Below are 72,089 nucleotides of genomic sequence, written 5' to 3'. Positions count from 1 at the left end.
TGATTTTTAAAAATGTTGTTTAAGGTCTTTCGAAATTTATACATATAATTTAGTTAGGTAATACGCATTAAAAATATTAATCACAATTTATATAGAAAAAGCATATTTATCTCACTGTGAATGATTGTCAAATACGTAATATCGTATGACTTGTACGGTTTAATAGCATAAGATTAACTAGGTAATGAATGGATTTCTATTGAATTTTAATTTCTATGGAATAATAATTATATTCATACACTTAAGTACAATTATACAGAATTCTATGATATCAAAGGCTGAGCGTGAAGCTATTATTCTTATTTTTTTATTATATACCGAATTACCGTTACAATAGTTTCGCGCTCAGCTCAGATAAAGTAAATATTATGCGAGACAAATTACGTCTGCAGGTATACAAAAAAAGTCATATTCAAAAGCTTTTAGCTTTGAAAATGTATTTTTTTTCCGATTTCTCAACCAACATTTTATTAATTGTTAACACTGTTTTATAATTTTGTTATAGAAATTTCCACCTAGACAGCGTATGATTGTAATATTTCACATGGTCAGGATTATTACAAAATAAGCAATCAGATAGTAGGATTATGAGATAAATTGCAAAACTGTACCTAAATTGTTATAAAACTACAAAGACAATTGGTGAATTTCAATGCACGTTAAATCAACTAATCATATAAATCAGTTTATAAATAATGTCTATAAGAAACAGGTTCGCTTTATTTTTATTACAAACTCAGGTTATAACGAAAACGCACTTGCTTGTTCCGATGAGTTCGCTAAAACCGGAGTTTACTGTACTTCAAACACAATATGAAGTAAGCAATGATAGTGTATGAAGCCATCTCCGTTGCATGACACTAGCCAATTAATTGTGTATAGTTGCCAGAATTTCACTACGCAGCTGCGTATTTGCGTAAAGGTAGCTAAGCGCTTGATTAAGATAGGTAAAGAAGACATGAAGTTTAGTAGGTTTGCAGGTTTGTCGAACAATTCAAGCATCGAGGAATTTGCTTATCATCAAAATGTTGAAAATCGTCTGTTGCTACTTCTGTATTGCAAATGGTGATTATGAATCTAAGGGGAGTAAGTTAAAGTATACACAAACCAATCTGCTCTTATATTGTGCCTTTGTATTGTGCCTTTGTAGATTACAAGAAAGCGTTTGATTCTGCCGATCTTATGTGTTTATGAAATGAATTGCTGCAGCATAACATTGATGACAAAGTCTTTGAGGCTAAATATACAATATATGATAAAGCCAAATCTTGTGTAAAGAGTAGCCAAGGTCTATCAAATTTCTTCATTATAGCTCAACTGGTGTACGACAAGGTGAAAATTTATCACCAATCTTATTTTCTGTTTTCTTGAATGATTTAGACTCACATATGCCTATTTTTTTTCAAGACTAGTGGAATTATCAAACAATGTAAAGGACCTGCTAAATGATGATATTTCAGAAATGTTTTCAAGTTATTTTTGTTACTTTATGCAGACGATACAGTGTTATTTGCAGAATCTGAAAATGATTTACAAACTGCATTAAATAGATGTTATAATTAGAAATAGAATATTGAACTACTAGTGTACAATTATAAATGGTAAACAAAAAAGTACTTTACAGGTTCATGTAGAGACTCCATCAGAAAATGTAAATTATTGTTCTTGGATTTCATATGTAAAAGAACTTTTAGAACAACTTGGATTTGCTAAATACTGGTTGAATCAATCAGTATTTTCACCAGTGTATTTTCGCAATATTGTACAACAGAGGTTGAAGGCCAGTTTATTCAATCTTGGAATGAAAAAAAAACTTTGCAAATTTCCAGAAAATGTTTGTGTTACAGAATATTTATAACAACCTTTGAGTTTGAAATTATTTTAAAGTTTTACCAACAAATCTCGCAATATCCACGTGTCATTTCCGTGTAACAATTTGTTACAAGTTGAAAAGGGGATATTTTTGAATATTGAGCTCAATAACGGGATTTATTATCTGTGTAATAATACATCTTTATGAGATGAATTTCATTACATTATAGAATGTCCATACTTAAATTTAGACAGAGTAAAATATATACCAAATGACTTTCAACAGTCAAATGTAATGTCATTTCAACGTTTATTTCATAGTAATGATAGTATTCTTCTTTTTAAGTAAGCACTGTTTGTACAGAAAATACTTCAATTTTTTTGGGAGGAATAGGTTTTTGTCACTGGCAGTTAATTGTTGGCCAGTTAAAACACTGTTTTCAAACCTGGTTAATTCTAAATATACACCGTCTTTTATCTTTTAGCTTACAAAATATTTGTATCAGATCTTTTATGACCGTAAAACTACTGTTTTTATGTAGCCCTTTAAGTGTTTGTTTTGTTAAATTTGTTGTTATTATAATACTGATGCCAGTATGGGTCCAGTTATAAATAAAATCTTGAAATCTTGAATCTCGCAGATTTCCTCCCTTGACGTACATTAACGTTTACAACCGCTGTGAGGAGTGTGTGAACAAACATTAAAAAGAGATTGGATCTGATAACCAGACTTTCATATCTGCTTCTTTTTCTTCAGTTACAAACCTGATTAATTCTAAATGTACACCGTCTTTTATCTTTTAGCTTACAAAATATTTGTATCAGATCTATTATGACCGTAAAACTACTGTTTTATTTTATGTAGGCCCTTTAAGTGTTTGTTTTGTTAAATTTGTTGTTGTTATAATACTGATGCCCGTATGGGTCCAGTTATAAATAAAATCTTGAAATCTTGAATCTCACAGATTTCCTCCCTTGACGTACATTTAACGTTTACAACCGCTGTGAGGAGTGTGTGAACAAACATTAAAAAGAGATTGGATCTGATAACCAGACTTCCATATCTACTTCTTTTTCTTCAGTTAGTCACCTGTAAGACACTTATACAGTAGTGTATATTGTATGCACTTGTAAATAAGTCGCATAATTAGCACGAACTTAATGGATGGTGCACCTAAAATTACAAGATACGATAAAAGGCAGATTTATGAAGCCGCAGCCTCTCCCTATACGCATACATGCCCAGAGAGACGGCCCGATTTCCCTTTCAGGAAGAAAAAGAAGGTCTTTACATAAGCACTTTTGCACGGTGCAACGACAAGTTTGGTCGCTTTCATAATGAGACTGAAGGAGAAAAAGAAAAACTCCAAGTAGGCAAGATGATAGAATGTGTAGAATAGAGGGTGTGTGTGAGGGAAGATTTGATATTGGTGAAATACTGCTAACTCACTTCTTTACATTTCTAAAGTTAACATTCTAATCAAATAGATCTACTAAAGGTCGGGTTTCACATTTCCAGTTCATTTAATCTGCTATCAATTGTTCATTTAGGACAGCGATATATCTTTAAATTGTTATTGATAACAGGGCGGACCAGTGAGTAGTACATTTTATTTCACATTAAGTAACAAAAATCTTATAATGAAATTTATCACAAAAATAACTTCCAGGTACACGATCCATTCGTTCTGTAGTTGAGTATGCATATTTTTCCAAGGAGAGTGGCAAATTCAGATATCTCAACTTCGAACAAAGAAAAATACGTCTCAAAACGTCAAATTACATGAATTTCGTTACATTTCTTCAAATTTTGTAGTCATATCAATATTACTGAGGACTGATTTTTTCACCAGTGCGAATTAATGCATTTCCTCGGACGATTCTGTCTTTAAAATGTTCAACATGCTTAAATATGTGTCATACGTTGGCATTGTTTTTATATACCCTATACAACCAACATGTATATAAATCGCACGAGGGCGGTATCGCTCACTCAAGTAGGTACCCGAATAACCAGTGTGTTTACAATATTTACAAATTTATTTACATAAAATGATCATTAACAATGAGTTAAAAAGATAAATGAAAAAAAATCTGATTATAAGAAAGAAAGAAAGAAAATCTGAGCTCAGTATCTCTAGATATAAAGTTCTAACACTGACAGTTCCGTTTTAACGTGACGTGACACAGTTGTTTCCGTTAATTTCGAACTTTAAGTAGCACAAAAATACAACATATCTTCAAGTAAAGTCCCTTTAAACCGTGAATACGTTCACTCCGTTTTGGCTCCCTATGATGGTAGGTGATTGCATCCCTGAGCTGACTTCAGAGGATAACAAAAATCATCGTCTTTGCGGTTTACGGCACAACCATGGGACGAAAGCTCTGCGCTGGGAAAATTACATCCGGGCGAGTGAAGACAAATGAACCTCGGGTATTGTACTTCCGGGTCGTGACAGCATCACCAGGTAAAGTCGTCTGGCGGAAGAAGCTAAAATATATAAGATATGGTAAGCACCATAGCAAAACAAATAAGTCAGGGCATAAAGCTGCTCCTTTGGGTACACCATACCTCCGTAGGCTCCCATAAATAATACGTGCTACTTATACAAAATATATGTGCTACTAAGTTCATACGTCACGTGATTAAAATACGTCACTTATTACTTCCATTATTACTAAAATTAATTACTTAAAAGTCTAAAGTTGAAGTATGAAAAAGATATGAAAAGTTTATGATGAAATATTATAGATACGGAAATGATAAACTGCAGCTATTATTTACAACTTCAGATTAGCACAATGCAAGGCGAAATAAACGTTATTCAAAGCTAGCATGAATATAATATCAAATGCCATACAACAAAACGGACACTGTTTAGATGTGCTATAGACTGACACACAATTTCAAATTACAATAACATATTACATACATGGTATTAGACTTGCCACATAGATTTAACATGGCAAGGGAATGCAGTATTGGCGTTCCATAATTATCAACGAAATGTTTGACATATGTTTTTGAAACAGAGTACTTTAAAATTATCATGTTACACAAATTCCAGTACAAATCTTACAGCTTATAAAAACGAAACATTTTAGACTCCTCGTTCGAAATAATTTACAAAAGTCTGAAAAATTTAATAAATTATCCTGACATACCGAAACTAGCCAAAATCACATGCCGAAAAGTAAATGTTACAGAATTCTGTAGAATGACCAAAAATTTACTAAATAAAAATCGTAATTCCAAAATTATACAAAAATCTAACAAATAAACTTCTTACCTCGATCGAGCATAAATTTCTAGCAAGAAAAATCAATTTGACGTAGATTCGTCTAATGTCAAAATGTGGTGTGCGCTAGGCATATCTAGCCCAGTATATCTGTAGGGTAATGTCCCTAAAAACATGAATTACTGAAGTTTATAAAATACCAACTTTCTTATTACTGAACCGAATTTAATAAAATTTACATGGAAATACAGAAAAACATGAGAGGTATTTTATGCGAAAAATAAGACATTTACCTCAATAACTCAAAAATTTACAAAAAGATGATGCAATACCTGCATTTAAACTACAGATACAATGATGCCCGTATGTCAATTTGTGACACACGTCACCGCTTAAAAAAGAAAATTTATAATTTTCTTAAATGAAAACAAAATGACATACTGAAAATAACAAAAACAAAAACACTGTCACTGTCTGTACACCATATAATATAGCCACATGTCTACACTCTACTCTAATAATCTGCACCTACATTTTCTCTACCAGTAATTGCTCTAATACTGACCCTATATGGTTGCAATGCCAATGCCCATCTCATTAATCTGGAATTGCTAAGTTTCGCTTTATTCAAATAAGTGAGCGGTTGATGATCTGTTTCTAAGACAAAGTCTTTACCGAACAAATACCGGTGAAACTTAGCTACCGCCCATACTATCGCTAAACACTCCTTCTCTATCACTGAGTAATTTTGCTCCCTAGGTAGCAATTTCCTACCAGCAAACGCTACAGGTAATTTCCCTCCATCACGTTCCTGAAGCAATACTGAGCCTAAACCTACATCTGAAGCATCTACTCTCAATATAAAAGTCTGATCTAAATCTGGCAACTTCAAAATAGGCGGACCCATTAAGCTATCCTTCAAAGTCTGGAAAGCCTTTTCTTGACTTTCACCCCACTCTACAAGATTTGGCTGACCCATTTTCGTCAAATCTGTGAGTGGAACTGCAATGGCGGCAAAATTTGGGATAAACTTTCTGTAAAACATCTAAGAATGAACGTATTGCCTTCTTGGTTTCCGGTCTCTCGGCATTCTGTATGGCCTGCACCTTATTTTGAACTGGTTCAAGAGTCTGGACATCTCCTATCATGTGCCCTAAACTTTCTAACTTCTGAAAACCTATAAAACACTTAGTCGGTTTTGCTGTTAACTTAGCCTCTCTTAGTCTGGTTAACAACTCGGTAAGAGCTATTACATGTTCAGGCAATGAGATTGTATACACCAGGATATCATCAATGAAGCTATCTGAGTGCCCAAGGTCCTTCAAAACCTTCCGCATCAGTCTGCAAAACGTTGCAGGTGCGTTAACTAATCCAAAGGGCATCTTACGGAATTGAAACAAACCTTTCGGGGTTTCAAACGCAGTCATGGGTTTTGCCTTTTCAGATAAAGGAACCTGCCAGTAACCTTTGCTCAAGTCTACTTTAGAAAAATATCTGTACTTAGATAGTTTTGAAAACATCTCCTCCATGTTTGGCATAGGTTCAGCATCGAAAACCGTCAGTTTCTTGACCTGGCGAAAATCTGTACAGAACCTGATACTGTTATCTTTTTCCCTTATGAGGACAATAGGGGAGGAAAATGGAGCATTCGATGGTTCGATTACTCCCAACTCCGACATTTTATCTACTTCCTCTTTCACTACTGGCTGCGAATGAAAAGGAATAGGATAACCCTTAACACTTATCGGATCAGTAGTTGACAACTGAATATCATGTTCAACTAAGTTAGTATTCCCAGGAATATCTGTCAGTACATCTGAGAAATTTTCTAACAAATCTACTACTTCCTGCTTACATTCTACTGGTAACTCTGGATTTACCTCTACATCTTTGTACGTTTCTGTACCCTGCTTTATAGGACATAAAACTATATCCTTTTCTACTCTACTCGAAAACTCATCACTACTTTCATTCGGATCTAATCTGTCATAATCTCTCTGATCCTCCTCTACAATAGCTGCTCCAACCTTACTTAATATACCCTTATCTGGTATAGACTTACTATCATCTTTCCTTTCACAGTACTGTTTCAGCATGTTTTCGTGAAAAGTTTTCAACTTTCCATCTACATCTATCCTGTAATCTAGTCTATTTACTACCTCTATATGTAAGGACCCTTCCAATGTAACAACACTTATTATTTTTCGTAGGTAACAATACAAGTACCTTACTACCTGCCTTAAACCTCCTATCTCTAGCCTTCCTATTGTAATACTTCTTGTATCTAGCACTACTTTTCGCTAACTGTTGCTGAGCTATCTTACACGTATCCTCCAACTTTTCTTGCAAATCCATTACATACTGGTAAGTGGTTTTAACCTCATCATTTTCCGTCTTACCAGCCCATAACTCTCTTAGCACAGTTATGGGTCCACGGATTTTCTGCCGTAAAGTAACTCAAAGGGAGAAAATCCCAAACTTTCTTGCGGAACTTCACGGTAAGCAAACAACATAGCATTCAAATACCTATTCCAATCTCTAGGTCTCTCACTACACATACGCTTCAACATTTGCTCTAAACTACCATTAAACTTCTCTTCTAAGCCGTTACACATAGGGTGATAAGGTGTTGTAGTTAACTGCCTTAATGACAATAACCTACTTACTTCTGCCATAAGGTCTGACGTAAACTGCGATCCACAATCGGTAAGCATTTCCTCTGGCACTCCAAATCTACTATACATATCTTCTAATGCCTCTGCTACTCTCTTAGTTTCAATACTAGGTAGTGCTATGGCTTCCGGATCAGGTTTGGGACTGATTACTTACGTCAGTAATTGATTACATTACAATTACTTTGACATTTTCTGATTACAATTACAATTAATTACTCTAAATTTGCATCAGTAATTGATTGAATTACATTACTTGCACCCAAGTAATCATGATTACATTTGATTACTTTCAATAAAGCCATTTGTTTGGACGACAGTTATATGAGCATACATTTGTATATAACTGAATTAATATATGGTTATTAAAATTAACTTTATTTACAAATATGATAATGGAATTAATTATTCATTCAATCTTGAAATCCAGAAACTTCATTTATGGCATTGTTACATATTTCTCATTATAGGGTATACTATCATTGTCCTTGGTAATCATTAACTTGTGAAAGTTTTCATCACTTAGACAAAATTGTTCAGATCTAATGATTTTTCTGCAATACTAAACAGTCGTTCTACTGGAGCTGACATTTTGAACAAATCATTATTTTAATAGTTAGAAAGCAATCTGCAATGATGCTTTCAACGACTGGGTCATTTTATTGTTGTATTTGGAGCAGATTTTGTCCATAGCATCCACATCTGCTTGTATCCGAATTGTTGCTTCTTCAAAGGGCTGTAAAATTGTGCACAGTTCGCTTAGAAGCTTACGTTCATATGAATTTAATTTCATTGTGTCAAGTTTTTTTCAGCTTTTCTTCAGGAATGTTCAAGACTGACATTATCATTGTCAGTTTGAGTTCCACCAAGTAACATTTGCTGTCTGTAGCCATTTTTCACCTTTGATATCGACAATGTACTCCCAGAAATTATGGATGGGCACATTTTACATTTGGCCTTTATGGGCCCAGAACAACCCTTGGGTATATCAAAATAATCCAGCACCCACTTTGACATCTTTCAGTAAAGTCGCGAAAGGACAGTTTGGTTGCAATTAAATGCTCACAAAAATCTGCATTTTGAAGGATAAATTATAATATTAATAACATTCTGATTTCAATTCAGGCAAGTTTGCATTACCAAGAGTCATTGTTTAAATTGTTTGTATATTAACTGCTAAATGTCATATTTTCTTACCTGTGCATAATACATTGAATCCACAGTAGATAATGCAGGTGTCAGTGGATTATTGATCCTTAATAGTGGCCAAAGGCATGTTATAATGCCAATTGCCTAATAAACTTGTAAATAAGTTAAAACTATAATAAGATGGTAATTTAGTACATTTATCATACATTTTGTACCTCTCAATTGATTAGGGAAATGTTTTTGACTACATTGAACTTATTTGGAATATTCTCCAGATGAAATGAATCAAACATATTAGATAGATAATCACTTACATTGTAAATTTATATATTTATACCCTGATGTCGTACTATTCCTTCAGTAATCAGAGAGTAATCAAAAGTAATGACAATTACAGGCAGAAAATTCACTGTTATTGATTGAATTACATTACATGTAATCAGATTGAGGTGAATAATCAAATACATGTCAGTTGAATACTTGCATTTGAGTAATCAATTACAGGTGATTACAATTACTGTATTCGATTACCCCAAGCCTGTTCCGGATATCTAGTAGCATAATCTACCATAGTCAAAATATATCTGTTTTTCCTATCAGTCATAGGTTCGATCGGACCAACAATGTCGACAGCAACTCTTTTAAACGGTTTTCCTAACGGAACTTTGCTTACTCTACCCTTAGCGAAAGTACGTTGACAAATACTACATGACTGACAGTACCTCCCAACCTCTGCCATTACCCCTGGCCAGTAAAATTCACCTAATACCCTATCACTAGTTTTCCTTACTCCTAAATGACCCGTCAGTAACGAATCATGTGCAACTTTCAGCACAGTTTCTCTAAGACATTTAGGTACAATCAACTGTCTACTTTTGTCTAAATTCTGGGCGGTATACTCTCTATATAACAACTTATTCCTAATCTCAAACCTTACTGAACCCTTACCTCTACACTGCTTAATCATACCATCCTCAGCCTTCATTCTACACAAATCTAAAGTGCTATCTTTCTGTTGCTTTTCTAAGAATTCCTCTCTAGATATATCTAAAATCTGAGACGGAACTTTAAGCTTTACTTGCTTCTTAACTTTGGCTTGCGCCCTATTTTCTACTGCTGACGCTAAGCTACTAAAGTTAGGTTCTACAGCTCCCTCTACATTACCAGTTATAACATCATGCCATACAACAAAACGGACACTGTTTAGATGTGCTATAGACTGACACACAATTTCAAATTACAATAACATATTACATACATGGTATTAGACTTGCCACATAGATTTAACATTGCAAGGCAATGACTGTATTGGCGTTACATAATTAACAACGAAATGTTTGACATATGTTTTTGAAACAGAGTACTTTACAATTTTCATGTTACACAAATTTCAGTACAAATCTTACAGCTTATAAAAGCGAAACATTTTAGACTCCTCTTTCGAAATAATTTACAAAAGTCGGAAAAATTTAATAAATTATCCTGACATACCGAAACTAGCCAAAATCACATGCCGAAAAGTAAATGTTACAGAATTCTGTAGAATGACCAAAATTTTACCAAATAAAAATCGTAATTCCAAAATTATACAAAAATCTAACAAATAAACTTCTTACCTCGATCGAGCATAAATTTCTAGCAAGAAAAATCAATTTGACGTAGATTCGTCTAATGTCAAAATGTGGTGTGCGCTAGGCATATCTAGCCCAGTCTATTTGTAGGGTAATGTCCCGCCAAATACTAAATTTCATGGGACTCACGACTACTGCGTGTACTCTGACTATTTGTATTTCCACGGGAATCACAATATAGCCGGGAAATCTGACTACTTTGGCGCGGATTGAAATTGACAATTTGAGGCCCGTTATAGTGGTTTTGGGGATAAAAACATGAATTACTGAAGTTTATAAAATACCAACTTTCTTATTACTGAACCGAATTTAATAAAATTTACATGGAAATTTAAGTTATGAAATACAGAAAAACATGAGAGGTATTTTATGCGAAAAATCAGACATTTACCTCAATAACTCAAAAATTTACAAAAGGATGATGCAATACCTGCATTTAAACTACAAATACAATGAGGCCCGTATGTCAATTTGTGACAGTACTTAGATAAGAAAAATGATTGGGTCTTATTAGTGCCCTACTGGTTGAAAACCAGTTTCGGGGACTATAGGAATGCGCTTTTCCGCCCGTCCGTCCGTCCGCAATTTCGTGTACGGTCCATAACTCTGTCATCCATGAAGGGATTTTAATATTACTTGGTACAAATGTTCCCCATGATGAGACGACGTGTCATGCGCAAAACTCGGACCCCTAGCTTAAAGGTTAAGGTCACAATTGGAGGTCAAAGGTCAACAAGGCCTTTTTTCCTGTCCGGTCCATAACTCTCCCATCCTTGAAGGGATTTTAGTATTACTTGGCACAAATGTTCCCCATGATGAGACGACGTATCATGCGCAAATCCCAGTACCCTAGCTTAAAGGTCAATGTCACACTTTGAGATGAAATGTCAAGAGGATTTTTTTTCCTGTCCGGTCTATAACTTTGTCATGCAAAACAGGATTTAGATATCAGTTTTTCCTGTCCGGTCCATAACTCTCCCATCCATGAAGGGATTTTAATATTACTTGGCACAAATGTACCTCATAATAAGACGATGTGTCATGCACAACTTTAAGACCCCTAGCTCAAAGGTCAAGGTCACACTTAGCAGTCAAATGTTAACATGGCATGAACAGGGTCTGTTTCGTGTCCAGTCCATAACTCTGACATTTATTGAGGGATTTTAATATCACCTGGCACAAATGTTCTCCATGATAAGACAACGTGTCATGCGAAAATCCCGGACCCCTAGCTCAAAGGTCAAGGTCACAATTGGGGGTCAAATGTCAACAGAGTTTTTTTCCTGTCCCGTCCATAACTCTGCCACCCATGAAGGGATTTTAATATTACTTGGCACAAATGTTCCCAATGATGAGACAACATGTCATGCGCAAAGCCCAGACCCTTAGCTTAAAGGTCAAGGTCACAATTGGAAGTCAAAGGTCAATAAGGTTTTTTTCCTGTCCGATCAAGAACTCTGTCATCCATCAAGGGGTTACAATATTACTTGGCATAAATGTTCCCCATGATGAGACGACGTGTCATGCGCAACACCCAGTACCCTAGCTTAAAGGTCAAGGTCACACTTTGAGATGAAATGTCAAGAGGATTTTTTTCCTGTCCGGTCTAGAACTTTGTCATGCAAAACAGGATTTAGATATCAGTTGGTATAAATATTCCCCTGGATGAGACAACGTGTCATGCGCAAAATCCAGGTCCAAGGTCTAATGTCAAGGTCACACTCAGAGACCAAATTTCAGACACAAGAATGACTTTGTCTGGAGAATTTCTTCTTCATGCATGGAGAGATTATGATGTAACTTGGCACAAATGTTCACCAACATAAGATGAATCGTCATGCGCAAGAACCAGGTCCCTAGGTCTAAGGTCAAGGTCATATTTAGAGGTCAAAGGTCAGATTCAAGAATGACTTTGTACGGAGCATTTCTTCTTCATGCGTGGAGGGATTTTGATGTAACTTAGAACAAATGCTCACCACCATGAGGCACCCTTGTTTTTAGAATTACGTGCCTTTGTTTTACTATAAATAGATTTAATCTTAACTTTTTTATTACTGGCGGCAGAGAAAAATCGAGACCACTTTTCTGTGGTACAACATGCATGTTACATCGAAATTTTAGGCATATTTTGACCTATCTTTACCTGGTAAAAAAGTTTCTTGTGGACTTATATTATATAGACTTTTTTCTTTTCTTTTTCTTTTTTTTTAGGGTTAATTTCACTTTGTTGTTACTATAAATGACTTTTATGATAACTTTTTGTATAATCGGCCAATTAAAAATCCAAATGAAAACAACTGTACGTTTTTTTCAAGCAAATTTTAATCCAAGTGCTTTGTTATATTATATTGTATATATAGTACAATATTGTTTATACATCATTGACAGATATCAGTTCATTATGTTATACTGCAGTAGAGAAAATTAGGTGCCTTCCAGTAGGGGACTTTGTATTGCATAGCAATTCTTCATTCACTTGTTTTACTATATAGTGAATAATGAATCAGAAATAGATATGTATGAATATTATCTCCTTAGAGTGTATACTGATAAAGAAGGGTTACTCGGTGTTGTTATATTTTCTGGTCCTGTGTGATCATTGGGTACATTCAGTAATTTTCAATAAAACCGTTTAAAACTTGGCTAGCAAGGGTGAGGGTGTTTCACTTTAACTCAGTCAAACAAAGTCTTCTATCATTTGTCTAGGTTTCGTATAATGCTTTCGAAGGATCTTCTTTTAGGCTACAGAAAAGGAACAGCAGTCGCGACTGAAATAGTTGCCCAGACTGATGACGGGAAGGCTAGGTTGATATGGCTAATATACCACTGTTACAGCCATACAGAAATCTGAACTGCTGATACTCTCTTCCACCAATGACCAGCTACTGGAAGAAACCACAGCTGTAGGTGACAAATAATGAATTCGTTGTGCATTGCGCTAAATATTGTGTATAAAATGCTCACAATATTATTGAAGGTACGTTAATATGTCTTCTGATAACATTTTAACAGTCAATAAAATCAAACTATGCCTTAACAAGACAATGTCTCATGTGCAATCCCCAGACCCATCTGAAAAGTCAATGCCACATGCACCAAAGTTAATTCCTTTCTGTTGGTACATGAAATTACTTTCATTTTGTATATTAAAGTACAATAGATGAGTTTTTCATGAATTCTCCTGTTGATTTAAAATTGTAGTTTCGTTTTAAGTAAGATGGTCGGTATTGATTTTTTTATATGTTTATTTGGGTTTTACAGCACACCAACACAGTATAGGTTATATGGCGCCAAACAGGAATACAAATTTCGAAATAAAAACATGAGGTATGGAATCAAAATTTGCATACCTGCTGGAATCACAGGGTTACAGCAAAACCAAGTGTTCAGACCTTATTAGTCGCCTCTTACGATCATGCAACGGTAAGGCAGCGGTTCCGATTCTTTTCATACACAGATCGTCCCAGAACCACATGGGGTGGTTGGTATTGATAGATACAAAAGCTATTAAGGATGGTAGATTTCCAGAACGCATGATTTTATTTCATATATAGGTAAATATTGTTTTCAAATGTACATTGACAGTGGCAAACCGATCACAAATACAATTACCGGTAATTAATAAACTACCACATTTGTAGAAATGAAGGCGGAACTAAAACGCATTCTTATTTTACTGAAAGCTGTAACAACCCCTGAGAGTACTTATATAAATTCCGGGAGGAAACTTGGTCTACATGGAAGGGGTTTCTCGATCGCAAAAAACAAACAGTGATATACGAGTATGTTGTCTCACTTAAATCATATGAGCCTAATGCAATCTATGTATAAATCTAAGAACAAACTAATTGGTTTTCTAATACACTTTACGTAAAACTGTTTTTCCATTACCTGAGAAGCTTGAATTTAACTTGAAGTGCAGCCGACACAATAATTTTGTTTCCGTAAGTGACAACAAATAACACAAGTGCTTTGGAATACCGTTATCCGTTCAAAGTACCAAAATATATCTCTTTATAGTAAAGGACACACAACTACAACAGTAAGGGCTATATTCATAGTCGTTACTCAAACTCACACTTGACTCAAACTTGGATAAGTATCACTCAAGTGGACCTCGAGTAGACCTTGCGGGAGTGTGAGTGGAGTTCGAAAGTCAAATTCATAAATTCCACTCAATCTTAACTTTCGGAAGGACAGCTCGAGTAATGGTTTCATTGTACACAATGGATTTAGAGGATTATAACGCTTTATATGACAATAACATCAAAGATGTGCAAAAGTGCTGACCATTATTTTTGTAGTTGGAAGTTGTCATCTTATTGCTCATCTGTATGATTATCCGTCCGTCCGTTCGTCTATTTGTCTTATAATACGTCCTTCCGTCCGTTCGCCCGTCCATCAGCCAGTCTACTCATCTGCATTAGTAGACTTTTTTAAATTTATACTTAGAAATATAGAGTTTAATTTTCGATGAAATTGAAATTTATTTAAACAACTGAATTTTTAACTCTGCCATTAATTGTTGATGTTTCCCGGATGCCAGTCCGCGTATTTTTTAAAATTTTAATTACTAAAAACATAATTGAGCCGCACCATAAGAAAATCAACATAGTGCGTTTGCGACCAGCATGGATCCAGACCAACCTGCGTATCGGCGCAGTCTGGTCATGATCCATACTGTTCGCTAATGGTTTCTCTAATTGCAATAGGCTTTGAAAGCGAACAGCATGGATCTTGACCAGACTGCAAACGCACTATGTTGGTTTTCTCATGGCGCGGCTCATATCTTTTTATAAAATAAATGTTTCCGTTGTCATTTAAACGAGTTCAATAATGATAGGTTCTTCATTACATTTAATTTGACGGATTGTTTATATTTTTCAGTAGGAATTAACCGATATCTAGGCTTTTGAAATGTAAATATTTATTACTAGTAGTCGACGCGTGTTTCTGGGAATGACTGATGAGCCCCGTTTGGCTAGGTTTCGTAGACGCATATTTGATTTCCTATATCTATTTTACCTGTTTTTATTAATTAATATTCAGTTTAACCGAATTAAGGTTAAACTCTTTACTCGGCAAAAATGACTCCCCTTGCACACCGTACCTTAACGTGACCAGGGAATTCTGGGTCAGGTATATAAACGCCCGTCTCGCCAGATTCCAGTCTTTTCGATTCTGAGTCCACTGAACGAGGTAGAGTCATTGATACTTTAAACAAAAATTTTAGTTTAAAAACTTCCCTCCCAACCCTGTCCGTTTTTCTTGTGTTTGTTTTATATTTGCAGGATATCACCCATCGTCGTGACTGGAGAGAGCTGAATCATTTGGGTTTACAACCAGATGCTTTGAATCCTAATGACGAACAAAGCACAAATACAAAAAGACTGTTTTAAACATTTGTCGCCGATGTCGGGACAAAGTTGTGTTTCAGCGTTTTTAATATCATAAAAACTCTTGCGATCGTGGACGGGGCAAGAAACAAAGTCGATTCATATTGAATAATTTCAATTCAAGTTTTTACTCAACTGCATTATTAAGCTATATATTTACTAGTAATCTTAATCCAGTCATGACAATTTTGTGCCAATCTTTAATTAAAATATATATTAAACATTTGTATTTAGTCATTTTTTGCTGGGTAAATAGTCTTTTAATTTGTTGGGTCTTTTTGCGCTTTCGTCGTCCTCAACAACATGTATTAAAAAAGAACATAATATATTTTTCCAAAATACCTTGCACAAATATGAACTTCCGCTTTAACATGACACTGCTATCTTACCTTCAAATTAATTAAATATTGTAAATTTATCTTCTAAACTTACATTATGAGACCTTGAGAAACACTCAAGGGTCCCCAGGACCTCCCTCAACAGTCACTCACTCTTGGGAGTTGACTCAACTGTCACTCACCTTTATGAATACCAACGGAATCTTTCCTTGGTAAAGACGTGACCGTTAGGCAATTTATTTGAGTGTACTCAATGAGTGGTGTTGGAGTATTGTCTATGAAAATAGCCCTAAATCTTTAAAGACCCACCACGACCTACTGACCTACTGTTTCCTCCAACGAGAACTTCGTGCAAATCATTCTGATAATACTGTTATAATACAGCTATTCTACATGATGACAGATGGACAATTTAGGCTCTCCCTGAATTAATGTGTTTTCACAACTTCAACTGCAAACTTATTTAGTCATTTTCTTTTCAGTATAGAGTACTCTAGTTTTATAAACATAGAATAATAACTATAGAAACAAATTGTGTTCTAAACTCACCTTAATACATATGCATACTGTGCACACTACTACATTAATTTTATAAAATATTTAGACATTAAACACATTGACTTGGCCTTATATATGTCACTGTCAATTTGTAAGTAGACACTTGTTATTACTCATTTTCTTCATGCAAAGCATGTATAATTACCATCATGGAAATACAAAAGAATACAGTTATTTTTGTGGCGCGTCTTTAAATCGGCTAACGGATCTAGCTCTACGTTTTGTACGGACTTCAAACTTACGGAAGATCTTCCTTGGTCGAGGAAATCCGTAAGTCGCCCTCATTGGAACTGTTTACAATTTACGAAAATTAATGCTGTAAAAATTATAAATGCAGCGTTTGTCTTCAGTTGGCGGCTTTCCATCCGTGAGAGCGGATAATTGTTAAATTTTACGTAAGTAACAGAATCCGTAAGTGGATAATATCCGTCAGTCAATAAAAGTACATACAGACCTGTACAAGAAACATAACTGTATACTAGTTCAGATTATTTACGATTTCTGTGAGTTACAGAATCCGTAAATGGATAAAAACCGTCAGTCAGTAGAGACTACATCCGATCATAGATACAAGTAACAATTCACAAGGTCAGCCCCGGAGAAGCATACCACCAATGAACGTTTACAACCCCTCCAAAGACACTATTAACAAGAAATATCTTTAAAAATGATAGTCGGCGAATTGTAATAAGGAAAGTACTTTATGAATTTTTCATCTAACATTCATCTTTCATCTAACATTTTTCAAATTGCAAAACTAAACACCGCACTTTAACAATTTAAATGGCTCTCTCTTAATTTTTCGCAAAGGTTTCGTAGGACGAATAATTTCAGCAGTAGTTCGATTAAGATTCATGAAGCGGTTCATGAGAAGAGGTCATTAAACGTGTTTATATTTTTAGCTAAATTGGTCCCTATCCCCATTTGTAACAAAATAGCAAGAGACCTTACGATATTGTTACACATCGATTCAAGGATTTTTTATTTATAATTTTTATTTATTTCTAAAATAGGCCAACTGATCCCTGCATATTCGCTATTCATGAATCTTTGGACAATGACGTCACACCTATAAAAACGTGAAGGTCAAGCAAAACATACAATTGTAATTATTTCAATATTTCTGTTTCATAAGCAAAGTTTGACCGTAGTCATATCACATAGAGAAACTGTATGCAGCGTACCTTTATTTCAGCGTAATGAGATTCAGTCATTATATAGCATATATATAATGAAACAGATTTCAACTGAGTTCAATATTTGCATACCATACTAAAGAAAAATATTCATATATAATAAATCAGTTAAATAATTTATAACAGATATATCAAAGCAAACAAGTACTCATTTTAATATGCAATCTGAATAAGTCACAAAAGCAAGAAACCTTTTCATATACAGACGACAATTGTAACAAGGAAAATCTTTTAAAAAGCACTTCTCTACATAAAAGACTCTTATCACACCCTTATTCATGTGATACGCAGACCGTATTCAGCTCTTTCTTTAATTTGATATATGTTGGTATTTGAACAGGTTTTTATCATATTTATTAAACTTACTTATCATTTTGAGATATATCAATATTCTTGCTAAATATACTGAGCCAAAGTTAGCTTTAAAACTGTGAACAGCGTCGTTTAGGATAAACGCTTTGTCTACATTTCACTCAGCGTAGCACAATCAACAGAGTGAAAGAAATTGACACTCTCGTCCAATCAGGCAGAGTGTTGCATAAATCTTCCATTTTGATAAATTATCTATAATGCTTTATCAAGTAGTTTGATTTGCAAACTGAAGTCACGTGGCATAGGTAACGAAAACGAATTTAGACGGCGTCGCCGAAAAAGCAACATATATTCAGATATAAGACTCCAAAACGATACTGAGGTAAAGACAAGATACACACTAAGTTCTCTATTTGAGCAGTTTTACTGTATAAGTTGAGTTGGAAGAATAGGAACCGCGGTCCTGGCTTTAGTAGTCCGTGTTTTATCCGCCGATCACAAATCTGGTCACAAGTCTTGTCCATATTATTGTAAGTCAGATTAAACTGGTCAAACCGACGTAACGGATTTATAACTTATGAAATGGTTTGTTTATGTTCCCTATTGAAAAAGTATCGAACGTAAAATAAAATGTCTAGTATTGTCATAAAAGTGAATGTATTGATATTGATATAGTAGTCTATAAAGTAACCATTTATATTGAACTTCAGCTGTTTAGATAGCCAAAGTTCGATATATGATATTATTTGATTTTAACAGAATAAATGTGGGGAGAAAAAAACTCAACGAATATGTTATACTAGTGTTAACATTATATAGATTTATGTGACTTATTATATTTTTTAAGAATTGCGCGAATATCAAAATATTTCGAAATCCTTCACGAGGAAACTGGATATTTGTATAATATTAAGATGAAATCAGGTATGGTTGAAACGTTTCAAGATCTGAAAACTGCAGTTAAGTTTCTAAAGATTTGTTTATGCCAAATTATACCTGTTTATTTCACGTTAGTGAGCACATTGTTCGACACTCTTTTTTGCAACAGTTATACATATTGAATCCTAAATATACAATAATATTGTCTCCGAATGGTCTATTTTTGTTACCCGATAGCACTACTAGCTGCATGTATTTCTTGCAACAGAAAGCTATTAAGAAAAGTGTGGTTTAATTTAATCAAGTTGTGGAACCCATTCTTTAAAGTTCATAAATAGTTGCAACTTATTACTTTCATCACTAAACTAAATATGATATAAATATTGTAATGTGAAAAATTCTTATTCCAGTTCTGGTGGATAGTGGCTCAACCTGAACTCAGGAATGTAGATAAAAGCGGACTTAATTTCCTGTATAGGTATTACAGAAACATTTTTTCATCACTTACTTACCGAATTACCACATCACAACAAGGAACTAGAAACACAACTGGTAAGATTTCATAAACAGTCTCGTTCCCAAGTATATTCAATATTTACGCTGAATTGAAATGTAAAAAAAGTGCATATGAATACTTTAGTTTAGTTCATTGTACCTATTAATATTTCTTAATTCAATATACGCATGAATAGTTCTTCATCATAATTATGCCATTACAATCTTCACACACTCTGCCATAGTTTCATTAAGAAAAAAATCCTGCTTAAGACACATCCATTGTGTCCGCTTTATTTCTTTTTACTCAATGGGAACATTTCCATAAGACTAGCATCAGCTACTAAAGGTGGCAGTAAACAGTTTTCAGACCTTCAAAGGCATGTTATTCGCATCTGCAAGTCACTACGTCATAATTTCAAGATCAAAGCTATTCAACTAACTTTCACAAATTCACCCAATAACTGAAACTCAGTTCTTGCCACTAAGACTTTAATTCTAGCAATTATTATTATTTTAAAGTACAGATATGCACTTCAATCCGTAAATTGCTCTTCATTGTAAATGTGACCCAGGCCAATTCCACACTAACAGCTGAAAACTGTTTACTGCCTCTTAACGTCTACAGGGCAACAAGCGCTTTGCTTGTCGTCGCGGTAATGTAAAAAATTGTGTTAGTTTTACAAAACTCTTTCAATGTATGTTTTCGGAATGTAGTGGTGAGAACTCTCCATCAACCCCACTCCGCCTAGCATCTGCCATTAACAAGATACACAGAGTCGCCTCTCTTTAAATAGCAGCTCAGATTTTATTTCGTATAAGAAAGGAAATTTTTGCGTACACAAAAACGTGTATATTCCCTATAGCCTTCCGACTTGGATTTAGAACTTATAGAGATTATCGGTAAGATTTAAATAATGGTTAATATGATAGATTTTCGTCATTATGTAATGTTTTGTACTTGTCATGATTTAAAGTTATTATTGCGATTTGTTAAAAGAATGAAAGTAACAGGGTCGGATAGTGTTGTTCTTTTTTTTGTGTATGTGTCCTACAGGTATTTTCTTGAATTATGCATTTAGAAAATACTCAGATATTGTTTGTTATGCATACTTTAAGTTGTCTATCAAATTCTTCGAAACACTGTCTGTGATTGACTAGACCCATATTTGGATAACGGACTTTGGATGTGGAATGTGTATTATAGGATTTAAGGACGAGGGATTAATTTAAAAGGAATAAAGAAACTTTCAGCAGTTACTATTGTTTGATCCACCTATTCCGTAACATTTCTTTTTCGCGAATGACGGCTCTAAATGTAAACTGTGTATAAGATCTCCGAAGGTAATAGCTCTTTTTATTTGTTTTGAAATATCATTTAATATGTCAATTTCATGGTTAAAAAGAGATTTTCACATTGTAAAAATATATTTTTTTTTCAAACGTTTTGCATGAAATTGTTGCTTTTATGCTTAGTTGTCCTGGGAGCTTTGTAAGAATCAATCAACAAATAAAGACGTCTTAGCGTCGATAGAGGCCAACAGTGACGATGGACAATTACGCAGCAAAAATGATTTTATGATACATTCAGGATGAGTAAAATAGTTTAAAACTCTTACCACACCAACAACTGTATTGTCTTATATTTAAAGAGAAATCAAGGAAACACTTTGTTACGGGAAAATTGAATCAAACGGTAACGGCTGGATTCTGTCTGCTATGCAAGTTCTTTTAATTTTTTTAATCATTTTATTCTGACTGCTTGTTTGTATTTAGATCTGTAAGTCTCTTCTTATAGAAAAAAAATTGGCAAAGTGTAAGCATAATATGTTCGGAACACAAAATGTGAAATTTACTGTAGTTCGACCAAAATGAAATATTTTGGCAAAAACGACCACAAATATTTAACTGTGCATTGCCGTTTAGAAAAAGGAAATTCAGCCGCACGAGAAAACCAAACAATTGTTGAAAAGGTCCAAGAAATTCCCGATTTTACCAACACGTATTTTATGTCCTTTTGTCCTGTGTCGTTTCTTTAGCTCAGACCGGAGATGTTGGCCAAAAGTCCCAAAGTGGGCAGTGTTTGGTTTATGCTGTAGCTTTATTTCTGGCATTCTAGTTTCATTCATACTTGACAGAAGTACTTAGATCGTTGTGTGTAGAACAACATCGCTCTTTCATTATTTAAGGTCATGATCAGAAAGAATTAAAATGTGCACTGTTGTCCATACCATGCCATTTTCAGTGATAAACCCGTCTCTTCCTTGTGACTGATATTACTATATTGACTACAACTCCATAAAAGTGTTTTATTCGGCAGTGACGTGAAACGTTTTTCGCCTTCTGCACAAAAGCTAATTTCTTCTTATCTTTAATTTGCCGTTGTATAAAAAATGCAATTAATGAATATTTTTAATATGTCTTGCTAAAAACGTTTGAGAACTTCACATGGCGTCTTTGAACGTCCAACTTTTTCAACCTTTCATTAATTACAATAAACAGTTTTGCAAATCAATATGTAAGGTTTAATGCTCTATAGTTGTTTGGATCAGAGACCAATTTACCACACAAATGTAACTTATTAGTTAATTACTTTTAAAAGACATTTCATAATATTTTCATTAACTTAAAAAGCCTCAGTTACTGGTATTGTTGAAGTTTATAGCTGTCAAATTTGATATCACTTTATATACAGTGGCGTAATATCCTATGTTATACCAGATTTATGAGGCGTCCTTTTCGTGACAAACATACATACTACTGTATAAGTACTATTTTTAGCTGGGGTTTGTTTGTCGATATTTGCGGTCACTTTTAGTTGCACCAAATCATAAAACAGTGTAACAAAATATAATCAAAAGGAAGAAATTCCACACGTTTCTTCAGAGAGGTAATTGCGGTTTTAGGTAATATACCAGTAAAAGAAATTGTTCTTCGTATCACATAAATTCAGCTAACTTAGATACATTTTGATACAGTTTCTAGATTTTCACTTCGCGAGAGATCTATTTTCCACAAGATATCCATACATTTCTTCAGGAAAACCAAACGGAAAAGTGGTGTAATAGCATGCAGTGAAATGCATTTCAGCTGAAGTCAGGTACTTCAAATTGCCGCAATTTTGAAAGTTGTCCGCATTTCGTATTCTAAAACATGGAATATAAGCACAAGGTGTGTCTTATATAATGTAAAATAATGTAAATGTAATAATGTTACAAATTTTCGGGATCTTACAGCTGTTCCTTTTTTGCAAATTTAGTGACCCATAATTATTCTGACTGACCTTATGTCTTTTAAGTCTAAGCTTATTTTCCCGTAAGGTTCTTTGAAACACAATCACCATTTATTTCTATTTTCCAAAAGTAGGAAGAAAATGATACGCGAAAATATGTAAGACACTGGCTCCACCACTTTACAGTCACAATTTTTGCCAGCTGCAAGGACTTTGAAGTATTTGTTGCCAAAAGTACCAGAATTTATAGGAGCCATTATTTTCTTTAATCTTCTATAGTAATATAATTTCACATTTAGACTGAAATATGAATAGCTTTTAATCTTCCTATAACCATGTTTTAACCATTTTACATCATGATTTTAAATTATAATCATATGCTCAGTCTTCAATTAACCCTTTTTACATTTAACGTTTACCCAGTTTAGTTATCTCCCTTTATTGGACAGTTTTACTGTTTGATTTTTTTTTAATTGAAACACATGTGTATTAACACTTTTTTTAAAACCTTAAATTCCGTGTTTATGTAAAATCATATATGAAAAGAGCAGTATCTGTTTGATTTTTATTTTATGGCTTTAAAATCTTTTGAAATGGCGTTATATATAGTATTAGTTCTCTTCGGATGCATATACATTGTATATTACATGTTTAGGCATCAGGGGAAACTTCCTTTTCGGGAAATCAATTTATGTTTTTTCCCTACTTCCTGAACGGGAAACGCGTTACTAACCAGTATAACTTGTTTCCCGTTCGGGAAGCAGAATCATCATTTTTTGTGACTTGTTTCCATCAAAAGGCCCGGTGCATAGATTATACATGTGATCAGTCATAGAGAGAAATACATCGGAAATTGTGACAAAAGGCATCATTCTACCATTTGGTATAGGTGGCTATGCGGAGCACTAATTTCGCACAATGACCTTCATATTTATCACAATGGTCGTTTGTATATAAGCATTTAATTAAGCATAACGACTACTGGGTAGATTTGAACTTGTTTTATTTTCGCACTTTACTTCTTTTCATATACATTGTTGGGTATAGCCAGCTTAAATCAAAAAATGACAATAATTGAAATATTGGATCTAATGTAGGCTTCGACACTTGTGTTTCGACTGATTTTGAAAGGAACCGGACGGGAATGTGACTATATACCATATTAAAAGAAAGATAACGAATTGAAAGCTAGTTTTATTTCATCTCAGAAAGTTTGCAATGAAGTGTACGAAACGACTGCGAATACAATGGGTTATGATGGTCGCGGCTTTGATTTTTGTTTCAAAGAATTTAACAATGTCGGGTAAGTGATGTTTAAACTTCCTCGATCATTACAAAATGTTACTTTATTTACCAAGTCCATCATTTTGCATGCATAAAGCTAACATCAAGGAATTTATGACCGAGTTGCATTAGCTGCGCAGATATATCGGATCGACCCGAGACTAAATTTAATGATGCATTTTATCAGTAAAAAACACAAATATATTTTAATAGCCAATTAATGAAAATTGCCGCTTTGCGAAAACACTCTTTCATTATATTCCACTCATACGAAGCTAAAATAACGGTTTTATTTAACATGTCAAGAATATTAATAACTCGAAGGTCGGAGGTACAATACAGAAACAGATTTCCACCTTGTGTTACACGGATTTTGATTTTTGTCAGTTCATTTTCATTGCAATATTAAAAGACGTATATTTCTATAATTATGGAAGCTGAAAAATACATAAATTTCTGAAATTAAGTGTCAGATCATCTTTAGAAATTTCATCAAACATTAAAAACCGAAATGCTATATGTAATCTACGTCAATTTACATACAACCATGTTAGATCAGTGCATGTTAGGGAAAATGTAACACCTCAGAATTTGTATCAACCAAAAAATATAGAAAGTAATGTGTATCAATTCCAGGTGAACTTGTCGTTGCGCATACAGCAGGGAGGCTGTACCGTGCATATCTCAGCAATACTACAATAGAATTACCTGCGGCACATGTAAAACATGATAATATAACGGTAAGACCTACTGCGTACAAATACTAGAATAGCTGCAATTTTAACTTGATATAATGTAAGCAATTCAGTCAGCGCTGATATTTTTCGCCCATAACATTCAGTTTGTGAGACAGTCTTCAAGTGCTATTTGGTGTCCGTCAACTATCCCCATACTTAGACTCAGTGCTGTTATATTTTCGGGTCCTTTTGGGTCACTGAGTGCATTCAGTATATCTATATACTAGCATTCTGCCGAGGCCTGTGCTAAGGAGCGTGAGGTTTGTTCCATATATAACGAACTCCTCAAATCGAGACCGAAATTGCATACGTTATATGCTTCTAAATAGATCTTTTCAGTTTTTATTGCATAATTATCTTGTTCTTTGTAACTGTCCCTTTTTGGTTTTGCCTTTTTTTCTTTAACTTTACAAAACAACTTGTCTATTCTCGTTGCAGATAAGTCTAAATTCAACAGGTATCCGAATAGTAACAAAGACAAGGTCTTCAGACGGCTATAACCTAGCAAGTAGATTGAGTAAAGCCTGTAATAGAACTCAGACTTTAAGAAAAGGTGTACAAGTGTTCGGCACCTACGAATGGGGTTATGTGGAAACATGTATTATATGGAAAATAGGCACTACTTTTATCAAAAGATTATACATGATAAAAAATCTTCCCGAGTTTGAAGATATCGTTAATCCCTATGCAATTCGCTTTGACAAGCGCTATTTACCTAAACAGATTTCCAAGAAAAATGGTGTTTCGAGATTTTTGTTTGTACGAAACCCTTATAACCGCCTTATTTCTGGATATGTAGATAAACTTTTAGCACCAAATCCTATATACTGGAAAGCAATTGGTGTCCCCGCCATTCGTAACACTAGACAGAAGCCGGATTTAAAAAGTATTCAATGTGGACACGACTTACAATTTCATGAATATGTGGAATACGTTATAAAAGCTATGGATCCTAAACAGAAGGGCGCAAAAGTAGATGGGCATTTTGATAGAATGACAACATTGTGCAAACCATGCGGGGTCAATTACGAGTTCGTTGGAAAAATGGAATCTTTTGCTGAAGACTCTTTAGAGCTAGCTCGACGTCTCAAACTCTCCAATCAAACTATCAATTTATTAGAAGCAGAGGGTGGTCGGTTGTCTTGGCTAGATGCTGTAAAAGATACAGCACATCAGCCTTTTGATAAAAAATTCCGAAAGGATTACATTCACTGTATAAGTTTCTACGAAGCTTTAAATAGGTCTTGGAAGAAAATGCAGATACGTGGAATTATTGGAAGACAGAACTTTCCGCTGAAGGAATCACAAGAAAACACACTCACAGAAGAACAATTTGTTCGGCTAGCAGTGGAAGCACGTGACAAATCGACATCGGAAGAAAGAAAACAGTTACAGAGGGAACACTTTCTACAAATGTATTCAAAAGTTTCTAAACCTGAGTTTGAAATGATTAGAAGGATATACGAAGCAGACTTCCGTCTTTTTGAGTACGATGACAAACCAGAAATTTTGTTTGGTGATAAAAAGATTAAATGAAGACCAGCCTTTTCCCATAACATATTTTAATGGTAGATTGCGGCACTACTTCGCCGAATGTTACTCTAACACCTTTAGTAGCTAGTAGCAAATGCCAGTTTTTTTAACTTCTCGCAAGCCTGTCTGAGACTTAATCATCCGTCCCTGTTTTGTATCCTTATATCAATAGAAATCACTTAGCAGAAGGACGTAAAGAATACACTCATGGTTATCTTGTATCATATAAGTCCATAAACAATATCAGATGCTGCTATCTATAAGACTCTGTTGTCAATGTATGATGAAACTTAGTTCGCGAAGTTATGATCCAATTTTTCCAAAACATTATTTTGTCTGGTGGCAAAAAGTTAGTAAAAAGCAAGAGTCAAACAATACAGAGTGCCTTGCAAACAAATCTCTCCTATGTAAAAACGTAAGTATACTCTTCTAGAGTGAGGAGATTACTGAAAATAGTGAAGATGATGATGTATTCAGCATTACAAAACTAAATTGTCAACAGAATTAAGTACTCTTTTCTAGTTGTTTTCAGATTTCCAGGTAAAGCTTAAAGTTTCGCATTTTAGCGACACTAATAACGTTAAGGTCAGATGAATGCTTATCAAAAATTTAATTCTAGAGCAGCACAACGGAACTCCACATTAAATATTATTTTAGAGGAAAACGGGGTCTTCTTTTTGAGACTTACCTCTATTAAGGTTCTAACCGTGGCCAGTTTGCAAATACCTGCCGCTGACTTTGTAATGAGGAATAACATATAACTGCCAAGCTAGAGTGCGGTATTTATCCGCCGAATGTATCGCTGAAGAAAATGTTGTCATAGTGGAATTTGATTGTGATAACAAGATTTTCTGGCATTTAAGAAAAGAAGAAATTGTCACAAATGCCGTGTGCTGCTGATAAATGTGTTTTAATAACCAAAATTATTTGAACTTTTACACAGGAGAATATCATTATGTTATGCGTTTTATTTTCATCTGTTGATAAATTTCATTGGAAGTTAACGGCATAGTTATAACAAATCTAAATCAGCCCGATAATCTTGCTATAAACACAATCCATATTTTGTATTGAAATATGGTAATTTTTTTCTAGCTCCTTTTTTAAGACAAAAGAGCTAGACCCGAAGATTTGAACCAAAGAAAGTAAACTTTGATCGGCTATTAGTAGAATAGGTTAAGCTTTTGCTGACAAAACTTCAACGCTTCAACATTTCAATTATGGTGATCGGCGCTCTTAAATTCCTCTCACACAACTTCGAAAGAAATGTTGTTCAATCACCGTCTGTTTTAGAAGAACATCTCCCTTCGTAGTAGTGATATGGTTTAGACAGTGATAAATTTTCTTTATTTATCTGCGCTACACTCAACTAACAACAGATCTGCTCAACACATGGTCCCCAATTGGTTCTATCGGTCTTCATACTCTTCATATTTACTTCTGTTTGCTGTTTACTGACATACATTACATAGCGAACATTTGCGTTAGGTGTATTCTTCCGCAGCTGGACATGTAGTTTTGCCTTCTCTAAAGGCACACTGTTTCCTGACGAAAGCTCCTCGGTAAGCCTGGACTCCTAAATTCTTATAAGATTTTTCTAGCTACATGCATTTGAATTGTACAAGATTTCTTATCAAATCTTTCTACTCATTGTTTTATAGTGCAACCATTTAATTCTTCTCTTTTAGGTATTGTCATTACTGATTGTAATTTGCCGTCTCTAAAATAAAACATAACACAGATTTGTATTATTACAACTTCAAGTTAACATGATATTAAGGAAATGATAAGAATGAAAGACAAATCCTTTAGAATTCTTCTCCTTAAGCGGACAATGCGGTCTGTATATAAATACAAGAGAAAAGACATATTTGAAATCAACCATTGAAACTTTGCTTTCGGAAAACCAATATTGATTATCGGGCTATTATCAAGGGGGACAATCTATTATGATATGCCAGTTTAAATATGATAAAAGTTGGAGTTGTAAAACATGCAATTGAGATATGGAATTTGCCAACCTAATCTCAGCGAGATTGATTGATAATCTGTTTTAAATCTAAAATTTTAGCGTCTCAAGAAGCATCTTGGAAAAGATGTTAAGAAAAACTAACACATAAATTATACTGGAAGACGTATACTTCAGATTTCTTCTGCAATCATTCTAGCAGACAACATTGTGATGTTTTACTAACGTGTAGGACCAAAACATAACGAAAGTCAAAAATATTAGTTATTAATCTCCATTTATCCGACAAAAATATTATATATCCTTGTTGCGTTTTCTCTGAGTTTAAGAAATTAGCACACAAACTGTAGCACTGACAATCAAAGAATTAACAATCAAAGTCAACTCTTCCAAATCAAAAAATATGCAGAACAAACAGACAGAGATGCAATAGGAAAAGTCACACTCCAGAAGCGCAGACCTTGCATATTTCTAGTGAAATAAGAATCTCATATTAAATAAGTGAATGAAGTATTGCCATGCAATACAAAGTCCCCTACTGGAAGGCACCTAATTTTCTCTACTGCAGTATAACATAATGAACTGATATCTGCCAATGATGTATAAACAATATTGTACTATATATACAATATAATATAACAAAGCACTTGGATTAAAATTTGCATATATAAAAATGTATACAGTTGTTTTCATTTGGAATTTTTTTGGCCAATTATAAAAAAGTTATCATGAAAGTTATTTATAGTAACAACAAAGTGAAATTAATCCTAAAAAAAAGATTCTTTATAATGTAAGTCCACAAGAAACTCTTAACCAGGTAAAGATAGGTCAAAATACACCTAAAAATTGGATGTAACATGCATGTTGTACCACAGAAAAGTGGTCTCGATTTTTCCCTACGGCCAGTAATATAAAAGTTACAATATAATCTATTTATAGTAACATCAGAGGGACGTAATTCTAAAAAAAGGGTGCCTCATGGTGGTGAACATTTGTGCCAAGTTACATCAAAATCCCTCCATGTATGAAGAAGAAATGCTCCGTACAAAGTCATTCTTGAATTTGACCTTTGACCTCTAAGTATGACCTTGACCTTAGGCCTAGGGACCTGGTTCTTGCGCATGACAATTCGTCTCATGGTGTTGAATATTTGTGCCAAGTTACATTAAAATCCCTCCATGCGTAAAGAAGAAATGCTCTGGTCAAAGTCATTCTTGAATTTGACCTTTGACCTCTAAGTATGACCTTGACCTTAGACCTAGGGCCCGGGCTTTGCGCACAACATGTTGTCTCATCCAGGGTAATGTTTGTGCAATATTGATATTTAAATCCTGTTTTGCATGACAAAGTTATAGACAGGACAGGAAAAAATTCATATTGACCTTTGATCTCAAAGTGTGACCGTCACGTGACCGTTCTGGGTGTTGCGCACGACACGTCGTCTCGTCATGGGGAACATTTATGCCAAGTAATATTGTAATCCCTAGATGGATGACAGAGTTCTGGACCGGAGAGGTAAAAAACCCTATTGACCTTTGGCCTCCAATTATGACCTTGACCTTTGAGCTAGGGGTACGGGTTTTGCACATGACACGTTGTTTCATCATGGGGAACATTTGTGCCAAGTCATATCAAAATCCCTTCATGGATGGCAGAGTTATGGACCGGACAGGAAAAAAACCCTATTGACCTTTGACCCCCCCAATTGTTACCTTGAACTTTGAGCAAGGGGTCCGGGATTTGCACATGACACGTCGTCTTATCATGGGGAACATCTGTGCCAAGTGATATTGAAATCCCTTAAAGAATGACAGTTATGGACCGGACACGAAACAGACCCTGTTCATGCCATGTTAACATTTGACTGCTAAGTGTGACATTGACCTTTGAGCTAGGGGTCTGAAGGTTGTGCATGACACATCATCTTATTACGAGGTACAACTGTGCCAAATGATATTAAAATCCCTTTATGGATGGGAGAGTTATGGACCGGACAGGAAAAAAACCCAGTGTTGGCATTTGACCTCTAATTGTGACCTTGACCTTTGAGCTAGGGGTCCAGGTTTTGTGCATGACACGTCGTCTCATCATGGGGAACATTTGTGCCAAGTAATATTAAAATCCCTTCATGGATGAAAGAGTTATGGACCGAACACGAACTTGCGGACGAACGGAATGACGGAATGGCAGAACGACGGAATGACGGAAAAGCGCATTCCTATAGTCCCCGAAACTGGTTTTCAACGAGTATGGGACTAATAAAGACTGAAAAAGAACAAGGGAAAAATTGTATCCAAAATTAGTAAACGTATGCGTAATGTATGCATATTCGGGCATACACACATATGAGACTGAGCTTGATTTTACAATATATTTTAAATACTATTTCTCCTATGTAATGATATCTGGTATGAATTTTAGCCGAAGTTTTGTCTAAGTCTGGTGGCCAGGTGGCAAGATAAAAGATAAATCCTATAAGAAGATCCTCTGGAAGTATAGTATTCAATCAAGCAAGATAATAGCAGATTCTGTTTGATCGAATCTGTTAACGAGAGGTAATGAAATGTGCAACGCGCACTAGCAACTCTATACTGCAAGACCCCAAAGGACAAGAAAATATATTACTGAGCTCAAGTACGGGGAGATTTTTACGATCGCCACATACTTTAATACATTGAATAATATGTTTTGTTCCTGGTTGTACCGTACATGTTATGAATTAAAAAGTTCGTGAAGAAGGACGGAAAATTGAAAATAAAGACCAAACTCAAACGTCTTCGTTATATTTACAAATATTTATGAAAATATAACAACACACGGATTGCACAAAACACACATGGCAATAAAGATAATGCTCGTGACTCAAATAAGTTTCAATATAATATATATCCATAAGCTAATCCAGGAATCAAACCAAAACATAACCTTACAACTTTACGGTATAGCGCATGTTTTCAGTGTGTATAATTTGTTAATATCTATATTTTTCAGACTTTCTTTATTCATTTAGGAATTTCCGAGAATAAAATTGACAGACGGAAGTGTTGATTCTTCTCTGCACGACACTTTTTTCATGGCAGCAGGTAGAAAAGTTCAGATTTGTCTATACCACATTTTCACGTACAGGAAAGAAATCTTCATACTATAATATTTTCCAAGTATTCACTTCATTTTGAGAAAAGCAAAACATTACATAAGGTGTTCAATAGTTATACTGAGCCATTTTATGTGGTCTCTTTTGCATATTTATATAATATAACGTATATCTCCAACTTGCGGGTCAAACGGCTAACAAGAAGTTATTGTTGAGCTAAAAGAACCAATGAAACTCATAGTTTTCATTACACACTTTGTATAAATATGTTTGTCACCTTCAACTCATTGTACCTCAATAGAAGCATCAATTGTGTCAGTCAAATTTCAAAGCATATTTAATTCTAATGTAATAACAGTAAAACCAAATTACCTATTGCAGCACACGCAAAAATATAAATATGATATATAATGTGTTTATAATATGTATAAATCATGGCCAGCTGGTGTTGATATAGATAGCAAAAAAGCTCATTGTCAAATACAATGTTCGCGCACAACAACAACTTGCATCCAGCTCAATCTTCGTATAGTGCAAGGTTTATTTAAGAACGAAAAAGAAACTGAAACTTGAGTGCCTCTCCTCGATTATCTGTTAGGAGCAGGAACTCTTGCAAGTCCGTAGTGTAGCGTATTTCCTGCTTGCCTTTCCTTCTGTACAACTGCTTTCTGGAGAACATTATCTTCAATGACATCACTATAGTCTAATCTTTCAACGTCAGTCCGTGGATGTTTCCGCAGTGAGTTGCTCTGTAATAAAACGGTACGGTTTGTAACCCTCAAGTATATATGTTTTAATAGGAGAGTCAGCAGCAACAGTTAGAAAGTTTGTAAATCTGACAGCATTACGTAAAAAGAACAAACAAAAATATCAAACAATATGTCACTGTTATGTCACTTTTAACACTTGCAAGTGCTGATAATCTTGTTATTGGTGTAATCTTCTATTAATTGCGACAATATACAAACGATACATTGATAATGAAATGTCATGTCTCAAACTTGGGTGGCTCTATAACAGCCATAAAGTGGAAATGTTACAAATATGTCTGTTGTCTAGTTTATGATCTAGTACAAATGTTTCGAGAGTGTATAAAATGTTTTAATTAATGTCACATGAAACACCTTTAGAGGCATGCTGCAAAAACGCTGTACGCTAAAGTCAATTAGATTAGGGGCATAGGGTTGTTTACTTCTTTAATTGTTTCCTGGATAGTTTTGAAAACTAAATTTAATTCACTGATTCAAAACATTCGGTCATATTCATATTCATAAAAACACAAAATGTGAAAGCTATAGCGATCTTATAGATTGTGTAAAGTGATGCTAATGTAACTCAGACTTACCAGCGTTCCAGCAATATTCGATATCTGATTCTGAACATCCATCTTCCAATTCTGCAATATGATAAAACTTCAGTGTACAATGTAGTAAATATCTTATTCTAGAATGCCATGGCAGTAAGGAATGTGTATGCATATTCATTAAAGACACTCTATATCAAAGTATTTAAAGGTTAATTCTTTGAGAAATTTTACTGAAACTGTTCGAATGAACAAAAGATACATCTTGAGCACATGTGGAAACCAAAATAACAATACCTCAAACATTTCCCTCTTCTCTATATTCCATTCGTGTGGAAGTGTCCATTCTTCTGGATGTGGGGATGCCTTACTTAGTCCATGGACATTGGGTAACTCTGCAGTACTTGATGCGGAGTCCGGAGATGTAGCACGATTCGCCATCTCTACCGTATGAGACTATGGTGAAACAAAAGTTGCCTGTCTACCTCTCTGTTAACAGGAAAATCATCATTTACTATTTGTAGCCATCTAGCATGAATAGTCTATGAATTAAACGTATTACAATAATATCCTAAGGTTATTTGAATGATGTATACGAATTGACTAAACAATGTCTTGTTTATTTTGAGGAAATCATCGTAAATTGTTGTTTTTAGATGAATGTACATTTATCTAAAAGATCACTTGAAGGTATAGCATGGATATGCTTAGACCATACCTGCCACTTATTTGATGTGACCGATAAGAAATGGTCAGTATTTGTCCAAGACCACTTGACAGATGACTAAGTGGTCACTGGTATGATATATGCTATATTGCTTAGCGATCCGAGGTAACGTAAGTTCTATTACATTTAATTTTACAAAGTTTTTTTCTGTAAACCCAGTATAAAATTTATATTAAATTACGAAGATACAACAAAAATAAAGATACTTACATTGAGAAAGTCGTCTCTATAATCATTTATCGCACTTTGAAATCATACATTTAACATGACAAATGGCAGTTTAAAAAGGTATACATGTAATATAAATTATTTGATACAAAGAAAGTCGAAATCCAACGCTATAAATCTGTCAATAGCTTAAATTAATGATCAATGGGGCTGAAAATCTCGTGTTACATGTTCACTAAGCCTAACAACGGCCGAGATAATCTATATACCTATCGTATTATATCCTGCTGTATAGTTATACAAAGTTATCATATATTATTCACCAACGCGAATAACGATATATTTATGCGAACAAACAAATACGCTATTGATTATTGTGCAGCGTTTATTTATTTTCCTGCAGACTTTTTTTCTATATGAATAGATGTATGAAAATGTGAAACAGAGAAGTTATTAAGAGCTATTGTAACATTATTATTTTTCACGTATATTTATTTATTTCGTCGTTTAAATTCCAATTAATCATATTACCTTTAATATTTAATAGGCAAGTCTGGACTTAAGTGCATAAATCATAGTCCAGTCGTAAACGAATTGGGTACAAATAAAATGAACTTCATTGATTTTAACAGTGATAGATAGTCAATGATTGTTGATTAGTTCACGAGAGGATATTGTTCTCACACGCTTTGTGAGTTAACGTACAACGGTGTATAGGGCGCATTAATCAAGCCCGATGTTAGGGTCGGTATTACGATAGGGTTTTGTTTGAAAAAAAAACGAAAATGATCGAAGCTTTCGATTTCCATGGAGATTTTTCTGACTTTGCTTTAAGTGGTTGTATTAAGGCACGGTCGATTTTTTAAATAAATATTTGGGATTGTACCAACATTAATGTTTTAATTTCTGAAAGTTAATTCTCATTCAAGTTGAGAACTAGTTAACCTATTGCAACTAGCCCAAAATGTCTCTTTCTAAATTCAAGTTAGTTTCTATCGATGATATGCTGCGATATATATATATATATATATATATATATATATATATATATATATATATATATATATATATATATATATATATATATATATATATACTAAACTACATGTACGTATTCGACAGGGAATACAGTTACAAGTCACTGAAAGTTAAATTTAAATTTACATGAGGCTATATCTGTGAAAAATAAGGCAAGACGTTTGTTGAAGAAAAATTTCTCAATTCTGTCACAATGGATATACTAGTAAATGTAATTGATTTTATTAACTCTGCATAGAAGTCTATTTACATTGTGACCATCTGTGTGTTCCATTTACATAATCGTCGGAGCGAATGCTATGTCACACCCCACATGGCTCCATTCGGATATAGCTCTTGGAGAGCTATATTCGGAGTACGTACTCGTAGATACCATGTAGTTGCTCATTCATTTAAGACATTGAGATCAAGTTCTAAGAAGCGACTTAAAATATAGAATAGTCCGGATCCGCATTCTACATTCAGTAATGTGTGTGAAGTTGGCTCTGGGATTGGCTACCGGCATACACATAACCGTACTGCCGAACTGCACTGCCGAGCTCGGCCACCGGCATCCGATTTTATATAGATGAACAAAATATAGCTGAACAAAAAATACAAAGCTGGTTATCAACATTTAATCTTTCGTTCTAATTAAAGAATGCCGAACTAGAACGCAGGGTTTGGCTAACGGCATTTGATTTCCTAAACCTGGGGTCATGCTCAATGTGTCACGATATTATATCTAAGACATGTTTTTTTTCGTATTTAAAGAGAATGACAGACCGGTTAGGCAATTACTGTTACTAGTCCGATACGAAAATAAAATCGTCACTTCAACCAAATGAACATTTGTTTCAAATCTGGTGACTCTTTCACACAGTTCAGAAGATGAATGCCTGTCACAGTATGACCAAGTATTATCTAGACCAATTCAAGGACCATAACTGTCAGATCAGATACAAAAATTAAAACCTAGATACTTAACCTCATTTACCAGTTATCATGAAGTTTCGTGATTGTCATTCAAATGGTACCTATTTTCGGGACGTTCTTACCTACTTGCGCTCGCTCTCTTATTCGTTCGTACGAACGAACGAAGAGAGAAGAGTAATTTTGTATGCCTCCCCCGCTTCCCCGAGGTGTGGGGGATAGAATCGTATGTCTAAATAACACTGTACCACATACTCATGTTTTGTATTACTCTTACATCACTGTTTTAGGATGAAACCAATGTAAAGGAAGTCATATTCGGATTTGCACACGCTTGTGTTCGTATACAGCTCCTCTATAGCAAGGAGCTATATACGAAAACGTGCTCCGAATATAGCTCCCCGGGGATCTATATATAGGGTGTGACAATACTGGTATTATTCAAAATGAGGCCATAACCACTGATTATGTTGAGCAGTAGCATAACACAGGCTCAGTTGACTACTATTTCAGCAAGTTAACCTTGTTGTACATTTTAGCTAATAAATCATTTCATCCTACGATCTTTTTTGACGAATTTCCATCTATATAACATGGACTTATGAAAAGATAGCATAAAGATATATTAATCAAACCCGTCAAAAGACCATGCTCCAATTTAAATTAAACGTCAGAAGAAAATAATTGTCTATCTGTCTGAAATGAATGATATCGTCCATAGTCTCTCTGCCTGTCTGTCTGTCTGTCTAATATATAACGGAGGATTAACCACTGCTTTATTTTTTCGAATATGTTTCGGCAAAGAAAAGAAAAATGCCTGTAAATGAACTATATCGTAAGCAAGATTTAAATGTTCACTCTCTTTTATTTAACGTTTACTATTTAACTCGGATGCTCCAAACTGCTATAATCAGCAGGAAATTAGGGGTCGTGAATGTTCTAAGAGAGGTTGTATAATGCGTGATGTGGCTGCTGCTGAGTTTTTCAAATAATTGAGCCGCACCATGAGAAAACCACCATAGTGCATTTGCGACAAGCATGGATCAAGACCAGCTTGCGCATCCGCGCAGTCTGGTCAGGATCCATGCTGTTCGCTAACGGTTTCTCTAATTACAATAGGCTTTGAAAGCAAACAGCATGGATCCTGACCAGACTGCGCGGATGCGCAGGCAGGTCTGGATCCATGCTGGTCGCAAATGCACTATGTTGGTTTTCCCATGGTGCGGCACATATGCATTTTTATTTTGACTGCGTGAGTATCAGTTCTATAGTTGCGTCATACGCATATACACAGTTAAAGTTCCCAATTTCACACAGCGGTTATTTAAACATACAATATTAGAAATAATAATAGATAATGCTATGTAAATATTCATTCAGTTAGTTTGTTTTATATATTGACTTAAATAACTACCGCTTTTGTTACGGGATAATTGGCCATTAATAAATCATGAATTCTAAAGACTGTTTGCTGTCCTCGGGTAACTTAAATTGAAATCTCAAAGAACTTGACGCTTAAAACTTTTGCATGGATCTAAGAATATCATTTACAGTTGATGGTTACTGTTATACAATATACTGATTGTGAAGATAGAAGAAATCTTATCTACTGCTGATGAATTAAGCTTAAAGATTATCTATATTTTGTACATGGCTTATTTATGCTTACAGAAATCAACCGTCCTATACTTTCAAAAATAGTTGTAGGAGAGGGACACATGGTCTACATTGCACCCCTGGTTATTATTGACATTGCACAGGTACTCGATTCAGAGAACGTGAAATTTCAACTGAATTCAATCGTACAAGTACATGATATTGTCAGTATGGTAATTCATAGGAATATGAAAGCAACAAAATCAAATTGAAATAACTGTTTATCTAAAGTTTAAATAAATCTGCTTATGTAAAATTTCAAATTACTCAAGCTTATATTAAATTTTATTCACCACATTTTTAAGAAGCAATTTCGTTGTTTTAATTTCCGTTATGCTTGCAAACACAACTTACTTGACAATGCTTCAAATAAATCAACGGGATTTAAATTTTCTGTTAGATGTTTAGATTAAGCAAACAAATTGTAATCATTCTGTTTGTTCGAAAATTTATTGAGAATACTTAAAATCTTAATGCATAATTTGTCTTGCAAAATCTATTTACTATCTGTCCAACGGAGCATAATTATTCTTCGTTACTGAGCAGAGACTCTTGTCTATGTTACAGTAAAGTTCGTGTTTTATGGAAGCACGTCTTAAAGTACTTCATTCAGTTGCAAAACAAACATTATTAAACATTAATTAGATACAGGAGGTATATGGTAAACAATTATTTAAACATGCTAAATAAATTCAATACTTAAACATAATACACTAATCGTTGGAATCAGTTATAACGAATGGAGTAACTACTAAATCTACTAAATCATTGGGATGCAGGGACCACAAGCTACGACGGATATCTGGACCACTTAACGCTGACAGAATGTTTTGACTACGTGAAATTCGAGACGTGGAATATTTCAATGATTTAGCAAAGACTCTATCGTGAATCATATTTGTCTACCATTGTTTTAAATTTGATAGGCCAGGACGGATCAGAAAATAGCATTAAAATATCAATACATTAATGAATAGTATTTGTTCACGGGACATCATTTGTTACAAAATTTGGGATTATGGACAATGGAATGGGCGCGCATGAATTTGACACAGTATTAAGATTTTGAACGGAAACCCGTGGGATTATTGTTACTGATAATTAGATATCTGAGACATGTGCCCTATAACTATTCAATTAAATAACAGCATTTGGCAGTTATTGATAAAATGTCAATAGAAGAGCAATGATTTTGAATTGTAGATTTTCAAAATTAAATTCCGAAAACAGAGGACTAATACGTTGACAATTGTGGGAGTTCATAACAGGTATGTAATTTAAAAATTTTTTTCAGAATAAAATTATAATCGCTTAAAGCTGGAATTTTGCATTTCCTAGGCAATAATGCGATGATCCATTATCTGTTGAGTATTTAATTTCAATACGACCAAGTGTGTACATGTCTTCAATTAAATTATTTTTGCTTATATTTCTAAAGGCATTGAATAAGCCCTCACAATGCACCCACCTAGAATTAAGAGTGCTCCAACTAGAAGATCGAAGTCAAAGAAAACAACGGTTGTAAAAGAAATCGAAGAATGGGTTTTAAGCGGGAAAGAGCACGAGCCTGAAACTTCTCGCATCCACTCGGGGCAACTCGCGGAAAATATTACAGAAGAGAGACTGCTTCGAGCACGAATGATGGAATTAGGAAAAGAACGTTTTAAGATATTATCAAAGTATGAACATGAAATACAAACTTTTAAAGATAAGCAAAAACGTAAAGGTTTTCGAATCAAATTCAACAGACCACAAAGTGCATTTACCCCTTCAGCAGAGAGAAGTATCATGTCTGAACGACCTAGAAGTGAAAGTCATTCAGCTCCATCTCTCATGTTTATCACACCCTTAATTCGACCAAAGACTGTACAATTTGAGGCTGACCTCTCGCGTAGGGAATATCTAACGACTGGCAATGGGGACACCCGACCAAGAACAGTACCAGCAAAAACCAAGTTTCTTAACTCTACAGCAGAAGTTGAGGAGTGGACTCCTCTGGCTATGTCTGACTGGTCAAGACCCTCAACCGCAGGTCATGACAGTATAAATAGGTCGCTTTCTTCTCACAGTTTTCCGTCTTTTGTGAGAAATAAAAAGACAAGTGAAGCTAGTATTTCAAAGGAGCCAAGATTTTCTGCATTAGAAAGTGCTTTGTCTACAAACTATATATCTGACTGCAAAACTGAAGTATCAACAATAATCAGGAACATTGAAGCTTTAAGAAAACCTATAAAGGTCGGCGGGAAAGAGGCACGAAGAGAATTAGAACTGAAAATTAAAATCTTCATGGAAGAAAACAATATAATGTTTTAAATGAGAATTTCCAACATTAGATATGTAAAAGTGCTTTAATAAAATAATTGGAAAATAAAATTAATCTTATATTAATTCGTTACTTTGCATTTAAATCATTCGCATTAACTTGGCACTTTTCTCTCTCTCTCTCTCTACGAAATGAAATTCTCAGCTCTAAACCTGACATTGTGAACATCACAAAAATGTAGCTGAAGACCTTTAAAATGATAGACAGACAAATGTGATACTTGTAATAATATGCGACAACAGAAACAGTAAGTTAGACAATATCTTATAAAAACAGCTTCAAGCTCATTTTTACTCATTACATTTGAGTTACATTTCTCAGTGTAATTCTCAACATATTTTAGGTAAAGGCTTACATAGCAGAGTTTAAAAGACTGATGTTAAATTGACTAGTAGTTTTTTACAGCGAATGCCAAGTTTAGAAATGTATTTCATGTTGAGTAACATGGTGAACATGCTTCGATGCTTCGTATTTCAATTTCAAACGTGAAACAAATACATTCAATGAAAATTTTTAAGGATTAGTAGGGGAATTTCACATGATAATGAACATTTTACAAAAAGAAATTAAACTTCATGTGTGAGGGTCGTTCACAAAATACGTAGACTGATGTCATAATTTAAAAACTAGCCAAAAAGACGTCATAATAGTGTATCATTTTGAAACATAATGCATCTATCATATAATTATATTAAATTGTCAACATGCATTATGTTTGTGCTGTGGTCATTTTTTTAAGTAGGGGGATATGCTCTGTGGGCCAGGTTACAAGCGTCACCTTCGTAACGTCCACTGAGTTTACAGTAATTTTCGTAATTGATTTAATTTTGATTTAAAATCTGTAAAATCATACCAGTAAAAATAGTATATCATTTGACGAATTTTCAGCAAGGTATCGTTTTCTATGTGTTCGCGTGTAGTTTTCTGAAGCATGATATAAAGATATTATATTAACTTTGTCATTTAATTCTCTGGATATCATAAAACAATATATTTATAGGTGTAATATCCTTTATCATGTTTTTATCAAAATTTATACTAAATGATGATTAAGCGTTTTTGGAATACAGTTCAGCTAAAACTTTTGTTACAGCAATTCAGATGTTTCACTCAGCTTTTTTTTAATGTTCATGTGACGTCATTGTTCTGTATGACCTCTTCGTATGACTGTCCTAAATGAAACGTTGTTTATTTAATACTTGGATCATCGATTGGCATCAAATTTTAAGGAGACATCACATAAGTGTGACATAGTATATTTACAGAGTTAATGGGATCTTCTGATGCAGAGAAAATTATGTTATTTAATTTGCAGTTATTGATGACTTTACATTCAAGACGTCAAAAGTTCGACTGGACCGCTGTCGTGTTCCTTTAGATATTAAATAGCCTCTAATTTTATACTGTGCGATATCTGTCTGTTTTAATACTTACAGTTGCTATCGGACATGCTACTGCTTAAAACGGTACCATTAATACTAAATTGTACATAACGGGAACAAAGTTGTACAGCCAGTCTACGTATTTATTGAATAGCCCTCGTATGTCTTGAATATTTGTTAAGAAATTAATTGTCATCATATTGCCATGCCCTTTGTGCTCTGCTATATAATAATGTTCTTATTTCTACCATTGATTGCATGCCGTCTAGTTCGAATGCATAGCAAACGTGGAATGGAAACTTACCTTGACTATGTTCTTTACGGGTTCGAAGAGTATGTAGAGCTATTGGACTCATCCATTCATATCTTTGTAAAGGGTTTGCATGTAAGCTGGTATTGTAGTTACAACCTGTGCGGATGAATTGAAACTTCACCCATGTGATCACAATGGTGATTTGGCGTGAAGTGTACAGATGCATTAGCGTTATGTTACTTCTGTCACAATTGATATATTTCTCCGGCTTTTAGTATTCATTAAGTCATTTTTTCTTGCATAGTTAAGTAGAGATTTAAGACAGTATAGTTCTTAGAGTAAAACATCAGAAGATAATTTGGATATGGAACAGTTCAATAAGTCAACCATGAAAACCAGTCCAAACTGCTTTAGAGACATTTAGATTTATAAGTTTAAGCATTGTCTATTCTCTAATCTCTCATTATTAACTGTTTGATACGGCGGTAACGAAACAAAGAGTCTATAGAGCTACACAAAATTACTTGAGCCGTGCCATGGGAAAACCAACATAGTGGCTTTGCGACCAGCATGGATCCAGACCAGCCTGCGCATCCGCGCAGTCTGGTCAGGATCCATGCTGTTCGCTATCAGTTTCTCTAACTGTCTATACTTTGAAAGCGAACAGCATGGATCCTGACCAGACTGCGCGGATGCGCAGGCTGGTCTGGATCCATGCTGGTCGCAAACCCACTATGTTGGTTTTCTCATGGCACGGCTCACTTTATTTCATAAAATGTTACTAAAAAGGAAGGACGGGTTTATTATCAAATCAGATCGATTTAAAATTATTGTATCTTTCTCAGGCTGCAGCGTATTTTAATGGTGCAACACATTCTGCTTCGGATTTTCCGTTTCCTTACTGATGAAATTAGTCGTTTGTGAAAATAAACTTTTTTGATACGTCAGTTTCAAACCTCGTATCCATAGGGCAAAATTATATGCAATATTATAAAGTTATTTAACATTGTTCTGTACAATACGAGGTATACTTGGACGAGTACCCAGCTGAGAAAATCATATTGGACGAGGCGCTAGAAAAGTGTGACAGTCCTCATGCCCTTAGCATCGATTTAAGCGTAATTCTATTCCAAAGATACTGTAAGTTCTCCTTGACGACTACAGATAGAAAATATAACACATATTCCAGGCAGTCATATGGCATTTAAAAACTGCTTAAATAACAGTAGACGGAGTTTTATTCAGTATGGCAACTTGCTAATCTTTTTATTGGTGAAGGAAGATCGCAGGAACCCATAGGGACACTTTTTAACGCATGGATTGTCATCTGAGTAAAACAGGCCAATTGGGTGTCTCTTCCCGTGGCTTATTACGCTTGGTTGCGTTCTATGTTTACAAAGGATATTTTAACAGATTTTATATAACCGTAGAGGGGAGAGGCAAGTAATTCGAAGTCAACAACCTTTACTTAACCTTAACCTTAACAGGTAGAGAAACACTTTTAAATACATCTATACTAATTTTCTGCGTAGTTAATATGAGCCGTGCCATGAGAAAACCAACATAGTGGGTATGCGACCAGCAAGGATCCAGACCAGCCTGCGCATCCGCGCAGTCTGGTCAGGCTCCATGCTGTTCGCTTTTAAAGCCTATTGGAATTGGAGAAACTGTTAGCGAACAGCATGGATTCTGACCAGACTGCGCGGATGCGCAGGCTGGTCTGGATCCATGCTGGTCGCAAAGCCACTATGTTGGTTTTCCCATGGCACGGCTCATATCATTTTTCGCTGACAAAATCTTGGTTTTCTTCGCATGAACATCATCACCAAAAATGAGAAGTTCAAACAACATGCCAATAAGACTCTTGTAAGACCGCAGTTGGAATACTCTTTATCTGGCTGGTCCCCTTACACCCAGTATAATATTGATAAAATTGAAAAAGTCAAACGTATTGTAGTCCGCTGGGTTAAAAATAATTATTCATATCAGGACAGTGTTACCTCTTTGAGAAACGAGCTTGGATGGCAGACCGTATAAGACAGACGAACTGAGACAAGACAAATTACTTCTTAACAAAATTGTTAACCATTTGAGCGCCCCATGAGAATGACTCGCCATACGCATCCCCTTTCATATAGACAGGTCCATACCTTTTTCAATTATTTCAAGTTTTCTTCTTTTCCATTATACGGTGATGATATTTTAACTCACCCGATGACTTGCTGCTGCTAGTAATACACGAAAAGGGAGTTAAGCAGAATCAATAGATAAACAGATGTGTATTGATTATAGTGGTAAGTCGCACAGATGATATATTGATTGATGTGTTTATTGTTACTTCAAAAGCGCACTTGATGCATGCACATGCAGACTTTGTGACCATGTGTAAGATGTTATAATGCGAATGTTTTTCCTTTATTATTACCCATACATAAGAACAAACTTCTTAATCAATAAATGTAAGTTACACAATAATATAATGTTATTAATCAAGCAATTTCATATTGGCCTTTTTATTTGTCCAAGGGTAGTCGTATTGGCCCGAGGCCGTAGGCCGAGGGCCAATACGACTGCCCGAGGACAAATAACTAGGCCAATATGAAATCGCTTGATTAATGTTAATATTATTATTCAACTTTCAACTGTTGGCGGTAACAGTATAAGAACTCTGTGAGTTACCTTATGACAGCTATGCACGTTCAGGTGAAAAATCGTGTCATTCTTTGACAAGTTGTTTACAGTTTAGACGTATTTTAGAAATCATGATCATTTTCGCCAGTAAAACAGAATGAGTTGTATGTAGGTACTTGAGAATAATTTTGAAAGATACTTTTAATGCGACAAAATCAAGAGTAACTAGAACATACCTTATTTTTTGGAATTCCTATTTATTTTCTTTAGCGAGTACCATATCATTTGAACTGTCATAAAAACTGCTTTAAAAGTCGTTTCCTTTTAGGCTGCAAGCAACGAGACACAAAATTATACACATATGTGTTGATCAAGATAATACAACCAATCAAGCACATATTATATAGTCCCATGCCTCGTTTAATTCTTATCCGAAATTGTTTGCAGTTCACAACTGACACTCTTGTTCGCCAATTTATTCATCCACTTTCCAGCACTTGAATCGCTATTTATCATTGCACAAATAGTCCACACTATCAAAATGTCTGTTAAAGATAAGTCTCATCCTTTTTATTAATATGAGTTTCCATATTTTCTTATTATTTTCCTTGACAACTGGAGGCAGTAAACAGTTTTCTGAGCTTCTCGGCTTAGAGTCGCCTACCTAACTTTCAAAACCTCACACAAAAGTCTGTAACCACACACCTGAAATAAAGATATTGCAACATTAACACCACTGTATGTCTATCGTTACAAACCATCTACAATACATCTCTAATATCTAGTTTTCTGTTTACAAGACCTGAATTTTGTGCTCTCCCGGTCGCGGAAACTGATGTCGAAAAAAGCTAAATTTGCCGATTTTTAAATCGCTGCAGAAAATTCCCTGAAAACGATAGCCCCAATTGCTACACTGTTCCATACTCCAGTAACACTGTAAAATCTGAAAATAAGCTCAAATATATGTGCCATCCGTACCGTTTTTTCACTGTTCCAGTTTTCCTGAGGCCCCTGCTAAAATGACAACCCCACTTTAAGCTAGCTCAGAGGAAGCATGTATACGCTCCTGCAAGTCATTACGTCATACTATCAAGATCAAGGCTACTCAACTGATTTTTTTTAAATAAGTGAAACTCAATTCTAGCCGCTGAAACTTCAATTCTAGCAATTATTATTATTTAGAAGTTCAAATATGCACTTCATTCCGTAAATTGCCTCTTATTTGTAAATTTCACCCCGGCCAATTCGACACTAACAGCTCAAAACTGTTTACTGCCTCCAACTGATAGAATTTCTGACAGGAAACACTTGCATTTTACACAATACCGAATAAGCGAAAGTACCGTTGTAATCTCCGAAGACGTACATCCCGCTCAGTCATACTTGGTTATTAAATGAACATGTTGGATGACTTTTTTTTATCAAAATGTGAAAAAAAATGTAATCTATAACTCTGATGTAAAACAAAATGGCGTCATTTAAAAATCAAACGGAAGTGGCTTCTCCGTATTGGCCCTCTCTTTTGAACCAATCAAAATGCTTGAATTCCGTATTGGCCCTGTTTTTTCGTATTGGCCCTGTTTTTCTCATATTGGCTCAGTTATGTTTTGTATGAGCTCTGTCTGTTTCATATGATGTTTGCAATTGATCTAATACAGTGTGTAATATTGTAAAGTTGAATAATAATAAAAGATATATTCATGAAAGAACGCTGTTAACATTCCATATTATAACATTATAATTATAATATACATGTACATATATTAAAAGTAATTTTGATAGTCGTTTCCTAATATATCAAAACTAAAAATCAGTTAATCACTTACAGTTAATTAAGTGTAGCAGTTATGGAGTTATGCTGCAAAGTACGCGTCATATATATATATATCAGTCCACAAATTACCTCCCTTATATTTGCAGGATGTTAAAGGGTTTGATACATTGTACGAAGGATGATGTCACATATTTGTGAATATTACTGTCCAAAGGAGGAGACCATTTATTATTCTATTGGGTAGGTGAGGGCTTGCTTGGATTTTCATGAAAAAGTCTAAATTTTGATTTGCTTAAAACAATATTCTGGTTTCAACATATTGAATAAAACTTCGCTTAAAACGTGTTCTGGCTCCTGGTCTAATTTAGGGAGGCCCGCTACCTCCCTCTCCTATAGATAAAGTAATAATGTTTGATTACCTTAAAGCAATCATTACTAAAAATAAAGGTGGACTAATATCAAACATTTTGCTTGCATTTACACTTTTCGGGTGAGGAGTCCGCAGACTCCTGCTCCCCAGTTCATCCCTGAACAACCATGAGTGTTTTGTTATGCCTTTTGTAGCTCAGTCACAGAATATATATCTTTATAAGTTTTTTTCAATCTGAACAAAATTTTTGGCTTTCTAGTTCTGAAAAAAAAGGTCTTCCGACTCTTATACAAATCAAAACAAGTATTGGCCCCATCAAATTCTCGGCTTTTAATATTTTTTTTATTTGATTATCAGATCATATATATTTCTGGAGAAGTCTGGTATAACAGACTTATCTTGTTATTGTTAGTAATAGAAATACCTTTAAACAAATCACACAATTTCTAAATATATATAAAATTGAATGAAAATGTCCATAAATTAAGTTGTCTGTCCCTAGCAAGAGGAGGTACGAAAAGTCAGATCCATATCCATATTTTGACGTAAACTTCAATGTTTTTATGTAAATGGTTTGCCTCTACTGAAAGGTACAATATCAAGTGATTCAAAAGGTTGCCGTAACTAAGCAAAACTAAGCAAAATTTAATCATATGACAAAAAAGCAGGGATTTTTGTTCTAGTGAAATTCATTTTACTAAAGGATGTATCAGAGTAAAGCAAAGCGGCATTTAACGGGCATGATATAGGTGATATAGAAATCTGTTTTGATAATAGCTGTCATCAAATTTATAAACGATATATCAAAAGTTGAAATGTTTGCTTTATTTTCTCAAAATCACTTAAAAAACTATAGACAACAAACGTATAAGAATCAGTCTGCTTCTTATTTTATACATTCCCAGTTGTAAATTCTTTTACATTCCCACAAAGTTTTGCCATATAAATTGATAACTGAATTGATTTTTAATCAAGAACGCCTACTTCCGGCTATAAGTTATTCTCGAATGTCATACACTGTTAGTAAAATATTGCAGGTAATGTTTCCCAGATTACTAGTTTTTTTTTAATGAAACATACTGTTAACAAACTAATATTAACGAAGTTAGGACTCTGCAACTATCTTGCACTGTACATTACAAGTCACATTCTATTGTCAAATAAAATAAATAATTGTTTTTACGTAAAAGAAACATAAAAACGAGAAGCTAATATCTCAAGCTAAAACTTTGACTGTGATCTGCCGTTTACTTTAAATCGCACGTGCAGAAATAATCTTTTGCAACAACTATTATATATTATGATGCCGGTTTTTATATTCCATACCACTTTCCGTGAGTGACAATGTATCGCAATTCTAACCTTTAGACTCAAATCGTCGCCATTTCCTGAACGATTTTAGAGAAATTACACCAGGTTAATCTGATGTACCAGACAATTAAAATTATTAATATTAGTAGCAATCAAGACCGCATGTCGGCCCACATAATATACGTGTGAAAGCCTTGCTCGGTAAGGTTAATCTAAGGACAGCTTTGTTTGGTGTGTCAGTCAAAGCAGATTACTTTAATCTATCAGGTTCATGAATTTTTCATTTTTTTTTATTTCTAAACTTAAGCAACGATTAAATTTAATCCATTTTATAAAGATTTCCTAACGTTTATGAACAATGATTATTAAATACGTCCGGGAGATATTGTTTTTAAAAACGGAGACAAACGTTAGTGTGCTTCCATATTATCATAACATATATTTCGGAATCTGTGTAAAGAAAGATTATAAACTCCTGGATACTGGACTGTGTTGTCCTACATTATACTAATGATAAGGAAACTTAAAACGTATCAGTAGAAAACTAGAAATCAGGAAGAAATGGATAGAAAAGGCGTATCGAAAAGCGCTCCGTCTTTAGGACGGCGTAATTCAACAAAAAAGGATAAGTCTACAACAATCAAGGAAATAAACGGCTGGATAAATAAAGGAGACAATGAGCATTTATCACGAAAATGTGCGCGCGGTGTAAATAATATAACAGAGAATGTTACAGAAGAAAGAATGTTATACTCAAGGCAGCTTGAACTTGGCAGAGAGAGGTACAAATTTCTAGCTAACCATGAGTATGAAAAGCAAAAATTTGTAGAAAGACAAAATGTGAAAGAAAAGATGATGAAACAGTTCATGGCATCAGCAAGGAAAGTTATTGAAAAAACGCATGCTGAGAGGCCGAAGAAAATATTAACTGTTAGAATACCGCAAATGGAAGACCTCAGCGCCCGAAGTAGTCCGGTTATAGATGACCCAGTTTCTCGTGCAGAGTCAAGGGCTAGCAGAGCAAGTTCGAGGGCAGAGAAGAAGAAAGGGTTGAGTAACGAAGCACCACGTGCTGAATCAAGAACGTCTAGACATAACACTGTTTTAAACAAGCATGCTTCCAGACAGTCTAATAAGATTTCAAGTGGGAAATGTTCCAGCTACTTTATGGGTAGCAAAAGTGCTGTTAGAAGGAATGAAGGCAATAATAAAAACACTGAAAAGACAAAGTTTGTAAAGGTTTCATGCGAAAAACCAATAATTCCAAATCGGGGAGTGTATGTAAATTCTAGTAATACTGCTGTAAACAATTATCAGTCAGATGAAATAAAAACGGAAGACAGACTTCCTTCTGTGAATGTCTCTACTTCCAATGGCAGAAAATCAGCTTTATACGAACGATCAAGATCAACAAGTCCAACAAAATCGGTGCGATATGCAGGGCTTCCTCTTGAGCGAACAAAATCACTGCACAATGGCGAACTTGTTACTCCTAAATGGGCACTGTCGCCAAGATTCTTTGGAAAATTTGGGGAGAAATTTGATTCTTCAGTCGACGATCCTAGATATGAGGCTCTAACTAATACTTTAATGAAAGTGGACGATATTAAGATGCCACATATAGGCGTTAAAGAAATCATAGCAAACAACGAAGCCTTAAGGATGGCGTCAAAAAATGACACAGCTGCACATGCCAAGCAAATGCACGCAAAATTCATCGCCTTTCTTTTAGAGAATGAGTTTAAGTAAAATAGTATCGCAATACTGTTTTTACAGCTCTGTATAGCAGCAGAGACCATCGATCTTTACAGACTGGAACAGCTCACCATCCATTTTCTGTTTTGCTAATTTCTTAAACTTTACTCAATGTATTTTAGATTAAATATACAGGTACATCAAAATGCTGCTAGTAACTTATTAAAATTTCAAAATGTTTATGAATTTTACCGGAAAATGATTATATATCACATAAATATTATGTTTCTTTCTATAGAACACGATAAAGACATAATTTTGTTTTTGTTGCCATATTCTTCCTTTATAATTTGTTCAATGGTTTGTAAATTTTAGACATTTCAGTGCATATTTGTCACTGTTCAAAAATAGATTGAAGTCGTAAAATGACTAAATTTGTATGATCGCGTAATTTGATTTGTTAAAATTTTGAAATGTCATCAACAACATGTGTTGCTTAGCGTACGCTAATATTCGTAAACATACTTTCAGTAGCATGTAACATATTGGCAAAATTATATGTTTGTCGTGATAGTTAACTAAAACTGAAAACAATCCGTTCTCTAGTTCCTGCGGATAGTTTGACATTAACTGTTACTTGCAAAAACAAAATTGGAACTTGCAAGATGTACATATCAAGAATTGTGCGAAAAAGTGTAAAGTGTAAGGGAAAAAATTACATGAAATATATAAATATGCATAGTTTCGGTATATCTGCTGTGACATTAGTTAACACGTCCGTCCGAAATAAAAGACCAAGACTTTTTTTCAAATGTAGCGTCATTTAATAATGCAAAATAGTAAAGTCCCAAAACCTATTGTGAAAACTAATAGGTTAAAATCACTGTGAATATGGTTAAACCCCTATTTCTTTTCATTTATCATTGACATAAAGAGGAGCGAGTTAGAAAGCTCCAGATTTACGTAATGTCTGTTATTTAGAAACTACTTTTACTTTACAGTAATTGAAATAGAAATTACAAACAATGTGAGTCGGTGAGCTCTGTTAGATTTGAACTACTTTTTTTCCGTCAAATAGCTAGAAAAGATGCCTACAGCATTAGTCACACAGGATCATTTTGATGGAAAATAAAAGGAATTCAAAATGTTTAGATTCATCATTATAGTTTGAACTATATAGTTTTGATTAGTATGTGGTTTAAACGATGTATAATTGTGATTTTCATCTAGAGGTAGCCCTTTTGAAGGCTCCAAAAATATCTTTGGTAACCCAAAATATACTAAAAACTTAAGACCACAGATGATACTTCCTGAAAGATAACAATACATCCCTGTTTCGGTATATCGTTTTTCTGGGAGTTGGGAATCATGCAGAATATTCCACTTGTCTATGTTAGAAGTGTTTAGGACTTGAGGAGTGTGGCACGTTCCATTACCTCTCGTAAACAGACTATCGAACCGAGTCTGCTTTTGTTTTGCTTCGTTGTGTTATGTGCTTCCAAACGATCATCTCACGTGTTTTACTGTTGTCTATCTGAACAAGAACGACATGCCAGTGTTTTTATCCAAGTTTAAGAATTTTATATATATATATATATATTGGTAAAATATATAGAGAGAGATTTCTGATGCACTTTCTTACAATAAAGTATACATACATACAACATAAGTGGTGTGAACAATGATCAATACACACATGGGAACAATTAATCCTCATACATAATGTAACAAGACCCACACATGAAAAACTATTAAAATGCACTGGTCATCACTCTCTACCGGGATTAGGCAATGTTAGATAGATAAATAGATTTAGGGTTATTCGTATATATATTTCAAAATAACGTCACCAAATAGTTCGTTGCGAACAAAAATACCATGATTTTACACTTTTTATATTAAATAATAACAAGAAACTGAAACAAAGAAAAACAACTCCGATTAAATGATATTACAGTCTTTGAAGGGTTACGTTAGATGACATGTTTTATATAACCACATTTAGGTGGATTGATTTCAAAGAAAAAATGCCAAAGGAGGAAAAGACCACTGACACACACATCACAGAACAAATTCTGTACACAAATGATAAAAATCTGACATATTAACAAAAGGTATAATTTGCGTTTTTCTGCGCATTGCATGCTGTCATTCAGTTTCGGATTGACTTCTTTCTTAAAAGTGTGTTTTGCTTTGTATTTATTTTTATTGGAAGACTGTTCCAATTTCAAATAGCTTGATAAAAAATGGAGCGGCGGTCTAGTGGTTAAGGTGTCGGCCGCTCAACCCAGGGGTTGTGGGTTCGTGCCCCACTGGGGTTACAACCACTCCTCATATGACACAGTACTGGTTTTCCAGGAAGCGGACTCGAGAGGGATTCAAACAAACTTAAAGCTTACGTCACAATCAGGAAATCATTGATTCCAACGTGTTTAGATTTGAAAATTGAATACTGCTTAAGCCGGTGCTAGGGGGCGTGGACAGTGTTGCATTTTCCATTACTGTTCATGAACAGACTCAATCAAACCGAGTCTGCACTTATCACTGTTTGCATTGTTCTCGGTGCTTCCGAGGGATCTACTTTACAGATTATATTAAATAAATAAGTATAAACTAAATAGCTTAATCAAGTAAGTATTTCACATAAAGCTATGTACATGTGGTATTTTCGTGCTATGTTAACACTATGAACACAAGTGAAATAAAGCTACCCTTTTCTCATGTTAAGTACATTATATCATTAGTAATGTTCCTGAAAATATACTTGCAGATTGTAGTAAGATTTTAGTTGACAATAGATTATCTTTGCTCCTTGTTAAAACTGAATGTCTTTTGTTTGAATCTAAGGCATAAAGATAAAAAATCTGGTATAATATATAAGTGAAAACAAAGCATATTCAAAGTCACTGAAATGGATAGCTGTATTATCTGCAAGAGATCTAATTTACAATATTCACTTAAGTTCATGTTATCAACATAGTACGAAAACAGCAAGGACTTAGTATACTTCTCTTGGGGACGACACACACAAAAATAAAAACGGTGAGTTAGCTAAAGTACATTTCTGGCATTCATAGACCGGGTGGTTATAGAGAGACTATTCCTCAAACGTATACTCCTAGGAAAGAAAGAATTTAAATGGTACTCTGTCTTTGTATAAGGTATTTATTAGCTATAATTTCTGGTGGGCAACAGGTGGTGATGGTCAAAATAAACAAGGTAGTTTTGTACTTTGTACAAGGAGGTAACGGCACTGATATTATACCAATGTTCAAGGGTTTGCCAGCTTAATTCTGTTCACATTTTTGAAAAACTTCTGGCAGCTGATCTCTGGACCTGTTCAACCTTGTAACTTAAATATCTTTTGTCACGGGTGCCAAACGTTGGAGCTGTATTCTACTTGTCGTCTAACATATGTCTTATACGCTGCTACTTGGACCTTCTTTGAAGTTTCTACATTTTTTTCATTGCTGATTTATTCTTATTTTGTTATGGACGAGATGTCATGCTCAGTTTGTCTACTGAGACACAATTTGAAATTATTGAAGTTTTTAATGGAACCTCGAGGTATGTTTGTGATATTTTAAATATGGGCAACCTATATTTTTTCAGAAATGGTAAGACATTTATCCAAAAAATAACAAGGCTAATACTTCAGACTTAGTCTTTTTTGGACTTAAATTTTACAATTGTGAATGGTAATCTTGAAACAAAAATATATGATTAAAGAGACGATTTCAATTTTGAAATTGTCAACTTCCCCCACCTTGATGGAGATGTCCCTCGAGCGACATCATAAGGTGTCTGTATTTCGCAACTTATTCGTTTTGCAAGAGCTTTCTCAAAGTTTGAGGATTTTAATGATAGAAATCTACTAGGGATGGGAACGAATGTTCGAATATTCGAATATTCGAAAATCAGTCGAATATTCGAATATGAAAATCAAATTCGAATATTCGTAAATAATTATTGTATTTTTTTTTCAAAATAAGTATCATTGATTTTGGACAATATGAGCATGCTAATTTTACAGAATAAAACCATGTCATGTTAGTTTATCACGTATCAAAAGATGTCCAATTAACAAGAAAATAGCAATGCATAATTGGCAGGGGCCATCGTTACTTATTAACAGTTTGCAACAGGCGTCAATGTGTCAGATGCATGTCAAAAGATGTCCAATTAACAAGAAAATTGCAATGCATAATTACCTGGGGTCATCGCTAGGATTAACAGTTTGTGTAAGGCGTAAATGTGATATCTTTTTATCTTTTGTTCATTTTTATTGGCGCCTGTTTTATGTAACAAGTTGTAGAATTTTTTTTCGAAAACAATGCCAAACGTGTAGATATTGTCGATCTTTTCACAATATTTTGTACGTTTCAGACCATCCGCAGAATCAGTTTTCATCCGCAATCGGCCGTATTCGAATTAAATTTTGAAGTAGTTAATAACAAAATCAAGAAAAACGTATGACTGATGCACAAGTTCATGTTGAAGGAGCTTTTAAGTCCGCCTAACTTGCATTTTACACGACGATTTTTACACGCCGATTGAAATTTTTCAAAATGGCGGCGGTAATACAACAGCGCGTCACGTGTTTAAATGAGACGACCTGCTATTTTTAGATAAACTTGCGACGGTCTAAATTATATTCGTTTTGATTTTTTTGTATCATTTTGAAGCTAAAACACTGAATTAGTTAAATATGTTCATGATTATATTGACAGAATCGTGAAGTAAAACGCTAGGATCGGCGGGTTTCCCTATGTAGGATCGGGTTACCTGAAACAAACATTTTTTTTGGCCTTATTTACGATGATCCACGCTTTAAACAAATGAATACGTTGTGTATATGCCAATCACTTAATAAGAATTTAAAGCTTCCATTAAAACAAACCGAATATTCGAATATATTCGAATATGGCAAACCGAATATTCGAATATTGATTTCAGTATTCGTTCCCATCCCTAAAATCTACATATCAACAAAAATTATTACAACAGGGTTACCGATATATCATAAACTACGGAAGGCATTCACTAAATTTTACTACATCATCTGAACTTTTAAAGAAATATAACACAAACCTTAAAACACGTCTAAAACTTGGTCTTACACACCCGGGAAACTATGGAGATGTAGTTTATAAAATTCGAAAAATTAAACAGAATGCTTATTTTAATAAAATATTTGTAAAATGTGTCAAAAAAAAATATCAAAAGAGGATACAATGCGAAAATCGTTAAAAAGCACCGTGCATGTTTGGTGAATGGCCCCTCTCTACATTTAGTCGCTACGCTTTCCTATTTTCCTCTTGCAGCTTGCTTAGTCGTGCCCTTAAAAGTTAGAATCTTGGTGCTCTGACTTCAGACAAGTGGTTGAGTACATTGGTGTAATTATACGTTAGATTGACCCTTTTTTCATGTTTTACTTTATATGATGTGATATTTTGTCACTAATGTTAGAGCCTTTCTCAGCGGGGAGTGGTTTTATTTACACTGTCTTGTCTAACTTGTTGAAAATAGGGTAAGTGCGATGTTTGCATGCCCTAAACGCGTTTAAACACCCAGTTTCCTTTATATAACTTACTGACCGTTCCAATAGGCCCACCATAATTTTGGCTGCCGGCCGTCCGTAGGCGGTGCTCGAATGTCGTTTTTTCCTGCTTGTTTATGTGTGCGTGCGTGTATATGTGTGTCTTGGGCGGTGCCCCACAGTGTTGTTATTTCTTACTTGTGTGTGTGTTAGTTGTGTGTGTGTGTGCGTGTGTTTGTCTTTTGTACGTGGTTGTCTGCGCTGCTGTGGTTTACGTTGTAGGGTTCCTGCGTTTAAGGAATGTGACTTTCCCTTTTGAATATTCATCCTTGCTCCACATTCCCCCAACATCCGACCTTTTTATCTACCCCTTACAGCACCCCCCCCCCCCCCCCACCCACCCCGCACACCCCAACTGGATTCTATATAGGATGTACGGAAATTTTACTGGCTTTCTTTTTCTTGATATTCATAGGACTTCACATTTTTCAGGATTAAATTCCATGGGTGAATCGTACTCTTGAGATGTCAGGTCTTTTTGTAGGGTTTGAGCATCCTGTGCGGTTTCAGGTAAACAATGGAATCATTTGCAAATGGTCTTACCTTATCTTTCAAACTATCAGGGAGGTCATTAGTATATAGGGCAAAAAAAGGCATGGTCCTAACACTGGCCATTGAGTATCAGCAGAGAGGGCGGGTAAGGTGTCTTTGACCTTCATGTATAACTGCTGGGAACGTGACCTCAGAAATGAATGAATCCAGTTTGAGATCTCATTATCTACACCTAGCCTCCGTAGTGAGGACTGGTAAATGTGTGTAAGTATTGGGTTCAGTCAAACCGAGCCTGCAACATTTTCATTTTTATCGTGTTGAGCGGCCTGTACTTGGAGTTTCCACTTTTTCTATTTTAAGATATTTGTTGGAATATGGGTGGAGCATGCATAATCGCTTTAGCTCATCTCCACAGGAAGACCAGTCAAATTGTTGGGATCAGTGTGGTGTGTTTCAGCTTAGACCTTTGTATATTTTGAAACGTCTTGTTTTAGGCCAGACAAGTTTGCTTAATATAGAAATCGTTTCTCTATTAGGTTGTAGCGGATGACCTTAGCTGTAGTGATCTGAAAGGTAAAGGTAAGCTTTACTTAACGGCACATATAATCAACATATAACATAGGCTACAAAGCTCTTGTGCGACCAACTAGGTATCCAGTAACAGTTTTTTACCTCCTGGTACTTCCCTTTAAATGCTGAGTGCCAAGCAAGGGAGCTACCTGTATCTTTTTTCACGTATTTGGTATGACGCGGCCGGGGATCGAACCCCAGGCCTCCCGCACTCAAAGCGGACACTCTGCCACTGAGTTATTGAGACGGTTAAGAACCTAAGGGCAGATTGGTGTTGGTACTGTGTAAGTTGGCGGACTTATCTGTAAGGAACAAATAAAGATTATTATTTTCCTCTAGTGGAGACTGTAACCATTTGCTGAAGATTTAAGTTTACTGTAAGTATACATTTGAATGACGTGTAAGAATTTCGGAATTTACATCCCTTAGTCACGGATTAATTAAGTTGACCTAATGGTGCCTTGCATATTGAAATCCCAAGCACCAAAATTATACCGTTTTCTTTTATCTCTCGAAAAGAGACATAGAAAGAATGGAAAATGAGTAAACTCAGAAGGTTGTATTTATTGAAGCGTATCTTTCCTATTTAAAAGCATCACTTTTTTTCTTTTTCTATAGAAGATCTACCTAGTGATATGGTTCTTAAGGAAGCCTACCAGATCCACAAATAAGCAAGTTCTATATACAGTGTATAACAGTGCTATCAAAATATATCAAATATTGATGCCTGGTAAGCCTATATAATTTTGGTATCATTCGTAAGTGTATTGTCTACTGAAAAAGAAAATATAAATTACATGACAAAAATATGTTATAGAATATTTATTTTCTTACTTTATAGTCTTCAGTGATACTTCAACAGAAATCCAATTATTGCAGTGTAGGATTTATCATTTCATATGTCGGTCAATAGCTATAAATAGCTAATGTTGTCTGTATATTAACACCGACTTTAAATAATATTTGTATCTTGTATCTTGTACAGTAAAAAAACATGACTGTAATAATTCTTGCATATTATTTATGGCAAAGAGATATAAAAATAAATTATATTTTATACTTCTTTGTTTATGGTCATCTTATTTGCTAATTCTTGTTCAGCCGACACAACTCATTCAAATGATACCAAAAGGATGGTGTCACCAGACATCCAAAAAATTATGCCGACTTGCCATGGTTAACCCCAAGAATTATCAGGCTTATACACAAGCGAGATAAACTGTACCAGAAACTACACAAATCTCCCTCCCCAGCCCGCCAACAAAGATTCAGATCCCTTAAGTCTTCTATCCAGAGCAGATAAGAGCCCAATACTGGTCATATATGGAAAGTATCATATTTGACCATGACTCACAACCTGGTAAAAACAAAAAGTTCTACAGTTTCATCAAGCACAACAAAAAAGAAAATGTCGGCATCGTCCCCCTCAAATCAGATGGTCTTAACTACACGGACCCCATCCAAAAGGCTACTATCTTAAACAAACAATTTGAATCTGTCTTTTCCCCTCCCCAGCCCCTTAGTCTGAAGCATATATGTTCCAACGTTCTCTCATCCCCAGACTCCAAGATGAATAAGATCCAGGTCACCACTGAAGGTGTGGAAAAACTGTTCCATGGCCTATCCCCACATAAAGCCTCAGGACCTGATAAACTATCCCCACGCATCCTAAAAGAACTCCACCATGAAATTGCTCCTGTACTTGCCCATATATACAGGTTATCTCTCGAATCTGGCCTAGTACCCAGTGATTGGAAAAAAGCCACTGTAGCCCCCGTATTTAAAAAAGGTCTCAAGTCTAAACCTAGTAACTATCGCCCAATTTCCCTAACGTGCATTGCTTCTAAACTCCTTGAACACATTGTTGTTTCCAATCTTATGACCTATTTTGACAAGCATAAGCTACTTAGCCAGTTCCAGCACGGCTTTAGATCAGGCCACAGTTGTGAGACTCAGCTCATTAATTTCACTCAGGAACTTTACAATAACACTGAACAGGGTCAACAAACAGATGTTATTGTCATGGACTTTTCCAAGGCGTTTGACAAGGTCGATCACATAAGACTAATTTATAAACTACAAAGCCTTGGTGTCAACCCACAAATTACCAATTGGGTCAAATCTTTCCTGTCCAACCGATCCCAGAAAGTCGCTGTTGATGGTCATTTTTCCAGTGAACTTCCTGTACTGTCTGGAGTTCCCCAGGGGTCTGTTCTTGGGCCTTGTCTCTTCCTGGTTTATATCAATGACTTACCAGACTCGGTCAAATGTAACGCAAGAATGTTTGCAGATGACACCATAATATACCTTACCATCAACTCCATTTCAGATAGTGTATCTCTGCAACAAGACCTTATTAACTTAGAAACCTGGGAGAAGACATGGTCCATGGAGTTCAACCCGGACAAGTGTGAAGTCCTTAGAATCTTTAGAAAGAAAAATCCCGTGGTCTACTTCACAAACTTCACAACACAGAGTTAAAAACTTGTGAGGCATCTAAATACCTAGGCATAACCATTTCCAAAGATCTAACTGGTCCAAACATATTGACAATATCACTTCCAAAGCAATTTCCACTCTTCGCTTCATACAACGGAATGTGAAAACTGACAATAAAAAGGTCAAAATTGCTGCCTATAACACCTATGTCCGCCCTCAACTTGAGTACTGTTCAAGCGTCTGGCATCCTTGGCAAAAAAACCTCACTAGCAAAGTCGAAAATGTCCAAAGGTCAGCTGCTAGGTACGTCATGTACGACTACAGTTACACCAGTAGTGTTACACAAATGCTGAAAACTTTAGAATGGAATACACTCCAATATAGAAGGTTACACAACTCATTAGTAATGTTTTATAAAATAAGGACCCAGACAGTTGCAGTCGACCAATCTCATCTTATTCCAACTAGAAACCTAAATTACTTAATCCCATGTCTCCCATCAGTACTTTTCTAACTCTACTTCCAAGGACCATCCGTCTCTGGAACTCCCTACCAACTTATGTTAATCTAGCCCAGTCTCGGTATCTTTAGAGAGAGGCTGGCGGTGGTCAGTATGTATCTATTGTCTCTGCCCCATTTTAACTGTAGCATACTGTCTTTTTTAGCTTTTATTATTTTAACATTGTAACATATCATTTCTTTAACAACTGTTTCTCTGACAGCGCCGCCCAGTGATAGTCGGAAATCAACGGTTGGGTGAAAGATGTAGATGTAGATGTAGATGTTACAGGTCTATTTGTGGATCGGATACCTTAATGAGAATATAAGTCTCTGAAAATCTGATATTCTTCTAAGTGTCAAAATAATGTTTGAGTTAAAGATAGACTCTTCCACGCGTTAAATACTACATATTCGATAAGACAGATCAGTGTAACAGACTGAAGAGCTTTAACATTTGGTTATCTTTAACCGTATCTGTACAAGTTTCATGAATTACTTAGTTTTCCGGATATTCGATTTCCCAGTTGCGCATGCGTACGGGCGGTTTCCGTTGAGACAGAAAAAAGTAAAATAATTACGAACGTTAGAAAAAGTCAAATTTACTCGTTAGTTTAGGATACTGTCACAGAACATTGCTGGAAAGCTGTAAACAAAATCATGGCCCATCAAGAGGGCCAGCAAAATGACCATTTGGCCGACGGCTGGTTGAGTGCTTTTGAGGAAGAATGCTTGGAGGATTTGGAAAGTTCGGAAACAAATATGGAGGAAACCGTTCAGAGAGATACAGACTTTGCCATGCAGAAACTCTTCTTACAGTTTCAAAATTCTGCAACAGCAATTGCTCAATTATATAAAGGTATTATGGAACCTCATTTAACACTGAACTTAATTTTATACAGTATTATAAGGAATTATAAAGTTTGGGATTCACCCAAAGGTTAGTGACCTCCTTCAGTCCTTGGCTTGAAGGGCAGGGCTGGGGCTTTTTTTGCCAAGAGGGGAAGGGCACAGGCCTGTGATTTGGGGAAAAAATAGCTGGGTATTTTTGGGCAAAAGGGAATAAAAAAATTTGTTGTGAAATCAATTTTGGGAAGCCTGATTGCCCTGAATGATTTAAAAGAAGGCAGTGGCTAGAGACCGGGAATTGGTTTCCTGGACAGCGAACTTATTCATCTGGAACCAGTTCACTAGCCAAAGTACTGTGCATAGGCTAGGGAACCAGAATTTTATGTCTATGCATAAAGTAGTCCAAATAATTGTACTCGAGAGTTGAATATCGTTATATTATTTTGACTTGTCGATATCCGCCTCCGAGTACAAACCAGAAAAGGTAAAGAATGTGGTAGCACTGTCCTCTTCTTTGCGTAAGTAACACCCAATAGAATCCGTTGGGCGGGAATTATGTTATAATAATCTAATGGATAAAAAAAAGAAATACATACATAGAAAGCCTGTAATTTTTCCTTTTCAATGATGTATATATTACCGAGATTTCTTGAGAAAAATTCAAACTATGGCAGTTAAAAAAATGCCAAGGTTTAACACGAGTGTACTACATATTGGAAAATGGCCAATCACCGGTAAACACATTACTACACGAAGCGTTTTCATTGGTCACGCCTCTGACCGCCATTACATGAAGACGATTGAAACGTTAGAGGTTTAAATTTTTTACAACAGAAATTCTTGATAAATATGTCCTGTTCTTATGTTTTTTATTTACTATCTATGATTTAAAACAACAGGTAAGCAGTTAGGGCTAAAGAAAAATCGTGACTACTGATAAATCATAATTTCAATTGACCACAGTTTCCACCACAGTTTTGATTGTGTCTGGTTGAGACCTCTAGGTAGACAACGTAAAATATCAAAATGTAAAATCGGTCTGCCCGAGGTCTCATTATTTAGACTATACATAAAGCTGCCAAAATTTATTTTGTTTCTTTTTGGTAAGTATTGTGCATGTTATTATCTTAATTAAGATAGTTTTGCATGTTCGGATCGAAGTTTTTTCTACAATGTAGAATTTGATTAAACTTTTGATTTTTAAAAACTTCGGAAATAACTAGGAAAAATCAAAGAGCTATAAAAATAAATAGAACGGCAACTTGAAAGGCATATAGAGCAAATCTCGCCAACATCCCGTGACAACTGAATGAGATCTCGTTGTAAGCGTCTGTTGATCACGATTGATCAAGTCGGCAAACGCTTTTAAATAAGGTTACTTTCGGATCGATTGTTTATAATGATAATGGTGCTTTTTAATGTTATTAGTATTTTCTACACGGGGAAGGAATGAATTTATGATTGGAAGTCTAAGAAATCAACAGTTTTCGTTTGAAAAAAGGACTCGATTCGGTTCATCACGCGCCGGGCGTACCGCCAGTTTTATACTTCAGTAAGCGTCTGTTGATTTGATCACGATTGATCAAGTCGGCAAACGCTTTGAAATAAGATAACGCTCTAACACGAGATGACACGGGATTATCCCCAGTTGCCATTCTGTGTATTTTTAGTTCTTTGGAAAAATTCAGCAAATAAAAAAAGATAGGGTCATGTGCTTGATTTTTGGCAGTGGCTAGAGAACCGGAATCGGTTCCCTAGACAGCGAACTTATTCGTCCGGAACCGGTTCTCTAACCGAAATACCGTGCATAGGCTAGGGAACAGGAATTTTTTAATACTGCCGAAATCCAAACTGTTTCTGTAAGTAAGTATCATGCATATCATTATCTAAATTAATTTTACAAATCCCTTTCATTTATCTGCGTTTACTGTCTCCAAATGTGTACTCTCAGCAGTGATTTTTTTTGCCCTTTTGGGAAAAGGTCCGGTACCAGATAAATTGGGGAAAATAGCGGGATTTTTACTCAGATTGGGAATTTTTATAGTTAATTAATAACATCATTTAGAATGCTTTTTCCTTTAATTCCATGTAAAAAGCATCAAACAAACTGTTTAAATGGTTAAATAATGGTGAATGTCAATGTAACCAAGTTTTATTTCTGCAATCATCAAAATGCAAACTTAATTTGGTCATTTGGGGAATTGTTGGATGATAATTGGAAAAAAGATTGCATTTTTCAATTGGGAAAAGGTCCTTTTAGGGGTACTTTGTAAAGAAGGAAAAAACTCGCTGCTCAGTATACAGTGTCCATCATTTTGGAATGATATAAACTAGTAAGAAATGAATGCATGAAAACTGCTTTGTGAAAAGATCGACATATACTCAGTTTGTGAATTGTTTTCGAAAAAATAAATTCTAACATTTTAACAGAATACAGGACCAATTAGAAATGAAAAAAGATAAAGAATTGATTTACAGCATGATTATTACAAACTGTTCATATCCGTAGGAAAATCACCAGTAATTATGCATAGCAATTTTTTTTAATTGACATCTTTTGAACACATTCTGACACTACGGCCTTTTGCAAACTGTTAATAAGAACGATGGCTCTGCAATTTGATTGATTTCTTTTAATTGGACAGCTTTTGATATTTAACCTCACAGGTTTTATTCTGTAATTAGCATGCTCATATGAAACAGTACTTATTTGCTTATATAATTAATGATGATTAATATCGAATTTCTCGTTCCATTTTAAGACATTAATTTTGATTTTAATATTAATAACAGTAGTGTCATTAATGATTTTATTAGTTACATCCATATTTCATCATTGCTAGAATTATAGCAACAGTGTCATTGTTATAAATTTACTCACAGGTTTTGATTAAATCATAAAAATATTTTCATTTCCGTACGCCGGATCCAGGCTTTATTCTTCGTTTTCCGAATTAATGACGTTACGCCATCACTTCCGGTTTATCAAACATGCAGAACTACCTTAAATGTTATTTGTTTTAAACTGGTACAAGGTTTGAATTATTTTTAAAAAAATAATTTGTTTTTGCGTCATTTCATGTTTATAAATGTACAAACTAATTTAATTGCCATTAAAACTTCATGTAGATTATCTGATCACTTTATTGCTGGTTTGTAACACCTCAGCATTACACGTTTAAAGATATGTGATAAATACTTTAAATTAACAGAAATTACTTAGTTTGTTTTAATTGTTATGCCCTCGGCATCTACTGATGCGGGAGGCATATAGTGATTGTCCGTTCGTTTGTCCGTCCGTCCGTACAAGGTTAACCAAATGGGACCGTTTCGTCTAGCATCAATACCCCTTACTAGAATGACTTGATACTAATGCAGATGTAACCTGTGACCATTCCTCATCTTCAGACATCACTTGACCTCAGTTTGACCATGACCTCATTTTGGACTTAGGTTGCTTTATATGGGCCATGTCTTGGTTAACCAAATGGGACAGTTTCATCAAGCATCAATACCCCTTACTAGAATGACTTGATACTAATGCAGATGTAACCTGTGACCATTCCTCATCTTCAGACATCACCTGACCTTAGTTTGACCTTGACCTCATTTTGGACTTGGGTTGCTTTATATGGGCCATCTCTTGGTTAACCAAATGGGACCGTTTCGTCTAGCATCAATACCCCTTACTAGAATGACTTGATACTAATGCAGATGTAACCTGTGACCATTCCTCATCTTCAAACATCACCAGACCTCAGTTTGACCTTGAACTTGACCTCATTTTGGACTTAGGTTGCTTTGTATCGACAAGGATGCCACCAGGGGCATCAAGCGTTTATTGAACGCAGCTTCTTGTTTCTTTTATTGTATTGTACCTTTTAAGTTTAAATTTCAGGTTTATTTTGGCTTCCTCCAATGCCGACGATTTTCGCATTCATTCGTACAAGTTTATTTTATCATTCCAATACGGCGAGTACACTTTTGGAGACAAAGTAAACACAGATAAATGAAAGGGCATTGCTAGCTTGCTGAAATGGTGAAAATAATTAAGATAACAACATGCATGACACTTTCCAAACGAAACAAAGTGAATTTCAACAACTTTATGCATAGAAATAAAATTCCAGTTCCCTAGCCTATGCACGGTACTTTGGCTAGAGAACTGGTTCCGGATGAATAAGTTCGCTGTCTAGGGAACCAATTCCGGTTCTCTAGCCACTGCCTTGATATTTTGCTCAGGGACTACCTTAGCCTGGAAAATTAGGGAGAAGTGACTTCTCCCTCCTGGGGAAATAGGGAGAAGTTTTGAAATTTTGGGAGAAGTTTGGCAAACGTGAGACAGGACATTGCTTACATGCATTAAATAACAATAATAATGTTTATTCAGTTGTTCCATTTGTAGTATTATCTTTTTAAGACATAAATAAAAATGGTGCAGTGTTTCAACAATACAGTACATATTTGCAGTTTTACTGAAAAATGTTTGACAACTTGACACAACAAATCTTTCCACATATAACCAGTACTTAATATTTCTTGGATTTCTTCCTTCCTAGAGCAGCTTTTTCACTTATGTGAGCATTTTGAGTTTAAAATGTTTTATATTAGTTCCTTCAATTTGACAAACTACAGAGTTTAAAAACTCTCAAACTTACAATGAAATGTTATTTGTATTGATCAGTACATAAAAGACTTAAAAATTAGGGGCAATATTTTTTTAAACTACGTATTTTGACATAAAAAATCTAAAAATTGGTTAAATGTATTACCTCCCTTTAACACATTTCAGAATGTACTAAAAGAGTTGTCTGCTATTTTTATCAAACAACAAATTTAATAGTTTGTCAAGGGCCTTATATTTCACTTATATCTATGTTTTTAATGAAAGAGAAATGAAGATTAAAATGATTAGTATCATTTGAAAAATAAACATCAGGAGTAACGGGTAGTCTACATTGTGATGGCAATAAAAATTTCAAACGATTTTTATCCGAAACCATGAATTACTGGATAAGACACCTCCTTATAAAGTACCGAGGTTCCGTGTTTTGACCCGCGAGAGAAACTCGAATTTGACCCACACAAAAAAAAAGTGTCCCGTGCGTCGGCTAGATCCGCGATATGCGTCTCGGGTTCTGCTTTGTCAATCAAAATCTCGGTGAATTTCAATGTTGTTCGCCGCCACAAACGGAAGTATGCCAGTAGGCGGAGCGTCGTATGTAAATTAGCACGCGCCGACTGACACGTAATAATTAGGTTTGTAATTCGGAAGGTAATTATCGCTGTTTTACGAAGTTTTCGGGCTCTCTGATCTCCGATTTCGGTCAACTTTAATTATTACTCTTTCATTCTTTAATTATCGTTTACTGCAATCACAATTGCAAACAATTAGCAGCTTACCCTGCAGCGTCAATCTGAAATCAAGTGATCATCTTTTGTTGTCCTGGACACGTTTCGCTGCGCATGCCTCCCGGTGACATCCTGTGTATTGCGTATTGTGTTTACAGACTTTACATAACCGAGATGTATAATCTCGGCGCACTTTATTGCCGATTATGTTTTCCTTTCATCCAATTTTATGGCGACTTTAACTTCGCTTTTCTGGGCGGGAAGGGCGAAGTGAAATATTTTAAAGCGAAGTTATCGCTCAACTTCGCCTAAAACGCAGTCCCTGTTGCTAGACTGATTTGAAAAATTTGGACCTCGCGCATTTTTTCATAATGGGAGTCGCAACTTTAGAAATGTTTCTACAATGTAGATTTTAATGAAACTTCTCACAGTTGTTAATGAACATATGGCCTATTATATGGTGAAATGAAATGTTTAGGCCCATGTGCTTATTTTGGAGATACTTTTGCCATTAACTAGTACAAATTAATGCAGAAATCGTTGTCAGCATCGGAGCATATCGAAATAAACATGTAATTTAAACTTAAAAGGTACAATACAATAAAAGAATTCAGTGTTCCCACTCAGTAATTTTTTCAAGGTTAAACTTACCCCTGCCCAATAGTATCAAAAGCCGAGCCCATCTCTTTGCTGATGACACCATTGTCTACCTTACCATCAAACCTAAATCCTCCGCAGAAAGGTTACAGGAAGACCTCTACTGTTTAGAAAAATGGGGAAAAAATGGTCAGTGGAATTAAATTCCGATAAATGTGAAGTTCTAAGAATATGCTGTAAAAGAAATCCTGTTATATATCCTTACACTGTACATAACATCCAACTTCAGTCCACTGACCATGCAAAATATCTTGGTGTTACCCTAAATAATAATTTGACCTGGTCAAATCACATAAATAACTTAACATCCAAGGTCAGTAATACCCTTCGCTTCATCAAAAGGGATGTAAAGACTACCAACAGAAAGGTTAAACAAATGGCCTATAAAAGTTAAAACCTGTGTCCGCCCCCAGGTCGAGTACTGTTCCACAGTCTGGCACTGGCAAAAATTTCTCACTTATAAAAGTAGAAAGTAGAAAATATAGAAATTGAACTGTCCATCCGTACAAACAAGATTGCTAGCAATCCACATTAATGACCCAATTTAGTCCATACATTCAACAATCCTACAAATTGACCTATATATAAATGACCTTGACCGTCATTTGACCTTCACTTTCAAATTTACAACCTTTAACATTTTTAGCTAGGTATTCTACTCACCCTGGCGTAGGTGTCGGCATCACACCTTGGTTAAAGTTTTGCATGCAAGTATATAATTATGGCTATCATTTAAAGGCATTATAGCTTTGAAATTATTTTTTTCTCAAGGTCAATTACTAACCTCACTGGGTCAAGTTCAATAACTCTGACATGTATTTTGGGCAAATTATGCCCCCTTTTGGACTTAGAAAATCCTGGTTAAAGTTTTACATGCAAGTTACTGCAGAACAAATGCAGATATTGAATTGAAACTAAACATGTGCCTTCAGGGTTATGAAACTACCGTAAAAACTCTAATATATTACGCAGTTGTTTTACGATTTTTTTTTCATTTTCTCAAAGGAGTGCGTAATATACACCAAGGTAGAGCTTCAAACATTGTGTCAGTTTAATAAAAATTAGGCAAAATACAAAATTTCGCAGTTCCGGGTTGTAGGTGTTTGATCATTAAAATCATTATCTCCAGCCAATTATTACTGATCTCTACAGTCTCTTGTATATTGGCAAACAAACATGCCAATTTACCGCAATTTTCTCGTTTGATGTGCCCATAATTATGAGAAGTTTGTTCGCACGTCTGTTATTGTTAAAGCATACGAAGGTGTTGACAGCTTAAGAAAGTTCTCAAATACTTTAGAAAGAAATCGTCTCTGATATTGTCAATGTTTTCTGTAACCGATTATGCAGCAATTGCGATTTTTACGAGAAATTGTTTTTACGCATGCCGCTAATGGCCGATTTCGAGTTAGTAAACAACTTTTTCTGAATGATTTTTCGGTGCGTAATATATTCCAAAGTAAGCATTTTTCTCAAGATTTTTATGCAAGATCGGGTATGTGTAATATACATACTAGTGTGATATATTCGAGTTTTTACGGTTGTTGATTGCATCAAGTCCCCTAACTCTTACATGCATGATGGTCAAAGTATGTCCCCTTTTGAACTTACAAGTTCTGGTTAAAGTTTTCCATGCAAGTTACTATCTCCAAATCTAATGCAGATACTGGATTGAAACTCTGTAGATATTTTAACATTTAGGGTAATGTTTTCATGCTTCTGGGACAATAATTCGAATAGTCGAGCAAGAGCTGTCTTACAGACAGCTCTTGTTAGTCTTTCAAACTGTGCCCCCAATATGATCTTTGCCTTTACTCTTGAAACCTTAAAAGCAACATATTTGGTCATACACCTGGGGGCATGGTTTTGAAAACACAGCTCTCTGTTTTATGCAGAAATTATGTATATCATGCTTATTATTTACATCTTTTAAGTTTTTTTATCTTTTATAGATCGTTCCAGTGGGCTTTCATTATGGATTCCGTTTCAGAATGCTGCATCATCAGTAACTACTCTGTATAAAGGTAGGTGGCAGTTGTACATTTTTGTAATAAAAGATTCTTCCTGTGATTTACAAGTATGTGGCTGTACTGAAACAAGTTTTAGTTACTTAATTTGGGAGAACTGTCCAGTTCTTTTTATAAGAGTTTAAACGCTAGGTAAGGAAACCTAACCAGGTGGCAGTTGGAACTTACCAGAACAAGATGTGCATAAAAGGTCTCAAGTTTGTTTTGTATGTACATGTATCTTACCATAAAAAGAATTTGATGTAGAGTTATGAAACATTTTAGAATTATTGGTGAGCACATGAAGTCTATCTGTTGTTTTATTTGGGGTTTTCACTTAGACCAGAGTTACGGCATTTGACTTTATCAAAACTACACAAAAATGCCTTCAGATTTGTGTTGCAGCAAAAAAAGTATTTGACTGGGAGTTTTGATACTATAGGAATGTTGTTTAGTATATGAAGTTGTGCACCTAGGGCTTTTTTTTGTTTATCTGGATTACACTTGATTCCAAATCTTCCTAACCCCTCCCCCCTTCAAATGGCAAAAGAATACTTTTTATACACCTGTTTGTAAAACAGGACGTATTATGGGAACGTCCCTAGCGGGCGGCGTCCACAGACTTTGTCTGGAGCATATCTTCTTCATGCATGGAGGGATTTTGATGAAACTTGGCACAATTGTTCACCATCATGAGATGGAGTGTCATGGAGATGGAATGTCATGCGCAAGAACCAGTACCCTAGATCTAAGGTCAACATCACACGTAGAGGTCAAAGGTCAAATTCAAGAATGACTGTCCGGAGCATATCTTCTTCATGCATGGAGGGATTTTGATGTAACTTGGCACAATTGTTCACCATCATGGGATGGAGTGTCATGCAGAAAAACCAGGTCCCTAGGTCTAAGGTCAAGGTCGCAGAGGTCAAAGGATACAAGAATGAAACTTTTGTCAGGAGCATTTCTTCTTCATGCATGGAGGGATTTTGATATAACTTGGCACAAATCATGTTCACCGCCACAAGACGGAGTGTCATGCGCAAGAACCAGGTCCCTAGGTCTAAGGTCAAGGTCAGCTTAGAGGCCAAAGGTCAGATACAAGAATGACTTTGTTCGGAGCATTTCTTCTTCATGCATGGAGGGATTTTGCTGTAACTTGGCACAATTGTACACTATCATGAGACAGAGTGTCATGCGCAGGTCCCTTCTTTAGAATTACTTCCCTTTGTTGTTACTATAAATAGCTTATATTGTAACTTTTTCATTACTAGTCAGAGGGAAAAATTGAAACCACTTTTCTGTAGTACAATATGCTTGTTACATCCAATTTCGAAGTGTATTTTGACCTATCTCTACCTGGTAAGGATTTTTGTGTGGACTTACAATTTTTATTGTAACTTTTTTATAATTGACTGTAGGGAAAAAACAAGACCACTTTCCTGTGGTACAACAGAGATGTTACTTTCAAATTTTAGGTGTATTTTAAGGTAAATCTACCTGGTAAGGAGTTTTTTTGTGGACTTAGAAAAACAAAAGAATTACAATAATTACTAAACAACCACAAAATTAAAATTCCATTTGCAAATACAGGTGCTAGTGTAAAGAAATTTGCTGTGACGGGCGTATATTGTGACATTCTGGCACTCTTGTTTATGATGTTTTGAAGTATCTATACTGTGCATCACCCCTTGCCATATGCCACCTTCATCCCAAGTAAGATAAAGACCATGCAGTGACAGTCACTGGGGGCACCAGTCTAGTTTCACTTTTAGTTACTAGCATATTGTAATATATGCCTAAATGGAACTTACTATGGTATGACGCCAGTGTCCCTCTGTCTGTCCGTTAGCAATTTTGTGTCCCCGCTGTAACTCTTGAACCCCTTGAAGGATTTTGAAGAAATTTCACATGAATGTTCAGCAGAGCGCATGTTCTGGATGGCTCGCTTCAAGGTCAAGGTCACAGGAATCAAAGTTCATATGACTTTTGTTTTGTATCCGCTCTGTAACTCTTGAACTGCTTGACGGATTTTAAAGAATCTTGGCACAAATGTTCACCACATCAAGATGTCATGTAGAGCGCCTGTTTTGGATGGCTCGCTGCAAGTTAAGGTTACACTTAGTGGTCAAAGGTCATACCTGAACCCCTTGAAGGATTCCTAAGAAACTTAAAACAGATGTTCACCACATCAAGACAACATGCAGAATGCATGTTCTGGATGGCTTGCTACAAGGTCAAGGCTGCACTTAGGGGTCAAAGGTCATATGACTATGTTTTGTTTCCACTCTGTAACTCTTGAACTGCATGAAGGATTTGAAAAAAACTTGGCACAAATGTTCACCACATTGAGGCAACGTGCAGAGTGCACGTTCTGGATGGCTCGCTTTAAGGTCATGGTCACAGGGGTCAAAGGTCATACCTTCGGATGTATATTGCTCCACATTGCGGTGCTCTTGTTCTAGTATGCATTTCTCATTGATCAGGATCACCCTTTATCTGCCCACATGTGTCAGCCACCCTTCCCAAACCCCATTGAGCTGTTGTTAAACTTATCAAGCTTTATCTTCTGACTACTTCTGTTCAGTGTTAAAGGTCAGTTGCTTCCTCTTTTTTAACTGTCCTATATCATTAATTATGTCTCCCACCACGCAGTAGTGTGGGAGACATATTGATTTACTCCAGTCTGTGTGTGTCTGTCTGTCTATCTGTCTGTCACAAAGCTTGTCCACACTCTAAATTGAACATTGCTCATCCAATCTTCACCAAACTTCAACAAAATGTGTCTGCCAGTAAGTGCTTGGTCAAGTTCGATAACTAGCCAAATCGACCCAGGCACTTCGGAATTATGGCCCTTGATTTACCAAAAACACTCAAGATTTCTTGCGTAGTTTTACCCCTAAACCGGCGCCTACACTACTAGTAGTATAAGCGTCCTTTTGGAGCCAAGAAAGCGCATGCACATGTGGATTAAGTAAACAAAGACTGACTTATTATTTAGATGATTAGGCAGTTGTGGGAAACATTCGCTTTTCTCAAAAGCATCTTAGTTAATTAGCATTTTGCAATTAAAAAAGAATTATTGTCTTTGGATAGCAAAACAATTATTCTGCTTCAAGGCAGTACCTGTTGTTGGATTTTATAGAGGATAATTGTTGGTTTCGGTGTAATATCACGTTATAATTTCACCGAGTGGGCACCAAAAGTGATATTTTCACGAGTGGCGCAGCCACGAGTGAAAATAACAACTTTTGGTGTTCACAAGTGAAATTACCGTGATATTACATCGATACCAACAATTTTTCTGTTTATTTTATGTCTAAAACTCTACTTTTGTTGTGTTTATTTCAATAAAATGTCGAAATTTGCGGGAAATTTTATCAGGAAGCATTGCAAAGATGACGTCATTTTAAAGACGTCATCGTCATATTGTTTCCGGCTTTCAGTAGGCTCGTTAAACTTTTTGACGTTAATCCGGGTATCAGATTTGATAATTTTCACTGAGTGGCCAGTGAGTTTATCAGGATATAATTCACCGTTATATTTCGATAAACCACCGAAAAACATAAAATAAAGACAGGTAATTATAATCATACAATGGTCATTATATTTCATCACAATATTTGTTTATGTATTTGTTCTGTATAATTTTTTTGTTACAGCTTTTTTCTGTGTTTAACAGATAGTGTAGATACAGCCAAACATTGCATGGAATCTGGTGTTCAGAGAGGCCGACAGAGGCAACTCAAAGACATTGTTTCTTGGGTAAAAAAACGAAGAAGACATATAAGACGTGAAGATTTGTTAGCTTTTCTTAGTGGTAAAAATCCACCACAAAGAACTAAAATGTCTGGTAGTGTTGTACGACATAGTGCATCAGCAAGAATGGATCGTTCATTTCCAAGGTTTCCTTCAGCAGATAACTTACCTCGGAGTACAGAGGCGGACCTGCAGTGCTTCAGAGAAGCTATTGCCTTACAAGGTTTGTAACTGTACATGTTTAAAATTCAGAATGTAGTAATACTAATACTAAATAGTCTTTTGTGTCTGCTTTGTAATAATTTTGTATTTAAGATAATATGAGCCGCGCCATGAGAAAATCAGCATAGTGGCTTTGCGACCAGCATGGATCCAGACCAGCCTGTGCATCCGTGCAGTCTGGTCAGGATCCATGCTGTTCACTAACAGTTTCTCCAATTCCAATAGGCTTTGAAAGCGAACAGCATGGATCCTGACCAGACTGCGCGGATGCGCAGACTGGTCTGGATCCATGCTGATCGCAAAGCCACTATGTTAGTTTTCTCATGGTGCGGCTCATATTATCTTAACAAATTCTAGTTGCTAGACTATCAAATACAGTAAATTTTTTAGTAGTGATTTGCAGAAATAAAATGAAATCTTCATTTATGGTGACTGTAAAATGTCATCATATTGTTGTCACATACAAATAAACAGTAAAGAAGTTAGATGTAACAATGTACTATGAGAAACTGATGTTGTTATGTTGAAAGGACATAGTTTACTTAAGCCTTATATGTCGGCCTACATAATTTGGAAAAAA

General features: G+C 35.2%; 4 protein-coding genes across 5 annotated transcripts in view; 3 read left to right on the top strand and 1 right to left on the bottom strand.

The window, feature by feature from the left end:
- Positions 1 to 25,398: 25,398 nt before the first annotated feature.
- Positions 25,399 to 26,557, top strand: LOC123562256 (carbohydrate sulfotransferase 14-like). Its single transcript, XM_045354903.2, has one exon. It carries the CDS (start codon positions 25,573 to 25,575, stop codon positions 26,464 to 26,466), a length of 894 nt encoding a protein of 297 aa, XP_045210838.1. The 5' UTR covers positions 25,399 to 25,572; the 3' UTR covers positions 26,467 to 26,557.
- A 4,642-nt stretch (positions 26,558 to 31,199) lies between these two features.
- On the bottom strand, positions 31,200 to 34,275 carry LOC123562810 (uncharacterized). 2 transcript variants are annotated; one of them, XM_053536834.1, is made up of 4 exons: positions 34,256 to 34,275; positions 33,127 to 33,318; positions 32,872 to 32,922; positions 31,200 to 32,275 (listed from the first exon to the last, which is right to left on the bottom strand). In XM_053536834.1, exons 2-4 carry the CDS (start codon positions 33,268 to 33,270, stop codon positions 32,114 to 32,116), a joined length of 357 nt encoding a protein of 118 aa, XP_053392809.1. In that variant the 5' UTR covers positions 33,271 to 33,318; positions 34,256 to 34,275; the 3' UTR covers positions 31,200 to 32,113. The 2 variants fall into 2 exon arrangements, with proteins under 2 accessions (XP_053392809.1, XP_045211344.1); XM_045355409.2 differs by lacking the exon at positions 34,256 to 34,275 and adding an exon at positions 33,767 to 33,979.
- Positions 34,276 to 38,026: 3,751 nt separating this feature from the next.
- LOC123564190 (uncharacterized) lies at positions 38,027 to 39,714 on the top strand. The gene is made up of 2 exons (XM_045357562.2): positions 38,027 to 38,598; positions 38,769 to 39,714. The coding sequence occupies exon 2, from the start codon at positions 38,789 to 38,791 to the stop codon at positions 39,641 to 39,643; it is 855 nt and encodes a 284-aa protein (XP_045213497.2). The 5' UTR covers positions 38,027 to 38,598; positions 38,769 to 38,788; the 3' UTR covers positions 39,644 to 39,714.
- A 19,480-nt stretch (positions 39,715 to 59,194) lies between these two features.
- LOC123564189 (HUWE1-associated protein modifying stress responses-like) overlaps positions 59,195 to 72,089 on the top strand; it is a 19,780-nt gene continuing 6,885 nt past the window's right edge. The window contains exons 1-3 of the mRNA XM_045357561.2: positions 59,195 to 59,526; positions 67,478 to 67,549; positions 71,211 to 71,510. Coding sequence (XP_045213496.1) covers positions 59,328 to 59,526; positions 67,478 to 67,549; positions 71,211 to 71,510 — 571 coding nt within the window. The 5' untranslated portion in view covers positions 59,195 to 59,327. The remainder of the gene's footprint in view (positions 59,527 to 67,477; positions 67,550 to 71,210; positions 71,511 to 72,089) is intronic.

Source organism: Mercenaria mercenaria, chromosome 2 (assembly GCF_021730395.1).
Source record: "Mercenaria mercenaria strain notata chromosome 2, MADL_Memer_1, whole genome shotgun sequence".
In the NCBI taxonomy this organism is placed as follows: Eukaryota; Metazoa; Mollusca; class Bivalvia; order Venerida; family Veneridae; genus Mercenaria; species Mercenaria mercenaria.
This window is presented reverse-complemented; position numbering and strand designations above follow the sequence as displayed.

Excerpts from the sequence above, each read along its gene's own strand:
- LOC123562256 (XM_045354903.2), top strand. The coding sequence starts at position 25,573 with ATGATAAAAAATCTTCCCGAGTTTGAAGATATCGTTAATCCCTATGCA.
- LOC123564190 (XM_045357562.2), top strand. The coding sequence starts at position 38,789 with ATGCACCCACCTAGAATTAAGAGTGCTCCAACTAGAAGATCGAAGTCA.
- LOC123562810 (XM_053536834.1), bottom strand. The coding sequence starts at position 33,270 with ATGGCGAATCGTGCTACATCTCCGGACTCCGCATCAAGTACTGCAGAG. Across the intron at positions 32,923-33,126 it reads AGAAGAGGGAAATGTTTGAG|AATTGGAAGATGGATGTTCA; the intron begins GTATTGTTATTT and ends ATCATATTGCAG. Across the intron at positions 32,276-32,871 it reads CGAATATTGCTGGAACGCTG|AGCAACTCACTGCGGAAACA; the intron begins GTAAGTCTGAGT and ends GTTTTATTACAG.